The 57,287-nt window shown below is 35.7% G+C and overlaps 1 long non-coding RNA gene and 1 pseudogene across 1 annotated transcript; both read left to right on the top strand.

The window, feature by feature from the left end:
* The first annotated feature begins 4,142 nt into the window (after positions 1-4,142).
* Positions 4,143-6,361, top strand: LOC146946965 (uncharacterized). The gene is made up of 3 exons (XR_015026871.1): positions 4,143-4,184; positions 4,927-4,968; positions 6,054-6,361. It is a non-coding gene; the product is annotated as an uncharacterized LOC146946965 (long non-coding RNA).
* A 1,139-nt stretch (positions 6,362-7,500) lies between these two features.
* LOC146946964 (uncharacterized) lies at positions 7,501-39,146 on the top strand (annotated as a pseudogene).
* Positions 39,147-57,287: the final 18,141 nt, after the last annotated feature.

Raw genomic sequence — 57,287 nt, 5'->3', positions numbered from 1 at the left:
CAGAATCAAGAACTCGTTTGAAGGTGCTACAAATGTGGAAAACAAGATCATTTGGCTAACACTTGTCCCGAAACAGGAATAAAGTGTTTCAAATGTGGAGATATAGGACACATGGCCAGGGAATGCAGGAACCAAAAAGTTGAACCTGTGGTGGGCAATGTGAGAGCTACAAGGCCAAAGGAGAAAGGAAGGGTTTATACTCTAAGTGGTGTTGAGGCTTCTCAATCTAAAGATCTTATACAAGGTAGTTGCGATATGACGGGTAATCTCTTAACTGTACTATTCGATTCTGGATCAACTCATTCTTTTATCTCAATAGATCGTGTGAAACAATTGAGTTTGTTTATAACACCACTGCCTTTTGATTTAATCATTTCTACTGCAACTGCTAAACCCATAGTTGCAAATGCTATTTGTTTAAAATGTCCTCTTGTCATCCACAATAGGAAATTTCTTGTTGACTTGATATGTTTGCCTTTAACACAATTAGATGTGATTTTAGGCATGGATTGGTTATCTTTCAACCATATCTTTTTAGATTGTGCACGTAAAACTATAGTGTTTCCTGATTCCGGGAATTCTGAGCTTATATCTGCTAATCATGATATAACTTCTTCAAAAGAAGGAGCTCAAGGGTACATGTTATTATCTTCTATAGAAGTTGCGAGAGAAAACGTTTTGAACCAAGTCCCAATAGTGAATGATTTTCCGGAAGTATTTCCAGAAGACGTTCTTGGTTTACCCCCGGTAAGGGATATCGAGTTTTCGATCGATCTAATCCCTGGATTAGGTCCGATCTCCATCGCACCATATAGAATGTCACCTACTGAACTGGCGGAATTAAAAACCCAACTTGAAGATCTGTTGTCAAAACAGTTCATTAGACCAAGCGTATCACCTTGGGGAGCTCCAGTACTGTTAGTGAAGAAAAAGGATGGAGGCTCAAGACTTTGTGTGGACTATCGCCAACTGAACAAGGTGACAATCAAGAACAAGTATCCATTACCACGAATTGATGATTTGATGGACCAACTTCGTGGAGCTGTTGTCTTCTCAAAGATAGATCTGAGGACGGGATATCACCAAATCAGAGTAAAAACTGGAGATGTACCCAAAACTGCATTTCGAACTCGCTATGGACATTATGAATATCTTGTGATGCCTTTTGGGGTGACGAATGCACCTGCTATCTTCATGGACTACATGAACCAGATTTTTAATCCATTCCTCGATAAGTTTGTCGTAGTTTTTATCGATGACATTCTCATATATTCTAAGAGCTACGAGGAGCATAAAGAGCATTTGCGTCAAGTTTTGCAAATCTTACACGATAAGAAGTTGTATGCGAAAATGTCAAAATTCGAATTTTGGCTTGAGGAGGTTAAGTTCTTGGGGCACGTGATTACAAAGGATGGTATAGCTGTGGACCCTGCAAAAGTGGAGACGGTACTTTCATGGGAACAACCACGAACGGTGACCGAGATTCGTAGTTTTGTTGGTTTAGCTGGATATTATCGAAGGTTTATTGAAGGATTCTCAAAGATAGTTGCACCATTAACTCAACTTACAAGAAAGAATCAACCATTTGTATGGACCAAAGAATGCGAAGAAAGTTTTCAAACAATGAAGAGACTTTTGACAACATCACCTGTGTTAGTTTTACCACAACCAGATGAACCATATGAAGTGTACTGTGATGCTTCACATCAAGGGTTAGGTTGTGTACTTATGCAACAAAAGCGAGTCGTAGCCTACGCCTCAAGACAATTGAAGACTCACGAGAGGAACTACCCTACACATGATTTGGAGCTAGCTGCAGTGGTATTTGCCTTGAAAATTTGGAGACATCATTTGTATGGATCTAAATTTGAAGTCTTTAGTGACCATAAAAGTTTGAAGTATCTTTTCGATCAAAAGGAGCTTAACATGAGGCAGAGACGCTGGATTGAATTTCTCAAAGATTATGATTTTACTTTACTTTATCATCCCGGAAAAGCAAACGTTGTAGCTGACGCATTGAGTCGGAAGGCAATTCACATTTCTGCAATGATGGCGAAAGAGCTAGAATTGATAGAAAATTTTCGAGATTTGAATCTTGATGTGAAATTGTCAGATGGAAAGATTTTCTTAGGAATGATCAAAGTGTCAAGTGGACTCATGGAAGATATTCGCCAACAACAAGAAAGTGATGAGCATTTGCAAGAGAAAAGAAAATTGATAGGAGAAGAAAGAGCAGCAGAATTCAGTTTGGGAACTGATGGGATTTTGAGATGCAATGGGAGAGTTTGTGTCCCAAATAATTTAGAAATGAGGAAACTAATTTTAGACGAAGCACATAAGAGTACATTGAGTATTCATCCAGGAGCAACCAAAATGTACCAAGATTTGAAGCTAAAGTTTTGGTGGCCCGGAATGAAAAAGCAAGTGGCGGAGTATGTTGCTTCTTGTCTAACATGCCAAAAAGCAAAAGTGGAACATCAAAGACCAGCCGGTATGCTTCAATCGTTGGACATTCCAGAATGGAAGTGGGAGAGTATTTCGATGGATTTTGTTGTGGGATTACCGAGAACCAGACATAATTTTGATTCAATTTGGGTTATCGTAGACAGACTAACCAAATCAGCACATTTCTTACCAGTGAATATTAACTACAATGTGGACAAGTTAACTGAGATTTATATCAAGGAAATCATCAGATTACATGGGGTACCTTCAAGTATTGTTTCAGACCGAGATCCAAAATTTACATCTCACTTTTGGCAGAGTTTACAAAAAGCATTGGGGACAAAATTAAGATTAAGTTCAGCATATCACCCTCAGACGGATGGACAAACTGAAAGAATAATTCAATCTCTAGAAGACTTGTTGAGAGCATGTGTTCTAGACAATAGAGGGAGTTGGGACAATTTACTACCATTGATCGAGTTTACATACAATAATAGTTACCACTCAAGCATAGGAATGGCACCTTATGAAGCTTTGTATGGGAGAAGATGTCAGACACCGTTGTGTTGGTATCAAGATGGAGAGAGCATCATGTTTGGACCAGAAATTGTTCAACAGACAACTGAGAAAGTTAAACAAATTCGCGAGAAGATGAAGGTTGCACAAAGCAGACAGAAAAGCTATTCTGATCGGAGAAGAAGACCTCTTGAATTTCAGGAAGGAGAACATGTATTTTTGAGAGTGACATCAACGACTGGGGTAGGTAGAGCTATTAAGGCCAGAAAACTCACTCCAAAATTCATTGGGCCATACCAAATTATTCGTCGCATTGGTCCAGTAGCCTATCAAATTGCTTTACCTCCTTTTCTTTCAAATATTCACAATGTGTTGCATGTTTCACAATTAAGGAAGTATGTCCCTGATCCATCTCACATAATTGAACCCGATGAAGTCCCGTTAAAAGAGAACTTGTCATACGAGACGTCTCCTGTAAGGATCGAAGATAGAAGAGTCAAACAACTAAGAGGGAAGCATATTTTCTTGGTCAAAGTTTTATGGGATCAAGTAACCGGAGATTCAACGTGGGAGTTAGAGGATAATATGAGATTGCAATATCCATATTTATTTCGAGGTATACAATTTCGAGGACGAATTTTTTTTTAAGTGGGTTAGTAATGTGACACCCTATTTGTTTATGCATTATTTAGTGTGTTTTTGCGGTATTTTACTCTGAATTAACTGATAATTAAATTCTTTTCTAGAGAGTGAATTTAGGAAAAATAATGTTATATATTAGTACTATAATATTATAACAGGTTATGTTAAAAATTTCGGCTTAAAATTCTACCAAATTTCGGACAGTGATTTGCTCGACTGTATAAATTTTATTACCGAAATAAATAAATAAATATATTTTTGAAACCAGAAAAATATATATGATTGAATTATATGATTAATTATATTATTTATGATTTTTTAAAAAACAATATTGGATAAGAATGTACAGTATATTGATAAGAATCAGTAACGTGGCTTATTCATTTGGTGAATGGCGTGGCACTATGCATGAATGTTACAGACGTATAAACATAAGTATATTCCTTACATTCATTTAGCAAGAAAACGTGGCACTCTTTGCACCACAAAACCTTTCACTTGTTTTCCTATAAATAGGCACTTGCACTCTTTGTAAAATCACAAACCTGCATAGCAATAGCAGAAGCAGAACTAAAACAAAGGTGTGATTCTTAGTTCTCTTTTATTTTTTTAAACTACTTTGTTTAATAATCCAAAAACAAACTAGTTCTTTTATTCCTTTGTTTTGTTTGTATTATTTTGTCCAAAAAGTTCTTTCTTGTAACTTAGCTAACCACTAGAAAATAGTTTGGTCTTTCAATAAACTTTTGTTGAAATTAATATTATGCCTTAGAGAACCAAAACTATAAATCTCACTTGATCTTCACAAATAAAATAAAATGAAATGAGTTATATTTTAACTTAGCCATATTTAGTGATAGAGCTGATTAAAAGGGAATAGTCATTTTTTTATTAGTAACAAGAAATTATTTATTAAATTTAGGAGTTTAAACACTTGATTATATTAATTATGTAGATTTAATTAAGTTGTATCTATTGATATAGATAAATGAAATAATCTACCGTTGATGTTTTTGTTTATAAATTAGACACTAGAAACTATAAAAATAAAATAGTAGGTATTAGAAGTTATTTTTAAAAGTTTTGATAACTCATAATTATTTCTGGAAGATTGGATTAAAACTAGTAAAAATTGATTAAACTAGTTCATTATAGCTATTGGAAAATTGTCTCTAGAATTTTTTTAATGTTAATGTTGTTACGTTCCAAATTTATGGTCAACTCTATAATTATTAAAATTACCTTAACTTTTAGCATTTAATAATTTTAGTGTTTATTTCAATGATAGTTAGTTAAGAGATAATTATTTTGATGAGTAATTAGGTGTTGAAGAAGGTGATTACTCAAGTTTTGAAAAGCTGAAAGGTAAGGGGATATACTTTAGAGAACGCCCAAGATATATATGTATATTATCACATGAAATTAAGAAAATTTGTGTATTTAATTGTAGTATTAATCTGTTTTAAATATATATTATTAATGAGCAAATTTGATTATTTATATTATTTATTGAAATGGACAGTAAGTAGAAAGAAGAAATTCTAGAAAACATTCTAAATATTATGCATACATATATATATGATAAGTAATCAGTTAAACGTGGTATTGTAAGTATATATAATATATTTTTCTTAATTTATTTATCTTATAACTAACTCACAGTTATTATTATTAATTTTATTTGAAGAAATTTCTCTTAAGGTACATTTATGACTTTTGACAATTAAATTGTTAAGTTGATTGTTGATGAAAACAGTTGTGTTGAAGATTTACAAAAATAATAATTTTTGTAAAGAGTAATACAGGTTGTTTCTTATAATACGATAACGTATATAAGACTGAGGATAGGTTCAGTTGGGTCGACTACAGACCTTCTGGGGATCACAGGCGTTTTGAACTCCTACCAATAGTTAGTGATAGCTTCTCTAACTGGAGGAAATCATAATACCCGACGCAGTGATACCTGACTGTGCAGGACTATCTATAATAAGGTGCAGCGATCGGGCCAGAATGGTTGGAGTAGAGATTATATATCTACTCATTGCAAACAATCATGTTATGGCAGTTGAGACGGCCTTACACTCATAATAGAGGTCTCCATGGAGTAGGTTTAACCAAGATGCTACTAACAAGTCAAAACTATAAACTTTGTATTGATTATGATAAAGTGTTAAGTGATCTTTGTTTTTGACTAACTTTGATGTGCGTGATTGCCATAAATTTTTGTGTTCTCAATCGATTTATATTTTCTTGTGATTATTTAATTTCTATGTGGTTATTTAAATTTTTGTAGGATTTAATAGTGAAAGAAATTACATGTATAATTTTGTTATATATTTCTTTATTTGAAAAACATTATATGTAACTATAAAATATTATATATCATCATGTAATATTATTAAGCATTTAGTTAACCTTGTGTGCGAGTATTTCACCCTTACAATTTGCAGATAATGTCGGGGAAGTCATTGAGTCACTCGGGGAACCGAAGGATTGAGTGTCTGGAGGAAATAGGAGATGCAGTTTGGGAATTGGATATGGTGTCCCAAACACTGATATGCACAGGAATAAGTAGGACAACCATAGGAATCGAAAAACTAGTTATCTCTCATTATGTTTAATTAGTTTGACTTAAATATGACGTACTTTAACTTGCAGGTGTTTGTAAAATATCTAACTAACCCTGACAAGCCTGAGTATGTAAGCCTAAGGGCAAGATAATTAACGTCGTGTAGAATATATTGATGCATATTTTATATCCTTGTGTTTTATTTATTTTTATGTTTTACGATCAAGAGCTAAGACTTTTATTTAAAAAAAAAATGCAAGAAAGATATTTATTTAAATTAAATTTTTAGTAACCAAATTAATTTACTAGTAAAAGTAAGTTTTATGAACTTAATTCGCGTTAGACACTTAAGTATTAAGACGTAACACCATTTTCTAACGTTATGGAAAATGGGGCGTTACATTGACAAAGTACAATTGTACAAAGTCTACAACCATTACCTCCACTACTCTGCTGTGTCCCTGCTACTAAACAAGAAAACAGCTCTGAAATACAGCTCTGCCTGCAACAATGTTCCTTCACAATGGGAATGGATTTGAAATTGATCCTTCATAGGACAACTACCATATCAGGCAAAAGATCATTGGTGATTGATCAAAGCTTCAAACGACTCATTTTGATGTGCTGGCAATTTCACAACGTCTCTTTCACACCTCTGTATAAAGGAGTGAAGACTCAGAGACTGGTAATGCATAACATTAGACTTAACAATAATTTACAAGTGCCAAAACTCAGCTGAAATTGTTCTGCATTCAAAGTTCACTTAGAATTTCTGTTTCAAAGTTCATATCTTAGAAATTCTAGAGTCTTAAGAGTCTGTATCTGATTTGTATTGTGAACACCACTGATTGTATATCAAGTGTTCATCCTCAAATGTTTTTCTTTGTAATTTTGTTTGATTAGAAGTCTCTTGATTGTGTTCAGGAGCATAGGAAGTCTCTTGCAGTTGTGCTTGAGCAATTTGAAGTCTCTTGCTAGTTGTAGCAGTGAGCAGTTGTAATCAGATATTACATTATAGTGAACTCTCCTTGGAAGTGCAAGGGGGATAAGACTACTTCCGGTTTGTGGATGGAACCTGTATAATTGCTTTGTGTCTTTCTTCTCTCCCTCTCTTTTTTTTTATCCGCTGCAAGTTAGTTCTGAACATCACTTCAGAAGTAGTCTCTATTTGCTTCTGGCCAGTGAGTTTCAGCTTAGGAGAAAATGAAGAAAAATTTAACACAATTCAACCCCCCTTCTTGTGTTTTTCTCACCTTCAATTGGTATATAGAGATTTGGTCTGTTGTCTTAACACTTAACAGTGTAACAGAAAAAGATCTGAGAAAAACATGTCTGGTGATCCCAACAATGCTGGACCTGCACACAACAATGCTGTTCCATTTGATTATGGTGACAACAAGAAGTCTAACTTTGGAAAGATTCCTAAGTTCAATGGAGATCCTGAAGAATTTTCTTGGTGGAAAACCAACTTCTATAGCTATGGCATGGGTTTAGATGAAGAACTATGGGACATACTTGAAGATGGTGTTGGTGACTTGGTTCTTGATGAAGAAGGAGCTGTTGTTGACAAAAAGAAACACACTCCTGCTCTGAAGAAACTTTACAAGAAGCATCATATTATCAGAGGAGCACTTGTCACTGCTATACCTAAATCAGAGTATATGAAGATGAGTGACAAATCCACTGCTAAAGCAATGTTTGCTTCTCTTTGTTCTAACTATGAAGGCAGCTAGAAAGTCAAAGAAGCAAAAGCTCTTATGCTTGTTCATCAGTATGAGTTGTTCAAGATGAAGGATGATGAAACTATTGAGGAGATGTACTCAAGGTTTCAAACCCTAGTCTCTGGACTACAAATACTGAAGAAGAGTTATGTTGCTTCTGATCATGTTAGCAAGATACTAAGAAGCTTGCCTGCTAGATGGAGACCAAAGGTTACTGCTGTTGAGGAAGCTAAAGATTTAAACATTTTAAGTGTTGAAGATCTTGTCAGCTCTCTCAAAGTTCATGAGATTAGTCTTAATGAACATGAGCCTGCTAAGAAGAGTAAATATATTACTCTACCATCCAAAGGGAAGTCATCAAAAGCTCTTAAAGTTATTGAATCTGAAGATGAGTCACCTGATGGAGACTCTGATGAAGATCCTACTGAGAAGATGGCTATGCTTTCCAACAAGCTTGAGTATCTGGCAAGGAAGAACAGGAAGTTTCTGAGTAAGAGAGGTGGCTACAAGAGCTCCAAGAAAGAAGATCAGAAGGGATGCTTCAACTGTAAGAAGCCTGGACATTTCATTGCTGATTGCCCTGATCTTCAGAAGGAGAAATCAAAGGAGAAGTCAAAGAAATTAAGTTTCAACATAAGGAAATTCAGGAAGCAGATTAAGAAGAGTTTAATGGCAACCTAGGAAGATTTGGATAGTGAATCTGGGTCTGAAAAGGAAGAAGCTGAAGAAGATGCTAAGGTAGCTATGGGGTTAGTGGCTACTGAGACTTCAGAAGCAGATCCTGACTCAGACTCTGAAGATGAAAATGAGGTATATTCTAAAATTCCCAGAGAAGAACTTATTGAGTCTCTTAAAGAACTCCTTACACATTTTGAACTGAGAACCAATGAGTTGAAAGATTTAAAAGAAAGATATGTTGAGTTAATGAAACAACAAGAATCAACTCTATTGGATCTGAAAGCTTCTGAAGAAGGACTTAGAGGCTTTGACTTCATTAGTAAAACTTATGAAGAGAAGCTCAAGTATCTTTGTCAGAAGCTGCAAGAAAAGTGTAATGGAAAATCTTTAAGCAAGCACAAAATTAATCTTAAGGATTTTATTATATCTGGTATTGAAAGAAGCAAAGTTGCTTCAATGATTTACAACATTTACAAAAACAATGGCAAAGGGATTGGATTTTCAGGAGGGAAACCTAATGAAATCAGTCTCAAAGCATGTTGTGAATGCATCAAGGAAGGATTGAAAACCTTCTTTGTACCTGAAGGTGCTAAGTTGGAAACTGTTGTTCAATCAGAACCTGAAGCTTCTAGCTCTAAGGCTAAGATTACTTCAAAGCCAAAGAACTCTAAGCCAAAGGCAATGATAAACTCTGATTCTAAGACTTCAAAGATCAGGATTCTGAAGAGATCAGAACCTGTTCCTTAGAGTCTGATGAAACCTGCATCTGAGGTCCTGAAGTCTAAGTTTCAGAAGAAGAGAGTTACTGCTCCTAGGGAATCAAAACCAAAGGGTGTTAAACCTAAGGTAATGGTTAACCAGAAGCTACCAAACTTACAGCACAAGGTACAAGAAATGAAGAGTAAAACTTCTAGTACTAACATGAAAGGACCCATAAAACAACGGGTACCTAAATATGAAAATGTCAATACTGCAGATATGTCTAAGAGCAAAGGAAAAGCAAAAATCATGGTACCTAGACAGCGGTTGCTCAAGGCATATGACAGGAGAGAAGTCTATGTTCCTCACCCTTGTAACAGTCCGATTTTTCGCTAGGTTTATTTTATTTATTTATTTATTTATGTGTGTTATATGTGCTCTTATGTGATTATTTGCCTCTGTGTGTATTTTTGGTTGGGATTCGTAGAATTTGGTGTTAGAGGGGTATTTTAGTCATTTTGGACTTAGGGGCATTTTGGTCATTTCGAGAGCAGGGGTAATTTTGTAATTTTGCCGGAAGTTATTTTTAGTGCTTAGTGAGGGTTTTATTTTACTAAGTGTTGGAGAGTGGGGTAATTATTTAGTTACTGTTAAGTGACCGTTAGCGTTGTATTTTACCGTTAAGTGAGTAGTAACATTTTGGGTTAGAATAGAAATGGGTTAGGCCCATTAAAACATTGAGAGTTGAGCCCAATTGAGTAGAGATTATATAAACACTAGTTGGTAGTGAAATTGGGGTTTACAAACATTTCATTTCATTTCATTTCACAATTAGAGAGAGTTAGAGAGGAAGCTCAAGAGGAGAAAAAGGGTTTTGAAGAGGAGGAACTAGAGAGAGAGCTAGAAGAGGCTAGAGAATCAAGGGTTGGAGCTAAAGTGAGGCACTAGCTAGTGATTGTGGAGAATTAAGGTAAGAGGGTTAGGTTTCAACCATAATTCATCTTTTTTTTTTCTCTTTACCCATTTTTGTTAAATTGATGAATTGAACCTAATTGTTGTAAAATTCGTGCATAATTGTTGATGTTTTGTTTGAGAGCATAATTTTTGTGATAATTGCATGTTAGTATGTGAATTAACATGTTCAAATGTATAGTTTTTGGTGTTTTGTGTTCTTGAGCAAGTTTGATGAGAATTGATGTTGTGATGTTGAATTGTGCATGAATTTGTACTCATTAGTTGTTGTTATTGATTTAGAATATGTTGTTGTTGAATTGGTACTTTGGGTATCAAGATTGGTGATTTAATGATGAGATTTGATATTGTTATTGAAAGTTGAGAATGAATTGAGAAATTGGTGAATTTGGTTATGTTGAGGTTTTAATTCCAAAACTTGTATGTGTTTAAGTGTATTGAACCTATTTTGACCTATAAACACTTTTTGGAACTGGTTTGGGGGAATTGGGGGATTGAAAATGGGATTTTGGGATGAATTTGGGTTAGAACTCGTAACTGAGTTCTGGGAATCTGATGTAGGACGCTTTCGCGTGCTTAGGACGCTTAAGCATCCCATCAGCGTCCGGGAAGCGTCCCAAAAGCGTGCTGTTCCAGGAGTTCTGGAACTAGGACGCTAAAGCGTGCAGAGGACGCGTTCGCGTCCTAGCCCCAGTTCAGCAATTTTTGATTTTTGTTTTCGAGCACTTGGGGGCCAATCCGATACTTCTAAAATGTTTCTTTGGACATAATTAACCTCTGTTTACACCTTTAATCCTACTGGAACATGATTTGAATTGGTTTGGACTTGAATTTATGAAAATCGTCTAACTTTTGTAAAAACGGTCCAAACGTCGATTTTTCCAAAAACCCGTTTTCTCTGGAAATTGAAGTGGGACTAGAGTTGTATAATGTTTATATGATTTCTAAAAATGGTTGTGATTGGTTACATCAAGTTTGAACTTGTTTTGCTTTGAAAATGGAAAATTTTGTGAAAAGTGATAAAATGAGACGAACTTTGGGTTTTTCGTGAATTCGTCGTATTTGGCTGATGAAATGCTTATGTACCCTCTACTGCACACATATGTGAATTGTGAGAATACAAGGCATAGGCAATTGAGCTTGTTTACTTGGTTTTGACTCAAATGTTCAATTAATTTAATGTTGTGATTTTGATAGACGAACTTGACTAAAGATGACTTTTGAGAATCAATTGATTGTGAATCCTTTATGGAAAGTTATTATATGTTATGTGGAGATGATTGGTGTTGTAATTATGTGACAACTATATGTTGTGTGATTTTTGGATGTGGTTGGTGATTGTATATATGATATGTAATGGCGAATTGTTAATGATTGCATATATACAAGTATTGGTGATGGTGAGGTGATTATTGTTTGTGTGAACATATGCATTTGTAGTTGAGTCATATGTTCATGCATACATGACTGATGGTGGTGGATTTTATATCCAATGGAGGTGATTACGATGTTTTTGTTGCATCAAAGGTGACGACCTTGAGGTGTTTTGGTACCACATGCATCTAGATGAGTCTAGAGACATTGCATAAACTGTTGGTGGATTGAATTGCAATTAAGATGTGTTTGATGGTTGATTATTGCTAATTGTACTTGCGGATTGAATTGTTAATTGTTGATTTGACAAGGTGAGGTTGTGATACGTGTATGATACACTTGTTGATATGAACTTGGAATAATTGTATGGAATGGTTTGAATGGTATGAGAATCATAAATACTGTGAATACATGTATGATTTGTTATTTTGTATTCTTGAATATATCTTTCATTTTCAATGTTCTTGCTTAAATCTTTTATGGATTATGATGATGTAATGCTAACCCTCAGTGGTCAGTGGTGGACCGCCTACCTTTCTGTATGGACGGGTAGACGGCGTGCAGGATGCTTAGTTGTTTGCTTGATGATGCCGAGGAGTGGAGTTCCTCTTTTATATGCAAGTGTCTAGATTAGGGCTCTGATCTAGGGTAGTTCTTGCATGTTGGTCTTTATTTTTGGACCATGTATTTTGGAGTTGAGATGTTATTTGTTATTTGAGATTTGGAGAATACAATTGTATTTTATTTGAGATCTGGAGATGTTTTATGATTTTTAAGTATGTACGCTGCTATGTTGTGTAACATGATCTTTATGCATGTATATTTGTGGTTTATTCAGAGACGTAGCATCTATTTCTAGAATATTCTGATGTATTCGCGCGTTTTACCGCTTAATAGAAATAGGGTGTTACAAGTTTGTATCAGAGCCGTGGTCGGTCTTGTCCAGACCTAAACCCGTTGAATTTCCTGTTTGTATGCGACATGTACGGAAGTACTGTCGGTACTTGTTGTGTTGTTCCGTTCTTTCAGGTGAGTTTGAGCGTAGCGGGGGAGTAGCAGGTGGTTTCAGGTTTGTTGGGTCTGGCAAGGGAAGGTATCTTTGGCTGCGGAGGCTCAGTTGGTTGTGGTTTGTGTTAAGGTTCCTGTTGATTTTGAGTTGGATCTTGTGTGTCTTCCGTTGAAGCATATGGACGTTATTTTTGGTATGGATTGGATGTTGACTTTTGGTGTTAACATTAATTGTTTGACCAAGAGTGTAACGTTTTCTAAGCCAGTAGTTGAGGAAGGTAGAAGGTTCTTGACCGCGGAGCAAGTGAAGAAGTCTTTGGATGGCGAAGCTTGTGTGTTCATGATGTTTGCTTCCTTGAAGGAGAGTAGTGAGAAAGAAGTTGGTGATTTGCCGGTAGTGCAAGAGTTTCCAGAAGTTTTTTCGGACGACATTACCGAGTTACCACCGGAGAGAGAGGTTGAGTTTGCAATTGACTTGGTGCCTGGAACGAGTCCTATTTCGATTGCGCCTTATCGGATGTCTGCATCAGAATTGGGTGAGTTGAAGAAACAGTTGGAAGAGTTGCTCGAGAAACAGTTTATCGGGCCGAGTGTTTCTCCGTGGGGAGCTCCTGTGTTGTTGGTTAAGAAGAAAGATGGAAGCATGAGGTTGTGTGTGGATTATCGGCAGTTGAACAAGGTGACAATCAAGAATCGGTATCCGCTTCCGAGGATTGATGATTTGATGGATCAGTTGGTCGGTGCGGAAGTGTTTAGCAAGATTGATTTGAGATCAGGATATCATCAGATTAGAGTGAAGGCGGAAGATATATCCAAGACTGCGTTCAAAACAAGGTATGGACACTATGAGTATTCTGTGATGCTTCTAAGATGGGTCTTGGTGGTGTGCTTATGCGGAATCGTCAGGTTGTGGCTTATGCTTCGAGGCAGTTGAAAGTGCAGGAGAAGAATTATCCGACTCATGACTTGGAATTAGCGGCCGTTGTGTATGTGTTGAAGATTTGGAGGCATTATCTGTATGGTTCTAAGTTTGAGGTGTTCAGTGATCACAAGAGTTTGAAGTACTTGTTTGACCAGAAGGAGTTGAATATGAGGCAGAGGAGATGGTTGGAGTATCTTAAGGATTTTGACTTCCAGTTGAGTTATCATCCTGGAAAGGCCAATGTTGTTGCTGATGCTTTGAGTAGAAAGTCGTTGCATATGTCTGCTTTGATGGTGAAAGAGTTGGAGTTGATTGAGCAGTTTAGAGACTTGAGTTTGGTTAGTGAGTTAACACCGGATGGTGTGAGGTTGGGAATGTTGAAGCTGACAAGTAATATTCTGGAGGAGATCAAGAATGGTCAGAAGGAAGATTTGGAACTTGTAGATCGAGTGGTGTTAGTTAATCAAGGCAAAGGTGGAGACTTTAGATTGGATGAGAACGGTGTTTTGATGTTTCGTGATCGTGTTTGTGTGCCAAGTGTACTTGAGCTTAAGAAGCAAATTTTGGAAGAAGGTCACAGAAGTAGTTTGAGTATTCATCCAGGAGAGACTAAGATGTATCAGGATTTGAAGAAGTTGTTTTGGTGGCCTGGAATGAAGAAGGATATTGCAGAGTTTGTGTATGCTTGTTTGGTTTATCAGAAGTCTAAGATTGAACATCAGAAACCGTCGGGTTTGATGCAAGCGTTGTTTGTGCCAGAGTGGAAGTGGGATAGTATATCGATGGACTTTGTTGGAGCGTTGCCGGAGACTGTTAAGGGTTTTGACTCCATTTGGGTAATTGTTGATCGGTTGACAAAGTCGGCACATTTTGTTCCTATTAAGACTGGTATGTCTGTGGCTAAGTTGGTTGAGATCTACATTGAGCAGATTGTTAGATTGCATGGTGTTCCTTCTAGTATTGTGTCGGATCGGGATCCGAGGTTTACTTCTAAGTTTTGGGAAAGTTTGCAAGATGCTTTGGGAACTAAGTTGAGATTGAGTTTTGCTTATCATCCTCAGACTGATGGTCAGACGGAGAGGACTATTCAGAGTTTGGAAGATCTGTTTGTGTGTTGGAGCAAGGTGTCAGTTGGATTGAATGTTTACCGTTGATTGAGTTCACTTACAACAACAGTTTTCATTCTAGTATCGGGATGGCACCGTTTGAGGCTTTGTATGGTCGGAGGTGTAGAACTCCGTTGTGTTTGTATGAGTCAGGTGAGGGTGCCTTGTTAGGACCGGAAGTGGTGCAAGAAACTACGAAAAAGGTTAAGATGATTCAAGAGAAGATGAAAGCATCTCAGAATAGACAGAAGAGTTATCATGATAAGAGGAGGAAGTATATTGAGTTTCAGGTTGGTGATCATGTGTTTTTGAGAGTGAATCCTGTAACTGGTGTTGGACGTGCGTTGAAGTGTCGGAAGTTAACTCCTCGTTTTGTTGGACCGTTTGAGATTGTTGAGAAGGTTGGGGTTGTAGCGTATCGGATTGCGTTGCCGCCATCTTTATCGAATCTTCATGATGTGTTTCATGTGTCTCAGTTGCGGAAATATGTATATGATGCGTCTCATGTGATTCAAGTGGATGATTTGGAAGTTAGAGATAATTTGACTGTTGAGACTTGGCCAGTTAGGATTGAGGATCGTGAAGTGAAGCGTCTGCGTGGCAAGGAGATAGTTTTGGTTAAAGTGATTTGGGTTGGACCGACGGGTGAGAGTGCCACTTGGGAATCGGAGAGTAGGATGAAGGTTTCGTATCCGGAGTTGTTTCCTTCAGGTAATTTTCGAGGGCGAAAATTCTTTTTAGTGGGGGAGAGTTGTAACAGTCCGATTTTTCGCTAGGTTTATTTTATTTATTTATTTATTTATTTATGTGTGTTATATGTGCTCTTATGTGATTATTTGCCTCTGTGTGTATTTTTGGTTGGGATTCGTAGAATTTGGTGTTAGAGGGGTATTTTAGTCATTTTGGACTTAGGGGCATTTTGGTCATTTCGAGAGCAGGGGTAATTTTGTAATTTTGCCGGAAGTTATTTTTAATGCTTAGTGAGGGTTTTATTTTACTAAGTGTTGGAGAGTGGGGTAATTATTTAGTTACCGTTAAGTGACCGTTAGCGTTGTATTTTACCGTTAAGTGAGTAGTAACATTTTGGGTTAGAATAGAAATGGGTTAGGCCCATTAAAACATTGAGAGTTGAGCCCAATTGAGTAGAGATTATATAAACACTAGTTGGTAGTGAAATTGGGGTCTTACAAACATTTCATTTCATTTCATTTCACAATTAGAGAGAGTTAGAGAGGAAGCTCAAGAGGAGAAAAAGGGTTTTGAAGAGGAGGAACTAGAGAGAGAGAGCTAGAAGAGGCTAGAGAATCAAGGGTTGGAGCTAAAGTGAGGCACTAGCTAGTGATTGTGGAGAATTAAGGTAAGAGGGTTAGGTTTCAACCATAATTCATCTTTTTTTTTTCTCTTTACCCATTTTTGTTAAATTGATGAATTGAACCTAATTGTTGTAAAATTCGTGCATAATTGTTGATGTTTTGTTTGAGAGCATGATTTTTGTGATAATTGCATGTTAGTATGTGAATTAACATGTTCAAATGTATAGTTGTTGGTGTTTTGTGTTCTTGAGCAAGTTTGATGAGAATTGATGTTGTGATGTTGAATTGTGCATGAATTTGTACTCATTAGTTGTTGTTATTGATTTAGAATATGTTGTTGTTGAATTGGTACTTTGGGTATCAAGATTGGTGAATTAATGATGAGATTTGATATTGTTATTGAAAGTTGAGAATGAATTGAGAAATTGGTGAATTTGGTTATGTTGAGGTTTTAATTCCAAAACTTGTATGTGTTTAAGTGTATTGAACCTATTTTGACCTATAAACACTTTTTGGAACTGGTTTGGGCGAATTGGGGGATTGAAAATGGGATTTTGGGATGAATTTGGGTTAGAACCCGTAACTGAGTTCTGGGAATCTGATGTAGGACGCTTTCGCGTGCTTAGGACGCTTAAGCATCCCATCAGCGTCCCAGAAGCATCCCAAAAGTGTGCTGTTCCAGGAGTTCTAGAACTAGGACGCTAAAGCGTGCAGAGGACGCGTTCGCGTCCTAGCCCCAGTTCAGCAATTTTTGATTTTTGTTTTCGAGCACTTGGGGGCCAATCCGATACTTCTAAAATGTTTCTTTGGACATAATTAACCTCTGTTTACACCTTTAATCCTACTGGAACATGATTTGAATTGGTTTGGACTTGAATTTATGAAAATCGTCTAACTTTTGTAAAAACGGTCCAAACGTCGATTTTTCCAAAAACCCGTTTTCTCCGGAAATTGAAGTGGGACTAGAGTTGTATAATGTTTATATGATTTCTAAAAATGGTTGTGATTGGTTACATCAAGTTTGAACTTGTTTTGCTTTGAAAATGGAAAATTTTGTGAAAAGTGATAAAATGAGACGAACTTTGGGTTTTTCGTGAATTCGTCGTATTTGGCCGATGAAATGCTTATGTACCCTCTACTGCACACATATGTGAATTGTGAGAATACAAGGCATAGGCAATTGAGCTTGTTTACTTGGTTTTGACTCAAATGTTCAATTAATTTAATGTTGTGATTTTGAGAGACGAACTTGACTAAAGATGACTTTTGAGAATCAATTGATTGTGAATCCTTTATGGAAAGTTATTATATGTTATGTGGAGATGATTGGTGTTGTAATTATGTGACAACTATATGTTGTGTGATTTTTGGATGTGGTTGGTGACTGTATATATGATATGTAATGGCGAATTGTTAATGATTGCATATATACAAGTATTGGTGATGGTGAGGTGATTATTGTTTGTGTGAACATATGCATTTGTAGTTGAGTCATATGTTCATGCATACATGACTGATGGTGGTGGATTTTATATCCAATGGAGGTGATTACGATGTTTTTGTTGCATCAAAGGTGACGACCTTGAGGTGTTTTGGTACCACATGCATCTAGATGAGTCTAGAGACATTGCATAAACTGTTGGTGGATTGAATTGCAATTAAGATGTGTTTGATGGTTGATTATTGCTAATTGTACTTGCAGATTGAATTGTTAATTGTTGATTTGACAAGGTGAGGTTGTGATACGTGTATGATACACTTGTTGATATGAACTTGGAATAATTGTATGGAATGGTTTGAATGGTATGAGAATCATAAATACTGTGAATACATGTATGATTTGTTATTTTGTATTCTTGAATATATCTTTCATTTCCAATGTTCTTGCTTAAATCTTTTATGGATTATGATGATGTAATGCTAACCCTCAGTGGTCAGTGGTGGACCGCCTACCTTTCTGTATGGACGGGTAGACGGCGTGCAGGATGCTTAGTTGTTTGCTTGATGATGCCGAGGAGTGGAGTTCCTCTTTTATATGCAAGTGTCTAGATTAGGGCTCTGATCTAGGGTAGTTCTTGCATGTTGGTCTTTATTTTTGGACCATGTATTTTGGAGTTGAGATGTTATTTGTTATTTGAGATTTGGAGAATACAATTGTATTTTATTTGAGATCTGGAGATGTTTTATGATTTTTAAGTATGTATGCTGCTATGTTGTGTAACATGATCTTTATGCATGTATATTTGTGGTTTATTCGGAGACGTAGCATCTATTTCTAGAATATTCTGATGTATTCGCGCGTTTTACCGCTTAATAGAAATAGGGTGTTACAAGTTTGTATCAGAGCCGTGGTCGGTCTTGTCCAGACCTAAACCCGTTGAATTTCCTGTTTGTATGCGACATGTACGGAAGTACTGTCGGTACTTGTTGTGTTGTTCCGTTCTTTCAGGTGAGTTTGAGCGTAGCGGGGGAGTAGCAGGTGGTTTCAGGTTTGTTGGGTCTGGCAAGGGAAGGTATCTTTGGCTGCGGAGGCTCAGTTGGTTGTGGTTTGTGTTAAGGTTCCTGTTGATTTTGAGTTGGATCTTGTGTGTCTTCCGTTGAAGCATATGGACGTTATTTTTGGTATGGATTGGATGTTGACTTTTGGTGTTAACATTAATTGTTTGACCAAGAGTGTAACGTTTTCTAAGCCAGTAGTTGAGGAAGGTAGAAGGTTCTTGACCGCGGAGCAAGTGAAGAAGTCTTTGGATGGCGAAGCTTGTGTGTTCATGATGTTTGCTTCCTTGAAGGAGAGTAGTGAGAAAGAAGTTGGTGATTTGCCGGTAGTGTAAGAGTTTCCAGAAGTTTTTTCGGACGACATTACCGAGTTACCACCGGAGAGAGAGGTTGAGTTTGCAATTGACTTGGTGCCTGGAACGAGTCCTATTTCGATTGCGCCTTATCGGATGTCTGCATCAGAATTGGGTGAGTTGAAGAAACAGTTGGAAGAGTTGCTCGAGAAACAGTTTATCGGGCCGAGTGTTTCTCCGTGGGGAGCTCCTGTGTTGTTGGTTAAGAAGAAAGATGGAAGCATGAGGTTGTGTGTGGATTATCGGCAGTTGAACAAGGTGACAATCAAGAATCGGTATCCGCTTCCGAGGATTGATGATTTGATGGATCAGTTGGTCGGTGCGGAAGTGTTTAGCAAGATTGATTTGAGATCAGGATATCATCAGATTAGAGTGAAGGCGGAAGATATATCCAAGACTGCGTTCAAAACAAGGTATGGACACTATGAGTATTCTGTGATGCTTCTAAGATGGGTCTTGGTGGTGTGCTTATGCGGAATCGTCAGGTTGTGGCTTATGCTTCGAGGCAGTTGAAAGTGCAGGAGAAGAATTATCCGACTCATGACTTGGAATTAGCGGCCGTTGTGTATGTGTTGAAGATTTGGAGGCATTATCTGTATGGTTCTAAGTTTGAGGTGTTCAGTGATCACAAGAGTTTGAAGTACTTGTTTGACCAGAAGGAGTTGAATATGAGGCAGAGGAGATGGTTGGAGTATCTTAAGGATTTTGACTTCCAGTTGAGCTATCATCCTGGAAAGGCCAATGTTGTTGCTGATGCTTTGAGTAGAAAGTCGTTGCATATGTCTGCTTTGATGGTGAAAGAGTTGGAGTTGATTGAGCAGTTTAGAGACTTGAGTTTGGTTAGTGAGTTAACACCGGATGGTGTGAGGTTGGGAATGTTGAAGCTGACAAGTAATATTCTGGAGGAGATCAAGAATGGTCAGAAGGAAGATTTGGAACTTGTAGATCGAGTGGTGTTAGTTAATCAAGGCAAAGGTGGAGACTTTAGATTGGATGAGAACGGTGTTTTGATGTTTCGTGATCGTGTTTGTGTGCCAAGTGTACTTGAGCTTAAGAAGCAAATTTTGGAAGAAGGTCACAGAAGTAGTTTGAGTATTCATCCAGGAGAGACTAAGATGTATCAGGATTTGAAGAAGTTGTTTTGGTGGCCTGGAATGAAGAAGGATATTGCAGAGTTTGTGTATGCTTGTTTGGTTTGTCAGAAGTCTAAGATTGAACATCAGAAACCGTCGGGTTTGATGCAAGCGTTGTTTGTGCCAGAGTGGAAGTGGGATAGTATATCGATGGACTTTGTTGGAGCGTTGCCGGAGACTGTTAAGGGTTTTGACTCCATTTGGGTAATTGTTGATCGGTTGACAAAGTCGGCACATTTTGTTCCTATTAAGACTGGTATGTCTGTGGCTAAGTTGGTTGAGATCTACATTGAGCAGATTGTTAGATTGCATGGTGTTCCTTCTAGTATTGTGTCGGATCGGGATCCGAGGTTTACTTCTAAGTTTTGGGAAAGTTTGCAAGATGATTTGGGAACTAAGTTGAGATTGAGTTTTGCTTATCATCCTCAGACTGATGGTCAGACGGAGAGGACTATTCAGAGTTTGGAAGATCTGTTGAGAGCTTGTGTGTTGGAGCAAGGTGTCAGTTGGATTGAATGTTTACCGTTGATTGAGTTCACTTACAACAACAGTTTTCATTCTAGTATCGGGATGGCACCGTTTGAGGCTTTGTATGGTCGGAGGTGTAGAACTCCGTTGTGTTTGTATGAGTCAGGTGAGGGTGCCTTGTTAGGACCGGAAGTGGTGCAAGAAACTACGAAAAAGGTTAAGATGATTCAAGAGAAGATGAAAGCATCTCAGAGTAGACAGAAGAGTTATCATGATAAGAGGAGGAAGTATATTGAGTTTCAGGTTGGTGATCATGTGTTTTTGAGAGTGAATCCTGTAACTGGTGTTGGACGTGCGTTGAAGTGTCGGAAGTTAACTCCTCGTTTTGTTGGACCGTTTGAGATTGTTGAGAAGGTTGGGGTTGTAGCGTATCGGATTGCGTTGCCGCCATCTTTATCGAATCTTCATGATGTGTTTCATGTGTCTCAGTTGCGGAAATATGTATATGATGCGTCTCATGTGATTCAAGTGGATGATTTGGAAGTTAGAGATAATTTGACTGTTGAGACTTGGCCAGTTAGGATTGAGGATCGTGAAGTGAAGCGTCTGCGTGGCAAGGAGATAGTTTTGGTTAAAGTGATTTGGGTTGGACCGACGGGTGAGAGTGCCACTTGGGAATCGGAGAGTAGGATGAAGGTTTCGTATCCGGAGTTGTTTCCTTCAGGTAATTTTCGAGGGCGAAAATTCTTTTTAGTGGGGGAGAGTTGTAACAGTCCGATTTTTCGCTAGGTTTATTTTATTTATTTATTTATTTATTTATGTGTGTTATATGTGCTCTTATGTGATTATTTGCCTCTGTGTGTATTTTTGGTTGGGATTCGTAGAATTTGGTGTTAGAGGGGTATTTTAGTCATTTTGGACTTAGGGGCATTTTGGTCATTTCGAGAGCAGGGGTAATTTTGTAATTTTGCCGGAAGTTATTTTTAGTGCTTAGTGAGGGTTTTATTTTACTAAGTGTTGGAGAGTGGGGTAATTATTTAGTTACCGTTAAGTGACCGTTAGCGTTGTATTTTACCGTTAAGTGAGTAGTAACATTTTGGGTTAGAATAGAAATGGGTTAGGCCCATTAAAACATTGAGAGTTGAGCCCAATTGAGTAGAGATTATATAAACACTAGTTGGTAGTGAAATTGGGGTCTTACAAACATTTCATTTCATTTCATTTCACAATTAGAGAGAGTTAGAGAGGAAGCTCAAGAGGAGAAAAAGGGTTTTGAAGAGGAGGAACTAGAGAGAGAGAGCTAGAAGAGGCTAGAGAATCAAGGGTTGGAGCTAAAGTGAGGCACTAGCTAGTGATTGTGGAGAATTAAGGTAAGAGGGTTAGGTTTCAACCATAATTCATCTTTTTTTTTTCTCTTTACCCATTTTTGTTAAATTGATGAATTGAACCTAATTGTTGTAAAATTCGTGCATAATTGTTGATGTTTTGTTTGAGAGCATGATTTTTGTGATAATTGCATGTTAGTATGTGAATTAACATGTTCAAATGTATAGTTGTTGGTGTTTTGTGTTCTTGAGCAAGTTTGATGAGAATTGATGTTGTGATGTTGAATTGTGCATGAATTTGTACTCATTAGTTGTTGTTATTGATTTAGAATATGTTGTTGTTGAATTGGTACTTTGGGTATCAAGATTGGTGAATTAATGATGAGATTTGATATTGTTATTGAAAGTTGAGAATGAATTGAGAAATTGGTGAATTTGGTTATGTTGAGGTTTTAATTCCAAAACTTGTTTGTGTTTAAGTGTATTGAACCTATTTTGACCTATAAACACTTTTTGGAACTGGTTTGGGCGAATTGGGGGATTGAAAATGGGATTTTGGGATGAATTTGGGTTAGAACCCGTAACTGAGTTCTGGGAATCTGATGTAGGACGCTTTCGCGTGCTTAGGACGCTTAAGCATCCCATCAGCGTCCCAGAAGCATCCCAAAAGTGTGCTGTTCCAGGAGTTCTAGAACTAGGACGCTAAAGCGTGCAGAGGACGCGTTCGCGTCCTAGCCCCAGTTCAGCAATTTTTGATTTTTGTTTTCGAGCACTTGGGGGCCAATCCGATACTTCTAAAATGTTTCTTTGGACATAATTAACCTCTGTTTACACCTTTAATCCTACTGGAACATGATTTGAATTGGTTTGGACTTGAATTTATGAAAATCGTCTAACTTTTGTAAAAACGGTCCAAACGTCGATTTTTCCAAAAACCCGTTTTCTCCGGAAATTGAAGTGGGACTAGAGTTGTATAATGTTTATATGATTTCTAAAAATGGTTGTGATTGGTTACATCAAGTTTGAACTTGTTTTGCTTTGAAAATGGAAAATTTTGTGAAAAGTGATAAAATGAGACGAACTTTGGGTTTTTCGTGAATTCGTCGTATTTGGCCGATGAAATGCTTATGTACCCTCTACTGCACACATATGTGAATTGTGAGAATACAAGGCATAGGCAATTGAGCTTGTTTACTTGGTTTTGACTCAAATGTTCAATTAATTTAATGTTGTGATTTTGAGAGACGAACTTGACTAAAGATGACTTTTGAGAATCAATTGATTGTGAATCCTTTATGGAAAGTTATTATATGTTATGTGGAGATGATTGGTGTTGTAATTATGTGACAACTATATGTTGTGTGATTTTTGGATGTGGTTGGTGATTGTATATATGATATGTAATGGCGAATTGTTAATGATTGCATATATACAAGTATTGGTGATGGTGAGGTGATTATTGTTTGTGTGAACATATGCATTTGTAGTTGAGTCATATGTTCATGCATACATGACTGATGGTGGTGGATTTTATATCCAATGGAGGTGATTACGATGTTTTTGTTGCATCAAAGGTGACGACCTTGAGGTGTTTTGGTACCACATGCATCTAGATGAGTCTAGAGACATTGCATAAACTGTTGGTGGATTGAATTGCAATTAAGATGTGTTTGATGGTTGATTATTGCTAATTGTACTTGCGGATTGAATTGTTAATTGTTGATTTGACAAGGTGAGGTTGTGATACGTGTATGATACACTTGTTGATATGAACTTGGAATAATTGTATGGAATGGTTTGAATGGTATGAGAATCATAAATACTGTGAATACATGTATGATTTGTTATTTTGTATTCTTGAATATATCTTTCATTTCCAATGTTCTTGCTTAAATCTTTTATGGATTATGATGATGTAATGCTAACCCTCAGTGGTCAGTGGTGGACCGCCTACCTTTCTGTATGGACGGGTAGACGGCGTGCAGGATGCTTAGTTGTTTGCTTGATGATGCCGAGGAGTGGAGTTCCTCTTTTATATGCAAGTGTCTAGATTAGGGCTCTGATCTAGGGTAGTTCTTGCATGTTGGTCTTTATTTTTGGACCATGTATTTTGGAGTTGAGATGTTATTTGTTATTTGAGATTTGGAGAATACAATTGTATTTTATTTGAGATCTGGAGATGTTTTATGATTTTTAAGTATGTACGCTGCTATGTTGTGTAACATGATCTTTATGCATGTATATTTGTGGTTTATTCGGAGACGTAGCATCTATTTCTAGAATATTCTGATGTATTCGCGCGTTTTACCGCTTAATAGAAATAGGGTGTTACAAGTTTGTATCAGAGTCGTGGTCGGTCTTGTCCAGACCTAAACCCGTTGAATTTCCTGTTTGTATGCGACATGTACGGAAGTACTGTCGGTACTTGTTGTGTTGTTCCGTTCTTTCAGGTGAGTTTGAGCGTAGCGGGGGAGTAGCAGGTGGTTTCAGGTTTGTTGGGTCTGGCAAGGGAAGGTATCTTTGGTTGCGGAGGCTCAGTTGGTTGTGGTTTGTGTTAAGGTTCCTGTTGATTTTGAGTTGGATCTTGTGTGTCTTCCGTTGAAGCATATGGACGTTATTTTTGGTATGGATTGGATGTTGACTTTTGGTGTTAACATTAATTGTTTGACCAAGAGTGTAACGTTTTCTAAGCCAGTAGTTGAGGAAGGTAGAAGGTTCTTGACCGCGGAGCAAGTGAAGAAGTCTTTGGATGGCGAAGCTTGTGTGTTCATGATGTTTGCTTCCTTGAAGGAGAGTAGTGAGAAAGAAGTTGGTGATTTGCCGGTAGTGCAAGAGTTTCCAGAAGTTTTTTCGGACGACATTACCGAGTTACCACCGGAGAGAGAGGTTGAGTTTGCAATTGACTTGGTGCCTGGAACGAGTCCTATTTCGATTGCGCCTTATCGGATGTCTGCATCAGAATTGGGTGAGTTGAAGAAACAGTTGGAAGAGTTGCTCGAGAAACAGTTTATCGGGCCGAGTGTTTCTCCGTGGGGAGCTCCTGTGTTGTTGGTTAAGAAGAAAGATGGAAGCATGAGGTTGTGTGTGGATTATCGGCAGTTGAACAAGGTGACAATCAAGAATCGGTATCCGCTTCCGAGGATTGATGATTTGATGGATCAGTTGGTCGGTGCGGAAGTGTTTAGCAAGATTGATTTGAGATCAGGATATCATCAGATTAGAGTGAAGGCGGAAGATATATCCAAGACTGCGTTCAAAACAAGGTATGGACACTATGAGTATTCTGTGATGCTTCTAAGATGGGTCTCGGTGGTGTGCTTATGCGGAATCGTCAGGTTGTGGCTTATGCTTCGAGGCAGTTGAAAGCGCAGGAGAAGAATTATCCGACTCATGACTTGGAATTAGCGGCCGTTGTGTATGTGTTGAAGATTTGGAGGCATTATCTGTATGGTTCTAAGTTTGAGGTGTTCAGTGATCACAAGAGTTTGAAGTACTTGTTTGACCAGAAGGAGTTGAATATGAGGCAGAGGAGATGGTTGGAGTATCTTAAGGATTTTGACTTCCAGTTGAGCTATCATCCTGGAAAGGCCAATGTTGTTGCTGATGCTTTGAGTAGAAAGTCGTTGCATATGTCTGCTTTGATGGTGAAAGAGTTGGAGTTGATTGAGCAGTTTAGAGACTTGAGTTTGGTTAGTGAGTTAACACCGGATGGTGTGAGGTTGGGAATGTTGAAGCTGACAAGTAATATTCTGGAGGAGATCAAGAATGGTCAGAAGGAAGATTTGGAACTTGTAGATCGAGTGGTGTTAGTTAATCAAGGCAAAGGTGGAGACTTTAGATTGGATGAGAACGGTGTTTTGATGTTTCGTGATCGTGTTTGTGTGCCAAGTGTACTTGAGCTTAAGAAGCAAATTTTGGAAGAAGGTCACAGAAGTAGTTTGAGTATTCATCCAGGAGCGACTAAGATGTATCAGGATTTGAAGAAGTTGTTTTGGTGGCCTGGAATGAAGAAGGATATTGCAGAGTTTGTGTATGCTTGTTTGGTTTGTCAGAAGTCTAAGATTGAACATCAGAAACCGTCGGGTTTGATGCAAGCGTTGTTTGTGCCAGAGTGGAAGTGGGATAGTATATCGATGGACTTTGTTGGAGCGTTGCCGGAGACTGTTAAGGGTTTTGACTCCATTTGGGTAATTGTTGATCGGTTGACAAAGTCGGCACATTTTGTTCCTATTAAGACTGGTATGTCTGTGGCTAAGTTGGTTGAGATCTACATTGAGCAGATTGTTAGATTGCATGGTGTTCCTTCTAGTATTGTGTCGGATCGGGATCCGAGGTTTACTTCTAAGTTTTGGGAAAGTTTGCAAGATGCTTTGGGAACTAAGTTGAGATTGAGTTTTGCTTATCATCCTCAGACTGATGGTCAGACGGAGAGGACTATTCAGAGTTTGGAAGATCTGTTGAGAGCTTGTGTGTTGGAGCAAGGTGTCAGTTGGATTGAATGTTTACCGTTGATTGAGTTCACTTACAACAACAGTTTTCATTCTAGTATCGGGATGGCACCGTTTGAGGCTTTGTATGGTCAGAGGTGTAGAACTCCGTTGTGTTTGTATGAGTCAGGTGAGGGTGCCTTGTTAGTGTTGGAGTAAGCCCTAATATCCAATCAATATTGATTGGGTTTGGCTTTGTATCATGATATTGATATAAATATATATTGTGAATATATATAATAATAAGGCATTTCTTTATTGATTTTGTTATGTTTCAAAATAATAAAGTCCCTAGAATAGATAGTTCATGTAATGGAATATTAAGTGTGACTTAATCATGAGATTACATTACGTAAAGAACGCTATTCTTAAACATATCCATAGTCAAGCTTTAATATGAATTGGGATAATAATAAAGCATAAAGACTATTATGTATGTAGACTGATGACCGCATCTCATGGGTCATTGATATTGAGATATTAAGTCTATACATAGGTATAAATATTAGGGGTAATATTTATACTGGATTGACCCACCGTGAGAATACTACATAGTATGTTATGAAAATGTCATAAGATATTCTCACAATGATAATAATGTATATCGCTCTTAGACCTGAAACCACTATGATCCCTAGATGTGGACTCAAGTGCTTTGTTGCCATTCTAACGTTGTCTGTAAAAGGATAACCATAACGTTGGTTGATGGGTACTTGATGAATCATGCTGAGGGACATGAGTGTCCTAGATGGGATTTGTCCCTCCTCATAAACAGGAGATATATCTTTAGGCCTCTTGATGAAATATGACTGTAAAATTGCATGGCCATGCCGAACTAAGTCAATATAAGATATTGGACTTATTCGTTATTCAGTATATTTTGGAATCAAGAAATATAAATATTGATCTATACAAGGGTGACAATAACTATGCCTTGGGATCAATGAAGATATCGAGACAAAGGAGTAAATATACACATGAGTGTTATCATGGAAAGGTTTCGTCAGATCACTTGACATTCTTGTCACTTGGGTAGCAATGATGTGTTGCTAGATACCGCTCATTGTTTATAATATTAAATATTAGATTTAATATTATTGCCAACGTGACTAGAACCTATAGGGTCACACACAAAGAACGGTCAAAAGAGAAATATATAAGTATGACTTATATAAGGGGTGCGTTTAGTAAATAACGCTAATTAGTTAGCAAAATTACTAAACTCGTTGTTGGGCTTACTGAAGCCCAATAGTGGCTTATGACTTGCAGAGCACACTAGAAGTTCTATAAATAGAACTCTGGTGCTGAAGTTTTAGGTTACACGTTTTGAAGCAACCCCTTTCTTCTCTGCACTTCCAATTCATTGGCTAGCACCGAGTTTTGGAGGAGCACTGTTCGTGTGGACTTACTAGAGGCTTTGCTGCTTTGCTTAGCTGTGATCGTGATTCAGAACAGAAACTATCGAGGTAACAATCGTATCACTGATTCATGTCAAATTCGTAATGATCCAAGGAAAGAAAATCGAAATTCTTCTTCTTCTTCTTCTTCTTCCGCTGTGTATGATATCTTTCGATTTTCCATCAGTGGTATCAGAGCCAATTACGAAACCATGAATCAGATTGCTTTGTTACTGCTTTATGTTTTAATATGATTAAACATTTTGAATCGGAATTAAATAATATAGAGAATTAAAATTGGCATCGTATCATGTTTTCTGTGCATGGCTTTTCGATTTGTTTGATGTTTCAGAAACCGTTTCTGGTGAAGTATCGACATATCGATTATACATATCGACGGGAACATGATTGGAAACAAATAAAATTAGATTATCTTTTAAAATTGTTTTAAGAGATAATAATATTTTCGCAAATATTTGATTTGCTAATATTTTGATATTCTATAAGGAATTAATTTGGAATGCAAATCCGTTAATAAAATAGAATATTAAGTGTTAATATTTTATTATTTAAATTTAAATATTAATTAAAATTGATTGATCAATATCATATATGTGATATATGATTTTAATACAACATCATTATATGTGATATATTGATGATATCATTCGTTCAATAGGTTTTATATAATTGATTGTGAATTTGTAGTCAACTCGTGAGATTGAGCTTCGAATACCGATTCTGGTGAAGCATCAAAGATCCGGTTGTCCATACTGAACAAACAATTGTTAAAACTATTGATGTTTGATTGTTGTATTAGGATACCTAACTATACAAGCGTTGTATTATTATGGTTGTATCATTCGATCAATTGTTTTCAAAGAGATTGTTGTGAATTTGAACAATTCGTGAGAGTGAGCTTCAATATCCGAATCTGGTGAAGCATCATAGATCCGGTTGTTCATGCTAAACAAACAATCCTTGAAAATATTTATGTTTAATTAATTTATTTATTTGGAGAAAGGTAGTAAATTTAAAAGATCATGATTTTGAAAGAGTTTCAATATCAGATATGATTTGATTTTTGAATTTGGTAATAAAATATTTGCTTAATTTTAGCCCAGTATTTTGTTTTGGAAACAAATTGATTGCCTAAATAAAGCAGATTTAATTATAATAATTATTGAGTGTCAATATTACTATAATTAAGTAAATAAAAATTCTACCTTTTGATTGTTTTTCAAAAGTTGTTTGAAAGGTAATAAACGATCCTAAATTGATAGTTAATTTAAAAGATCATGATTTGAAATAGTTTCAATGTCATATATGATCTTTTGAAATTATTTAATCGATTTGCATGACTTTAACTTGATTTGTTTATAATTTAAAAGAATCATGATTTGAAAGAGTTTCAATATCATATATGATCTTTTGGATTTGATCATAATATTTGCCGAAACGATTTGGGTGTTCATAAACGTGTCAAGTGTTGATGCGAAATACGCAATCTAGAATATTTTGGAACACAATCTGAGATATTTTGGTATGCAATCTAATATATTTTAGTACTTCATCTGAAATATATTTTGGTACTCAATAAAATATATTTTGGTACATAATATGAGATATTTTTGTACTTAATATAATATATTTTTGTACTCAATATAATATATTTTGGTACTCAATTAAACCCCCAGCTAATCTGCGTAGTGTGATCATATGTCAAATTTTAATTTAATTTATTTAATTATAAGGTATAATTAATAATAATAAAAGTATGTTTGTTATTATTATCATGTGAATGATTATGGCCTTAGTCCTTTTATTTTATTTCTTTTGGATTTTGAAATACGGCCTGCGTGTCGTGCCTCTCTCTTATATCTCTATTGTACATTCTCTTCTCATCCACTCCCTCGTATGTAAAACGAGTTTTCTTTCATATGTAATGTAAATAGAATACAAAGAAGTAATAGGGCTCATGACGTTAGGATAGTCCTGGAGGTCAAGCTTGGAGAAGCAAGGTCGTTTCTAGGATTAGTTTAGATTCTCTCATTGGCTTGAGAGAGTCATAGCGTTAGGATGGCCATAATCATGTCACTTTTATTATTGTATAATCGTTATGCATGTTATGATTGGAGTGCGAATATATATGATATATAAGCCGTGGTGAGGTGAGATCAAACTTAATAAAAATCCTTCAATTCAAAATATTAAGTTTAATGCTTTCCAAAAGTTTAACACCCTTCAAGACTAATATCGAAATGTGTAGGTTTCGCCTCCGCGAGGTGCACTTTCTATACTAGTAAGTTGCGGTGCGGTAATCCAATTTACCCAAGTGTTATTCTTTTGGGTTTAACTTAACTAAATTAATTTTAATAAGATTAAAATAAATTTAGAAGCAATGTTTGGGAACATCTATATGATAGATTAGAGTAAGGAGTTATTCACTCAAATGATTTGAAAGTTGTATGAGATACAATTGGAAGGAGTTCCTACCTAAATAACTGAGTTTTGAGTACAGCCCCCGTTGACTTAAAGCAAGGTGAAATATGGATTTCAACCCACTAGAAAATCTTCCAACGGGATTTTCCGAATCAAGTGTTTTGAAGGTCATTTGATTTGAGTAAAATAGTGGGAGCGTATTTAATTAAAGACCTATTTAAATATGTTTTAAATCATGATACATTTATTTATTTTCTGTATTTAGAATTTCTTTAGCATATAAATTTTATTATACTGTTAAAAGTTCTTATGAAGAACAAAATTTTCAGAAAAGAGTTTCTGAATTGGTACAAAATTTAAGAATTGTTCTTAAGAATGAGAAAAACTGTATATTCTCGAGCAGTTATTTCCTAGCAACTTTCTATGTCTATATTTGAAAAACAACGCTTATCAGAAGCATTGGGTCAAATGAGTAGATATAGGATATCTCATAGTGGTAACGACGATGGAGAATGATATGATCATTCAACCTCAATGTTATAAGATGAATAGTTTAAGCCTATCAAGTAGATGTACATGGATAAGAATAAAATTCAAATTCTGTTTTTCTACCTTTGAAAGGTTAAACACGGTTGCAAAAAGGGGAAGCAATTATTTTAAAAGTTGAAAAACAAAAATTGCTCGTAGTTTTGAAAGGGTCAAAATATAAGATAGAAGTAAGACTTCTTATCTACCCATATAGTTATAGAAAGTTAAATTTCTACTTCTGCATCATAAGTATATGATATTTGATGATTAATCTCATATTTGTTGAAATATAGAAAGTTTTAAAGAAGCAGAACATTAACTATAAGTGAAGTTCACCTACGTCTGGAATGGAACAAATTGTTTCATTGACTATAAGAGCTTATGCTTGGACTTAAACTTAACTTGATATGGAACCAAATAATTGTTATTAAATTCCATATAAAATAGAAACATTAAATCATAAATCTTGTATTGACAAGAGAAGGATTATGTAGTTGAATGATAGACAAATATTGTCCTATTGTCCTAATAATGTTTTCTATACAATGTGCTAATCAAGTAATGGATTTGAGTTCCATGATCTTGATAAGCTAGTCTATAACATATGAGAAAAGGATCAAATGAGATTTGAACCTTTTGTATATCATTGGCATCACTGTTTAGTACAAACAAGTGTGATTCACATTTCCAAAATCCATGGATATGGACTATTGGACTCATTTGATTTTATATCATTTGAAGGACGTGAGCCCCACCTTTCAAAATAGATTAATGCACCGGTCACCAACAAAGGTGAAAGGACACATAATTAATTTGAATTGATATACATATGAGATGTATATGGAGAACTAAACATATTTGCTAGATATTGTTTCTATACTTCATCTAACATTACTAAATCATTTAGTAGATAAGCAAAGTGTATTTGACACGATTCAATAAAACTTTGAAATTGTTCAAAGATTTTAACAATGAAGTAAAAGGAATAAGTTTGAAAAGTATAAAGACTATACGAGTAAGTCGTGATGGTAAATGCTTGATTAATGAGTATAATGATTATTTATATCGCTTCATGTTTGACATGACTCGATCTAAAATAGTTTGATTAACTCAATGACTCTTGAAATTAATTAAATTACAGTTATTCTTCACCCACAACAAAGTTCCAATTAAGTAATCATAAAGACACCATATTAGACATGGAGGTAAGAGTACCTAGTTTTGACTTTATGATAATTTCAGGTTATATGGTTTATTAGATAAACTAAACTTCGAATTTAATGAATGTATAATTGTGTAACTATCCTTAGGAAACTAAAGGATATTATTTTTTTACATCTTCTTCTTTGACAAAATTTGTTTGTCGCTAGAACTGGAGTATTCCTTTTCAAGGAGTATGTCTCTACAGGAGCCAGTGGGAGTGATGTAGAACTTGAATTAAGTCAAGTAACACAAAATACACATCTCTCTAAGAATGGAACACGAGTTGATTCAACAAACGGTTGTTGTTAAATCATCAGTTTGAGTAGCACAAGATCTAAATGGCTTGAACTTTGAGAAGTGACTATATGCCATGGGATCTTATAAAGAATCTATGTACACAAACCATATATGGATATTGGAATGTGATTTTTCTTTTAGAAAACTGACATGGATGGTATTATGAATACCTTTAAGATGTGATTGATTGTAGAAGGTTTCATGCAACTCGTGATGCAAGTCATGACGAAACTATTACATCATCATAATGCTTAAATCTAACGATCCCACTTGTCATTATTGTATAATGCAAATTCTAGGAGATGGACAACGATGTTGCATTCTTTAATTAGAATGACCTTGTATATGTATTTGACATATATGTAGGGTTTCGTTAATCCAAAGGATGCTAGAAAGGTATATATATTACAAAATTCATGTATGAATTGGAGCAAGCTTCTTGAAGTTGAATTATTTGTTTTATTAGTGAAGTTTTATGAAAAACTTTGATTAATAAAAATCTATAAAAATCTTGTGCACACAAGGAGAATAGTGGGAGCATTGATATTAGTTTGGTGGAGTATGTGGATGACATACTAGTCACCAAAACAATTTATCTACACATGTGAGACATGGTTAGAAAATTATTTTCAATATGTACCAAAATTGATTGTAGTTTGACACTAGAATACTTTCAAGAATATCCATGGATGTCTTAAAGGACTAAGGATTGTTTCTTGAACACGGATTAAAGGAACATTGTAAAGAAGTTACAATGATGCTGACTTTAATATCGGTGTACAGTATATCCAAATCGCAATTTGGAATAAATGCTATGCTTGGATATCAACTATGAAATTTGTAAAAGTACAAGCTTCAAATAGTTGTTGTTTCTATTACAGATGTCAAATATATATGATTTGGATTGTTTAGCTCATAACTGAGCGAAACCATGTGTCTCTTGCGTTGCGGATTCCATTGATCCCGTCTGAGGTGAAATTGGTTTAATCTTGCGAGCAATGAATACTTGATCTCACCAATAATCCAAATGTATACTTTGACACTTCAATTTCTTTTCGATGGAAGATCGAAAGTGGAAATTGAAAGAAGTGTAACCTACCAACATAGGAAAGAGTTCCTTATCTACTAGAATAGTATCATGCCCAGGGTGTGCTTGATGCTAACACTTGATCAATATATATTGAGTTAATATTTGATTGGCTTTTAGTGCTAGTGGGAGATTGTTGGAGTAAGCCCTAATATCCAATCAATATTGATTGGGTTTGGCTTTGTATCATGATATTGATATAAATATATATTGTGAATATATATAATAATAAGGCATTTCTTTATTGATTTTGTTATGTTTCAAAATAATAAAGTCCCTAGAATAGATAGTTCATGTAATGGAATATTAAGTGTGACTTAATCATGAGATTACATTACGTAAAGAACGCTATTCTTAAACATATCCATAGTCAAGCTTTAATATGAATTGGGATAATAATAAAGCATAAAGACTATTATGTATGTAGACTGATGACCGCATCTCATGGGTCATTGATATTGAGATATTAAGTCTATACATAGGTATAAATATTAGGGGTAATATTTATACTGGATTGACCCACCGTGAGAATACTACATAGTATGTTATGAAAATGTCATAAGATATTCTCACAATGATAATAATGTATATCGCTCTTAGACCTGAAACCACTATGATCCCTAGATGTGGACTCAAGTGCTTTGTTGCCATTCTAACGTTGTCTGTAAAAGGATAACCATAACGTTGGTTGATGGGTACTTGATGAATCATGCTGAGGGACATGAGTGTCCTAGATGGGATTTGTCCCTCCTCATAAACAGGAGATATATCTTTAGGCCTCTTGATGAAATATGACTGTAAAATTGCATGGCCATGCCGAACTAAGTCAATATAAGATATTGGACTTATTCGTTATTCAGTATATTTTGGAATCAAGAAATATAAATATTGATCTATACAAGGGTGACAATAACTATGCCTTGGGATCAATGAAGATATCGAGACAAAGGAGTAAATATACACATGAGTGTTATCATGGAAAGGTTTCGTCATATCACTTGACATTCTTGTCACTTGGGTAGCAATGATGTGTTGCTAGATACCGCTCATTGTTTATAATATTAAATATTAGATTTAATATTATTGCCAACGTGACTAGAACCTATAGGGTCACACACAAAGAACGGTCAAAAGAGAAATATATAAGTATGACTTATATAAGGGGTGCGTTTAGTAAATAACGCTAATTAGTTAGCAAAATTACTAAACTCGTTGTTGGGCTTACTGAAGCCCAATAGTGGCTTATGACTTGCAGAGCACACTAGAAGTTCTATAAATAGAACTCTGGTGCTGAAGTTTTAGGTTACACGTTTTGAAGCAACCCCTTTCTTCTCTGCACTTCCAATTCATTGGCTAGCACCGAGTTTTGGAGGAGCACTGTTCGTGTGGACTTACTAGAGGCTTTGCTGCTTTGCTTAGCTGTGATCGTGATTCAGAACAGAAACTATCGAGGTAACAATCGTATCACTGATTCATGTCAAATTCGTAATGATCCAAGGAAAGAAAATCGAAATTCTTCTTCTTCTTCTTCTTCTTCCGCTGTGTATGATATCTTTCGATTTTCCATCAGTTAGGACCGGAAGTGGTGCAAGAAACTACGAAAAAGGTTAAGATGATTCAAGAGAAGATGAAAGCATCTCAGAGTAGACAGAAGAGTTATCATGATAAGAGGAGGAAGTATATTGAGTTTCAGGTTGGTGATCATGTGTTTTTGAGAGTGAATCCTGTAACTGGTGTTGGACGTGCGTGGAAGTGTCGGAAGTTAACTCCTCGTTTTGTTGGACCGTTTGAGATTGTTGAGAAGGTTGGGGTTGTAGCGTATCGGATTGCGTTGCCGCCATCTTTATCGAATCTTCATGATGTGTTTCATGTGTCTCAGTTGCGGAAATATGTATATGATGCGTCTCATGTGATTCAAGTGGATGATTCGGAAGTTAGAGATAATTTGACTGTTGAGACTTGGCCAGTTAGGATTGAGGATCGTGAAGTGAAGCGTCTGCGTGGCAAGGAGATAGTTTTGGTTAAAGTGATTTGGGTTGGACCGACGGGTGAGAGTGCCACTTGGGAATCGGAGAGTAGGATGAAGGTTTCGTATCCGGAGTTGTTTCCTTCAGGTAATTTTCGAGGGCGAAAATTCTTTTTAGTGGGGGAGAGTTGTAACAGTCCGATTTTTCGCTAGGTTTATTTTATTTATTTATTTATTTATTTATGTGTGTTATATGTGCTCTTATGTGATTATTTGCCTCTGTGTGTATTTTTGGTTGGGATTCGTAGAATTTGGTGTTAGAGGGGTATTTTAGTCATTTTGGACTTAGAGGCATTTTGGTCATTTCGAGAGCAGGGGTAATTTTGTAATTTTGCCGGAAGTTATTTTTAGTGCTTAGTGAGGGTTTTATTTTACTAAGTGTTGGAGAGTGGGGTAATTATTTAGTTACCGTTAAGTGACCGTTAGCGTTGTATTTTACCGTTAAGTGAGTAGTAACATTTTGGGTTAGAATAGAAATGGGTTAGGCCCATTAAAACATTGAGAGTTGAGCCCAATTGAGTAGAGATTATATAAACACTAGTTGGTAGTGAAATTGGGGTCTTACAAACATTTCATTTCATTTCATTTCACAATTAGAGAGAGTTAGAGAGGAAGCTCAAGAGGAGAAAAAGGGTTTTGAAGAGGAGGAACTAGAGAGAGAGAGCTAGAAGAGGCTAGAGAATCAAGGGTTGGAGCTAAAGTGAGGCACTAGCTAGTGATTGTGGAGAATTAAGGTAAGAGGGTTAAGTTTCAACCATAATTCATCTTTTTTTTTTTCTCTTTACCCATTTTTGTTAAATTGATGAATTGAACCTAATTGTTGTAAAATTCGTGCATAATTGTTGATGTTTTGTTTGAGAGCATGATTTTTGTGATAATTGCATGTTAGTATGTGAATTAACATGTTCAAATGTATAGTTGTTGGTGTTTTGTGTTCTTGAGCAAGTTTGATGAGAATTGATGTTGTGATGTTGAATTGTGCATGAATTTGTACTCATTAGTTGTTGTTATTGATTTAGAATATGTTGTTGTTGAATTGGTACTTTGGGTATCAAGATTGGTGAATTAATGATGAGATTTGATATTGTTATTGAAAGTTGAGAATGAATTGAGAAATTGGTGAATTTGGTTATGTTGAGGTTTTAATTCCAAAACTTGTATGTGTTTAAGTGTATTGAACCTATTTTGACCTATAAACACTTTTTGGAACTGGTTTGGGCGAATTGGGGGATTGAAAATGGGATTTTGGGATGAATTTGGGTTAGAACCCGTAACTGAGTTCTGGGAATCTGATGTAGGACGCTTTCACGTGCTTAGGACGCTTAAGCATCCCATCAGCGTCCCAGAAGCGTCCCAAAAGCGTGCTGTTCCAGGAGTTCTAGAACTAGGACGCTAAAGCGTGCAGAGGACTCGTTCGCGTCCTAGCCCCAGTTCAGCAATTTTTTATTTTTGTTTTCGAGCACTTGGGGGCCAATCCGATACTTCTAAAATGTTTCTTTGGACATAATTAACCTCTGTTTACACCTTTAATCCTACTGGAACATGATTTGAATTGGTTTGGACTTGAATTTATGAAAATCGTCTAACTTTTGTAAAAACGGTCCAAACGTCGATTTTTCCAAAAACCCGTTTTCTCCGGAAATTGAAGTGGGACTAGAGTTGTATAATGTTTATATGATTTCTAAAAATGGTTGTGATTGGTTACATCAAGTTTGAACTTGTTTTGCTTTGAAAATGGAAAATTTTGTGAAAAGTGATAAAATGAGACGAACTTTGGGTTTTTCGTGAATTCGTCGTATTTGGCCGATGAAATGCTTATGTACCCTCTACTGCACACATATGTGAATTGTGAGAATACAAGGCATAGGCAATTGAGCTTGTTTACTTGGTTTTGACTCAAATGTTCAATTAATTTAATGTTGTGATTTTGAGAGACGAACTTGACTAAAGATGACTTTTGAGAATCAATTGATTGTGAATCCTTTATGGAAAGTTATTATATGTTATGTGGAGATGATTGGTGTTGTAATTATGTGACAACTATATGTTGTGTGATTTTTGGATGTGGTTGGTGATTGTATATATGATATGTAATGGCGAATTGTTAATGATTGCATATATACAAGTATTGGTGATGGTGAGGTGATTATTGTTTGTGTGAACATATGCATTTGTAGTTGAGTCATATGTTCATGCATACATGACTGATGGTGGTGGATTTTATATCCAATGGAGGTGATTACGATGTTTTTGTTGCATCAAAGGTGACGACCTTGAGGTGTTTTGGTACCACATGCATCTAGATGAGTCTAGAGACATTGCATAAACTGTTGGTGGATTGAATTGCAATTAAGATGTGTTTGATGGTTGATTATTGCTAATTGTACTTGCGGATTGAATTGTTAATTGTTGATTTGACAAGGTGAGGTTGTGATACGTGTATGATACACTTGTTGATATGAACTTGGAATAATTGTATGGAATGGTTTGAATGGTATGAGAATCATGAATACTGTGAATACATGTATGATTTGTTATTTTGTATTCTTGAATATATCTTTCATTTCCAATGTTCTTCCTTAAATCTTTTATGGATTATGATGATGTAATGCTAACCCTCAGTGGTCAGTGGTGGACCGCCTACCTTTCTGTATGGACGGGTAGACGGCGTGCAGGATGCTTAGTTGTTTGCTTGATGATGCCGAGGAGTGGAGTTCCTCTTTTATATGCAAGTGTCTAGATTAGGGCTCTGATCTAGGGTAGTTCTTGCATGTTGGTCTTTATTTTTGGACCATGTATTTTGGAGTTGAGATGTTATTTGTTATTTGAGATTTGGAGAATACAATTGTATTTTATTTGAGATCTGGAGATGTTTTATGATTTTTAAGTATGTACGCTGCTATGTTATGTAACATGATCTTTATGCATGTATATTTGTGGTTTATTCGGAGACGTAGCATCTATTTCTAGAATATTCTGATGTATTCGCGCGTTTTACCGCTTAATAGAAATAGGGTGTTACAACCCTCACAATGAAAGAAGGAGGAAGTGTGAAGTTTGGAGGCAACCAGTCTGGCAAGATCATTGATACATGAACTATTGGTAACTCCTCTATCTCAATTAATAATGTGTGTTTGGTAGATGGTATTGAAAATAACCTATTGAGTATCAGTCAGTTTTGTGACAATGGTTATGATGTAATGTTTGAAAAGACCAACTGCACAGTAATCAACAAAGAAAACAAATCCATAGTATTCAAGGGAAAGAGGATGGAGAATGTCTGTAAAATTAACTTCTCTGAACTGGTTGACCAGAAGGTGATTTGTCTTCTGTCAGTAAATGATAAGAAATGGATGTGGCATAGAAGGTTGGGGCATGCTAATTGGAGATTAATCTCCAAGCTTAGTAAATTACAACTTGTCAAAGGCCTACCAGACATTGACTGTCATTCAGATGCACTTTGTGGTGCATGCCAGAAGGGGAAGATTGTGAAATCATCTTTTAAAACAAAAGACATTGTCTCAACCTCCAGACCCTTAGAATTACTCCATATTGACTTATTTGGACCAGTCAGCATTGCATCCTTATATGGAAGTAAATATGGATTAGTTATTGTTGATGATTACAGCAGATGGACTTGGGTAAAATTTCTGAAAAGCAAGGATAATTCTTATGATGTATTCAGTAACTTCTGCACTCAAATACAGTCTGAAAAAGAAATGAAGATTTTAAATGTAAGAAGTGATCATGGTGGAGAATTTGAAAATGAGCCATTTGAAAACTTTTGCGAAAAACTTGGAATTATCCATGAATTCTCTTCTCCTAGAACTCCACAACAAAATGGGGTTGTAGAGAGAAAGAATAGAACTTTACAAGAAATGGCTAGAACCATGATTCATGAAAACAATTTGGCTAAACATTTCTGGGCAGAAGCAGTGAATACATCATGTTATATCCAAAATAGAATCTGTATCAGACCTATCTTGGAGAAAACAACATATGAACTCTTTAAGGGAAGAAGACCCAATATCTCTTACTTTCATCAATTTGGATGTACATGTTACATTCTAAATAACAAGCTCTACCTAAAGAAATGTGATGCCAAGTCCCAAAGAGGAATCTTCTTAGGTTACTCTGAAAGGTCAAAGGCATACATAGTGTATAATTCAAAAACACTTTGTGTTGAAGAATCAATGCACGTTAAATTTGATGACAAAGAGCCTGGAAGTAAAACTCCAGAGCAAGATGAAAGTGTTGCAGAGATACAGGTTCCTGAAGATACTCCAGAACCTGATCAGATAGCTGAATCTGAAGACAGTCCAGAAGCTGAACCCACCTCAAAAGCACAAGATGAAGTTGCTTCTGATGAAGCTCAAGATGGATCTCAGCAAGCTGATCAATCCAAGAATACCTTCAAGTACAAGTCTTCACATCCTGAGGATTAAATCATTGGAAACAAAGAGAGTCCTAGAAGAACTAGATCATACTTCAGACAAGAAGAATCAATGATAAGATTGTTATCAGTGATTGAACCTGCTACAGTTGATGAAGCACTTTCAGATGATGGATGGATACTAGCTATGCAAGAAGAGCTTAATCAGTTTCAAAGAAATGGTGTGTGGGATCTGGTACCCAAACCTCAACATAAGAACATTATTGGAACAAAATGGGTATTCAAAAACAAGTTGAATGAACAAGGTGAAGTAGTCAGAAACAAAGCAAGACTTGTTGCACAAGGTTACAATCAACAAGAAGGCATTGATTATACTGAAACATTTGCTCCAGTTGCAAGATTGGAAGCAATCAGGTTACTTCTATCCTATGCAGTTAATCATGGCATAATATTATATCAAATGGATGTCAAAAGTGCTTTTCTTAATGGAGTTATTGAAGAAGAAGTGTTTGTCAAGCAACCTCCTGGTTTTGAGGATCTTAAGCATCCTGACCATGTTTACAAACTTAAGAAATCGCTATATGGCTTGAAACAAGCTCCCAGAGCTTGGTATGATAGACTAAGTAATTTCTTGATCAAAAATGATTTCAAAAGAGGCCAAGTTGACACAACACTCTTCAGAAGGACTCTTGAGAAAGACATTCTTGTTGTTCAGATATATGTTGATGATATAATATTTGGTTCTACTAATGCATCTCTTTGCAAGGAATTTTCTATGTTAATGCAGGATGAATTTGAAATGAGCATGATGGGAGAGCTGAAGTTCTTCCTTGGAATTCAAATCAATCAAAGCAAAGATGAAGTGTATGTTCATCAAACAAAATACACTAAGGAGCTTCTGAAGAAGTTCAAGCTTGAAGATTGTAAAGTGATGAACACTCCAATGCATCCAACCTGCACCTTAAGCAAAGAAGATACTAGAACAAAAGTATACCAGAAGCTGTGCAGAGGTATGATTGGTTCTTTGTTATACCTCACTGCATCTAGGCCAGGTATTTTATTCAGTGTATGCTTGTGTGCAAGATTCCAATCAGATCCTAGAGAATCTCATTTAACTGCTGTTAAGAGAATCTTCAGGTATCTGAAAGGAACAACTAATCTTGGACTCATCTATAGGAAATCCTTAGATTATCAGTTGGTTGGATTTTGTGATGCTGATTATGCTGGTGATAGGATTGAAAGAAAGTCAACCAGTGGCAATTGTCAATTTCTGGGTGATAATCTGATATCCTGGGCTAGCAAAAGACAAGCAACTATTGCTATGTCTACAGCAGAAACAAAATACATCTCAGTTGCAAGTTGTTCTACACAACTACTTTGGACGAAAAATCAGTTGGAAGATTATCAGATTAATGCTAACAGTATTCCCATTTATTGTGATAATATTGCTGCTATTTGTATGTCAAAGAATCCAATTCTACATTCAAGAGCTAAGCATATTGAAATCAAACACCACTTTATTAGAGACTATGTTCAAAAAGGAATTTTAGATATACAATTCATTGATACTAAGCATCAATGGGCTGATATATTTACTAAGCCTTTAACTGTGGAAAGATTTGATTTTATAAAGAAAAATTTGAACATGCACTTTGTGTCTGAGTAAAATTTGCTTGCTCCTGAATAGGAATTTAGGTCCTGAAGTCTGTCCAGAAGCTATGGTCCATCAGAAGATGACGTCAGCATCTGAAGTCCAGAAGCTGGGTTTTGTGCTTCTAAAAAAGCAGAGTTAGTGGAAACGTTGGAAATTACTTTTTGGTGACACCTAGCCCACTAACTTTGCAGTTACTCTGAAAACTTCTGACGTGGCATATGTGTACGGTTGTATAACGTAAGAGGGCAATGATGATTATAGCTTTGAAAATACTATCACATGCCCCCTATGTCATTAATGTTGAGTTTGTTTGTCCCCTTTACTGAATTGCAATCGTTTTACTAAAAACACTTAGACAATTCACACACTACTCACTTCACAACAAACACTTTCTTCTTTCAACCGTTCTCTGCGAAGTAAAGCGCATCCTCTGCAACTTAAAACCTAGAACCCTAAAATCTTCATCATCATCAATGGCATCATCAAGTTCAAGTTCCATTCCAGAATCATCATCAAACATGCAACAAGAAGTTCCAGAATCAACTTCACAAGATGCTCCTACTTACGAGATTAAAGGAAGGACTGTGTCCTTAGAAGAATGGGAGTTAAGGATTCAAACAGAGAATCCAGTTGACTTCAACTCTCTCGCTTTTCATGGGTGTGATATCAGAGGTTACTACCAAGCACAAGGGCTAATGCCATATTTTGATATGTTGAATGGACCAACATACAAAACTCTAGTAAGGCACTTCTAGGTAAGAGCCTCTGTGTATGATAAAGCTGCTTCAAAGATTGAAGAAAAAGAGAAGATTCTGATTGACCCTACCTTGAAAGGGAAGACTAGAGAGGAAATGAGGCTGGAACCGTTCAGATGCACAGAGATTAGATCAAGCATAATGGGAATTTCAGTATTTATCTCAGAATGGGCAATAACATCTGTTCTCAGAAGAGATGCTTCTGGTAAATACTCAGGATTAGAGATACCTGATCCCAAGACAAGTCCTTGGAATGACATTATCAACATGTCCTTATTCAACTCCAAGGCGTCAGGGAAGTATGCTGATCTGAGCATGGAAAAGAAACTGCTTCTGAAGATACAGAATGAGAATCTGCTACCAAAAGGTGGTGGCAGTGATCAACCTTCACTGGGACATAGAGTTTTCCTTCACCACTTCATCAACCAGGAAAAAGTCAATGTGCCCAAGTACAAATTCAAGCATATGATCAAGGAACTAAGGGAAAGCCAACTGAAAAATAGGTGCTGGGTTCCTTATGGGAGACTGATATCAAAAATCCTTCATCAGGGAGGGATTCTGAAAGCTCTCAGTGCTGTCAATTTCTTCACTGACAAGCAACTTGAAACTGAGACTGGGAAGGTGATCAATGGAAAGACTCTCAGGAGCATGTCTTTGATTCTTAGGGATGCCTACAAGAAGCTCAGCACTGATATCAGCGAGTCCAAAGCTAAGTCAAATCTGATGGAAGATTTTCCTCCCATCTGCAAGAAGGACCCCATTGATGTTCAGATGCACTTCATCACATACCACTTCAAAACATATGGTCAAGTCATCATGCTGAAAGATGTGCCTGAGGAAATGTATGGTGGTGCTCTGCCAGTAGCCAAGAGCAGAAAGTCAAAGAGGAAGGAGACCTCCAAAGAAAAGTACTTGAAAGAGGAGCAACCTTCCAAGAAGGCTAAGAAGGAGAAAGTCTCTGGAAAACTAAAGATTGGTGGTCCTAGCTTGCCAACCATTGAAGAAGAGGTTCAGGACTTGAACACTGAGGTGGTCCTTAACAGAAGAACCAGAAGTGGCAAGGTTGTTGCTGCTTCAACTCAAGCTGCTCCTGAACAGCCTCTAGTTCAGAAGAAGAAAAGAAAGCAACCAATCAGGAAGTTGAAGGAGTCAACTTATGTGACTGAAGAGGAAGAAGGTGTTGAAGCTGCAACTGAGTTGGTCACTAGAGAGGTTAAGAAGAAAAAGGCTGCTGATGCTGCCAGTCTAGCCAAGATCAGGGAACTGGCTAAAGGTATAGAAGTCCCTGCATCAAGCATAGCAAGGGAAGATGCTGGTGATGTTGCTCAAGAAGTTGTCAAGGCTACTGAAGCTGTGCAAGAACTAGCAACTTCAGAAGCTGGGAATATGCTGATGATAGTAAAAGCTGGAGAAAGTGTCCAGAGGACAGTACTGCTGAGCCAGATGCTCCTGCTTCAGAAGCTCATAAAGGTATTCCTGAGTCTTCACAATCTCATACTGTAATAGAAGTAAAATCTGACTCAACCCAATCATCATCCTCCCAATCCACCTCATCATCATCATCAACTAACATAGACAATGTACCATTAGGCAAACTTTACCCATCCACACAAAAAGGCCTTTCATCATCAACCAAAACCCACAAAAAGCCTGCTGACAACACACCTCATGAACCTATTAGATCAGATATTGATGAAAGGATTATTGGCTTGTCTCAAAGGAAAGCAGACTTCTATAATAGATTTTCTGTTAATAATCCATTGAAACCACCAATGATTCAACCTCTAAATGTTGTTCCTGCTGATGCAGAGTTCATAGATGAACACATAGGTTCTGAGTCATCCCATCATCCTGCCTCATCATCATCTCACCCACAAATTATCAAACCACTCAATATAGTTGATCCCACTGTAACTATTGAGTCATCATCATCTCAATCTCCTTCAAGCAACCAAACCCAAGAAACAACTGTCTTAGACAATCTGGTTAGTCACTACTTTGTTGAACTACCAGAGGTTAGAAAAAACTCAGAGAAAGCCTCTGAAGTAGTTTCTATGGATATTGCTTCAGAAAGCCCCCAACATCAGTCACCTAACCAACAAATGACCACAACAACTAGCCCTAAATAGGTATCTACAACTGTTCTTGAACAAATCATACCTGAATATATTGTTCTTGAACAATATGTTCCTGGACAAATCTTAACTCCTTCCATCCCTGAAATCGTCAGTGAACCTGACTTCATGACCACATTAGACGCTCCTGATGATGAGATTGAACAATCATCAACTATGATTGAAAAGTCAGTTTCTGATCAACCCTCAACAAACAACACTCAAACACCAAACTCCATAAGCAACCAACCCTCATCATCTCATCTAGCCATTGTACCTAATGCCCCTCCAAAACCTACAAAAATACCCACACAACCAACCATTTTCCTAGATTCTGCTTTGTTACAGGATGTGTGTGAGGATATAGGTCAGAAGCTGGTAAAACTCATTCAAGCCATGAATGACTTGGTTCACAGAGAGAGCTATGAGAAGCAATGGAACAGACTGAAAGATAGAGTTGATTTTGTCTTGTCTGCTCTCCAGAGAACCTGTCTAGATATACAAGACTCAGCTTAACAGAAGCTTCAGGACTGGTTAAAAGAAGTAGATGACAACCTGCAAAGAGTCAAGATTCTCAGAACTTGGGTGCAGAGTCCTCCTAGTTTGAAAGGAAGAGAGGTTACAGACTTCATTCCATCTGGTGTACATCCTAAGGACCTGGACTTAAGTTTCTTGAAGAATGTCAACTTCAAATCAACATCTGGCAGTCTGGATTTAGTGCAAAGGAATGCTGCTTTAGAATCTGAGAACAGAAAGCTGAAGAAAGAGCTTCTGGAACAAAAGCTACTCTTGCTGGAATATAAGTCAACTACTGAAGCTAAGCTTGAGGAAGCTAGAGTTAGAGAGGAGAATCTGATTAATAGCAATGAAGAATTCAAGGCTGAGATGAAGCTACAACAAGAGAAGACCAACTTGATGCTGCAACAGATGATGGAAACGCTAAACAAACAAGCCAACCCTTAGTTGCACACACCATTTAGCTTGTTTAGTCTTAGTTGATATTTTCTTGATTAGGATCTTTTGGAATTTATTATGCTTCTGACTTAAGTTTTTGCTTCTGAACAAATTTCTTACTTCTGATCAATTATTTTGCTTTGATATACTCCTCGTATTTATGCTCTGATATATATATATATATATATATATATATATATATATATATATATATATATATATTTGCATGTATGCTCTGATATAGTTATGAGGTTCATGCTCTGATTATAGAATATTTTCTCACTATCTTTTTTTCTTACTTCTTTTTTTTTGTCTTTAGTTTTTAAACTTTTTGTTGATGACAAAAGGGGGAGTAGTATGTATAGTATTTATAGGCTCTGAGCCCCATTAATTTAATTTTTAATCATTTTAAATTAATAGGACCAACTTCTTATCTCTTAGTCTATTTAATGTCAGAATATTCTGAGTGTTATTGCACTTTTAAATGATGAATTTAATTAACTTGGATATAACTCAGAGGGAGCTTACAAACCTCACCTTAAGTACTATTAGACTCAGGGGGAGCTTACAAACCTCAAACCCTTACAGTCAACTTGTTAATTGGATTAACAACAATTGCACATTTTAAATACTATTGTTTGTCATCATCAAAAAGGGGAAGATTGTTGGAACAAAATGTGTTTAACAAAGAGCCTTTGATAGTTTTGATGATAACAAGGTATTAAAAATTGTCAATTGGATAAGCTAATATTTGTTCAAGTGTATAGGACCATAGACAAAATTTGACATCTCAAATAGGTTCTGAATGGACAAAAGAGAGCTAAGAAATCAACAAAATGGAAGCTTAAAGCGTCTGAAGAGAAGTGCTCCTGAAGTCAAAAGTGCTCCTGAAGACAATGTGCTCCTGAAGTGATGACGTCATCAGAAGCTCAAGTTCATCAGAAGCATCTCATCACAAGCTGAAGATCACCAGAAGCTGAAGTTCATCAAGAGATGCAAGACTTAAAGCTTCAAGGGCTGCTCAATGGATTTTAAACTCGTCTAAGCATTGCAGAAGACTGGAATTGTAAAGCAACGGTCAATTGGAGAGGATTTGAAGGCATTTGATGCTTATCTTCAAAAAGCGTTGACAAAGTACAATTGTACGAAGTGTACAACCACTACCTCCACTAATCTGATGTGTCCCTGCTACAAGACAAGAAAACAACTCTCAAATACAGCTCTGCCTGAAACAATATTCCTTCACAATGGGAATGGATTTGAAATTAATCCTTCATAGGACAACTGCCATATCAGGCAAAAGATCATTGGTGATTGATCAAAGCTTCAAACGACTCTTTTTGATGTGCTGGCAATTTCACAACGTCTCTTTCACACCTCTATATAAAGGAGTGAAGACTTAGAGATTGGTAATGAATAACATCAGACTTAACAACAATATACAAGTGCCAAAACTATGCTGAAATTGTTCTGCATTCAAAGTTCACTTAGAATTTCTGTTTCAAAGTTCATATCTTAGAAATTCTAGAGTCTTAAGAGTTTGTATCTGATTTGTATTGTGAACACCACTGATTGTATATCAAGTGTTCATCCTCAAACGTTTTTCTTTGTAATTCTGTTTGATTAGAAGTCTCTTGCAGTTGTGCTTGAGCATTAGAAGTCTCTTGATTGTGTTCAGGAGCATAGGAAGTCTCTTGCAGTTGTGCTTGAGCAATTTGAAGTCTCTTGCTAGTTGTAGCAGTGAGCAGTTGTAATCAGATATTACATTATAGTGAACTCTCCTTGGAAGTGCAAGGGGGACATGACTACTTCTGGTTTGTGGAAGGAACCTGTATAATTGCTTTGCGTCTTTCTTCTCTCCCTCTCTCTGTTTTTATCCGCTGCAAGTTAGTTCTGAACATCACTTCAGAAGCAGCCTCTATTTGCTTCTGGCCAGTGAGTTTCAGCTTAGGAGAAAACGAAGAAAAAGCTAACACAATTCAACCCCCCATTCTTGTGTTTTTCTCACCTTTAAAGTTTCTCTTTGGCTTTTCATATCTCCTTTCGGTCTCAATGAATGTATTTCAATTGCAACCACGCATATTCTCATGGTTGATTGCTATTGAAACACTTTAAGAACGAAACTTTAAGGTCTCAAGGTTTACTAGACTATTCTCATGTTTCGTAATCCTTGTCTAATTTCATTTGTTCCAATATCAAAATTCATCTTTGGATCCTTCGCTTGATATTTGTGATGATGAAATAACAAATATTGAACTTCACCTTTCGATCCTTCGATTAATACTTGTTATTTCATTAGAAAACGATGAAATAGATTAGAAAATAGATTTACATAAGATTAGGGTTCTAGGCTTGGTTTGATAGGGATTAGGTCATTAAATTCATCCAACAATCCAAAGACAAAGAAGTCTACTCACTCATGTTCATTGTAAACATAGAGTAGAAGAAGAAGAAGAACATAAAAGTAAATAACAAGAAAATAAAGAAGAACTTTTATTCAAAGAAATAATTGTCACTTAGAATTCTCAAGAACAAAAGATGATGACTTTGATTAATAGAAATAGCTGTCACAAAAAATTCCTAAGAACCAAGGTGATTATACAAGTCTGATGGCTCATCTATTTATAGTTAAAGGAACAACATAAAATTGCAGTAAATCGGGACATAGATTTGTCCTAAATCGGCATATAAAATATGCACCAAATCAGCACATAAATATGTACCAAATCAGCACACAAATATGTACCAAATCAACACATTAATATGCATCAAATCGGATAATAAATTTGCACCAAATCAGACAATAAAATCACACTAAATCTTCCCAAGTGCCAAGTCTTTGAAGCAAAATAGCAAAAAGGAGGATTGGCATCGCGCACGGCCGTGCCAGTCTCTCTGGTTTATGCACATTTTCACAACTTTGGAGGCACGACCATGCCTGATATTTTTGCACAGGATCTTCATATTTTTGGCCTCAATCAGCTCCGATCATGCTCTAGATCCTTCCATTCCTTAACCATGCTCAAAAACCCTTTCTTTTGCTCCAAGATTCAATCTTTCACCATATTTGTTCCTGAAATTAAATAACAAACAATTTGAAGCACTAAAGTTCTAAAACGTAACAAAAAACAATAAAATCTTAATAAAACCTTAACAAAATAAACATTTAAAAACAGTAAATTATCGACTTATCAAACTCCCCGATACTTGAATCTTTGCTTGTCCTCAAGCAAAAGGCATAAACATTAGCAGCATAAACACAATAATCCGTGTAGTTTGTTGGGTGCCGACTGTGTCACTTCTCCCTGTTTTGTCCGTATTCCTCGAGGGTAAGACCCTTGTCTTTTTGGACATCCTTTTCCTTGGAGGGTCATTATGCCTTTTGTTGAAGATAAGTTCTTCTGGACTTTCCTGTTTCTTCATTAACGGGTCTATATGCCCCTGACCAAGGGTAATTCCTTTTGGCCTTTCTTGTCACTTCTCGGGTGATAACTCATTGCTTTCAGATTTAGGCCTTAAGACTCGTTAAATACTCATGGAAGGCCTTGAAGTGGTTGTGAATAATAATAAACCACATCTTATAGTAGTGGTAGCAATAATACTCAAGCTCAGCTAAGAGAGTTGGTGCTAAGAATACTTAACATCATTTTTGAGAGGTCGTGCTAAGAATGCTCATCATGAGCCTGAAGATGAAGTGTTAAGAATACTCATCATTTGTCTTAAGAGATAATGCTAAGAATACCCAGTAGCATTGGAGAGAGTAGTGAAGTATTTGATGGATAAATTGACATTTGATCATCACTGTTTTGAAGTCGAGGTGGAGAATTTTAGTGAAATATTAACTTGAAAACAAGGATAGTTTAGTCTATATATAAATTTTCAATAAATTGCTTTTTTTACTCCATTGTTTAGAATCACCCAAAGAGGGGATTTAGAGAGAATCTTAAGGGTTATGAGTTGAAAGATTTTGTGTGAAAAATTAGAGTTGGCAAACACATTTTAAACACATTGGATATAAAGATTTCATAAGAGGAAGGATTCAAACCTTCTCTTTTGTCTTCTTGAGAGGTCTTCTTGGGGTTGAAAGAAGGATCACAAAGGGTTATAAATTAAGGTTTATTGTTGAAACTAATTTCTTGTAAGTTCTTTGTATCTCATGTAAAGATTCATTGAAAGTGGATTGAAGAGTTGCTCTCTCTCTCTCTCTCTCTCTCTCTCTCTCTCTCTCTCTCTCTCTCTCTCTCTCTCTCTCTCTCTCTCTCTCTCTCTCTCTCTCTCTCTCTCTCTCTCTCTCTCTCTCTCTCTCTCTCTCTCTCTCCCCCCCTCCCCCCTTAAATGTATGTCAATTTGGGTTGAATCAGATAATCTTAGTGTGTTTTCCATCTACTCTTTTTATCTTTGTTATTTGCTTTGATTGTGGATTTGCTGTACATTTAGGTTGCTAAATTTGTTCTTGGGAGCTTCTACGATACACTCACAAATTGAAGTGTACAATACACTTGCCTCCTAAATCAATAAATTAACAATCAATTTTATGAAATAAAACGCTAGCTATTGACTTTTATATTTTACAAAATATCATTTGATAAGAAAAAAAATCATTTCATTGTCTCTAATAATTAAATTAAATATTTTACATTTTATTGTAAAAAGTAATCAATATACACTTTCATGAGTAATAAAAATTCAAAAAAAAAATTAATTTAATTTCGCTGACACTTTTGATAAATGAGATTTAGTTATTACAAATGATAGAATTTTAGCAAGTGTACTAAAAACTATCGAAGTAATATAATAAAGTTCGTTTCCACGAGGACCGTGTTAATCTCAAGTAAACAATAACGTTGTGAAATAGGATGTGTAACGTTTATTTTAGTTTGGCCTAGGCATTAGATTTGGTTTGATTGCATAAAATTTAATGACAGAAAATAAAGATTTGTTTCGAAAATATAGAGAGAGTTGAGACTAGGTTTTTCGAATCCTCTGAGTTCCCCTAATTGATACAATACACCTATTTCCTATGAATATTTCTCTAGTTTTATGATGGTTAACTAAAATAGCCCTAATCAATCCCTTGACTTAGGACCCTCTTCTCAGATTACAGTCCTTAATTCTTTAGATGATCTAATATTCTTTGAAGGTTTTAAGAACGTTAACCTAATATCACAAATAAACGATTATCCATTCCTAGACTAGCCCTGTTTATTTGAACAATTCAATTAGGTCTAAGTTGAAAGCTATTATGGTTAGTAGTCATTCATTCTCACGAAATCATGTTTATATGTGATCAATATATAAAAAGCATTAAGAACAATTGAATTGAATAAAACTAGATTGATATTCACAATAAATAGTGTTTCACAGCAGCATTTTTAAATTAGGGTTACATCAGAATCATCTCAGACCTAATCTCTAAGAGATTTAGCCACTCATAATTGAGTTTACAAATAGCATAATCAATGAAAGAATTAAAACATACATGAACTTATAAAGAGATGATGAAATCGCCCCCTCAGTAGTCTTCAGGTCTCAAAATCGCACGTTTGGCTCTCCAAATCGTCACCCTTGTTTCTGGAACTGGCTTCAGCTTAAATAGAAAAATTTTACTGTGTTAAAAATCGAGTCACGGCTATGCAAATCACGCCACGATTTCATGCTTAACCCTAGATTCCTTCGAGATCCTTCTGTAAAATCGCATCACGCCACATAAAATCGTGACATGATTCCTTGTTTCCTGGACTTCCAGATTTTCTGCTTTTCACAGCCCTGGATACCTCATGTTGCCTCAGAACTCTATCAAAATGTCAAATAAGTCCTAAAAAAATTACGTAATGACAGCATGTCATCAACAAATTTAAATGATATTTTTAAAAAAAAAAACTTATTTTCCTTTTAATTTAAAGATCAAATGTACTAATATATTCAGATTTTTGAATGTACCATAAAAACTGTTTTGTTCTTTGATGAATATTGTTACTTTGACCATTCAGTTTTCTTTTGAACAATAAAAATGAATTATATTGACAAGGTGGTCTCCTTAACACAAGGTGTACCAAGAAGACCACAAAAAATTACAAGGTTGTCAATCCATGAATACACAAAAAGGTTAGTCGATACCCAAGCACCTAAACGGGTTCGACCACCACAACTGAGAGCAATAAACAAAATTGGCCTTATTAGTTTTAAGTCACCATAACGATAAATACTTTACTTTTTCTAGTAACGTTGAAGTGGTATTTTCTAAATTTGTAAATAATCTACCATTGCGCTCATTCCACACAATCCAAACACAAAGTAGCCAAATGAGCTGAAGAAAAGAGCGCCAAACTTTCAATCCACCAGCAGAATGAATAAACTAAATGAAATGATCTGTAATACTCTCGAGATCCACTCTTGAGATACGAATAAGTGATTACACACATTATAAAAACAGAAAATGTTGATTAGGGTGCAAATTCACATCTATATATATATATAGGGGTTTGCTAGAACACACCCACTAATTTTTATGTGGGAGTGTTTTAGCAAGTAAATAACTAAAAAGTGGTTAAATACACCCTAAGGTGTATGTTGCTATAACACACCTTCTAACAATAACAAGTGGGTGTGTTCGGCATTTGCTAGAACACACCCACTAGTTTTTATGTGGGAGTGTTTTCGCAAGTAAATAACTAAAAAGTGGTTAATTACACCCTAAGGTGTAGCTTTGCTAAAACACTCCCACATAAAAATTAGTGGGTGTGTTCTAGCAAACCCCATATATATATATATATATATATATATATATATATATATATATATATATATATAGGGTTTTGCTATAAGCCACCCATGAAGGTGTCTTTTAGCAACCCACACCTCAAGGTGTGATTTCCACTTTTTAGTTATAACTTTGCTAAAAGACACCTTCATAAAAATTAGTTGGTGTCTTTTAGCAAATGCTCATAGAATAACTTGCTAAAAAACACCTTCTATGAAAGTGTCTTCTAGCAAAACCCATATATATATATATATATATATATAGGAGAGACGAATAAGTGAGAATAGTTAACTATTGTAAGAAATGAGTTAGAAGAGAGATCTACATGTTTTCCCCATTTTTTAAATTTATTCTCTCCTTTCGTTTTTTGTCTTTATCGACACAATCACACAGCTCCTCCTAGAACGTGTTCCACCATCTTCTTTGTTTCAGGTCATTCTTCTTCAACACGTAAAACCCAAATAAATAAATTATGATTATGTTTAAAGAAGACTCTGGTAAAAAACGATGGAGATGGCCTAAATTTGGATTAATATATGCATATTTCCGCTAGTAAAATGGATTATACGACAATGAAGGTTGATTCAATTACTAAACAAAGTGACTCATGTCGTGATTTAACATCTGCTGTTGATACAAGGTTCTCTCTTGGTGGATGATCCCGGTGAATCTCAATTTACCTAAGCTTTTAATGTAAAAAAAATGGAGTATATATTAATTAAAGAAGGAACATTCGCTTTCAAAATTTTATGACAAGATAATGTCCACGCTCGTTATAGTTATTGGACCACAAGTCAAAGAATGGGGAACGTGTATGCCCTCATAATTTTGAGTTTATGACTCACAAGTTGAAAAATGCTATTGACTTGTTAAGAGATCATTTATGGCCCACGTTTGGGATTACACCTTCTTTTTCTTCTGTATAATAGATTTAAGCCATGACATATACTGTAAGGTCTCCATTCACAAGAATTGAATACAACATGATACTGTCACGAAAAAGAAATAATTGAATACATGATAAATTTATTGGTTAGTGTGGACATGAAACACCACCTAAAAATGAGTACACGCCGTGCGCATGTATTATGTTTTGGATAAACTAAAATTAAAATTAAAATTAAAATAAGAGAGAAAAAAACACAAAAATTTGGGGGGACAAAATTCAACTAAGAAAAATAAAAATAAGATAGTAAAAGAAGTAAATAGAAATAGATGCAACGAACCAACAAGGTTTACTGAATGTAACCCTTAGTTTGGTTATTATCTATTTATCTTTAAAGGGTCATGCTAACGGGGCACTGGTTAAGGAAGCCAAAAGAGGAAATTTTAGGCCAAAAAGAAAACTTTTTAAATTTTTAATGCATTGACTACATAACTTTTAATGCAAAATATTACCCCATTTGAGTCCTTAACCACTGTCCCGGTTAACATTTCCCATCTTTAAAATCTAAACTTAAATCACTCTGATGTTAGGACCGTGTCTATGTGATACTTTTAAAAAGGTTTAATTTCTCCTCTCTTATTAGACATCAACCCTAATATTTTTTTATGCATCTTTTTTAGGTTAAAAAACTATATTTAATTGTAATATAAATTAGTGAATTTTTCAATAGTTACAGGTTTTTAGTCATTGTGAGAATATTGTTTGTATTCTCAAATTATTTGATGATTGATTTATGTTTATTATTTTATTTTTGTTATAAAATAAACTAAAAGCACAAGATCAAAGAAGAAAAAGAACAAAATATTTGTACTATTCTCTTCACAAGTGTGTCATTACATTGTAATGTAGGTCCTATTTCTAGGACACATATAGGTACATGAATGATCACATTACAACCCACTTACTAGTGAGAGTTACAAGCATATATGTACATGAATGATCACATTACAACCCACTTATTAGTGAGAGTTACAAGCATGTGGAAGGGTAATGGTTGGACATCCACTAATAGATATATTCATAACACTCCCCATGGGAAAAAAATTCTAGTGAAGGAAAAAGAGTACAACATCCTTTTGTGTCCTAATCTGCCTCATTAAAAACCTTACCTGGAAAACCCAGTGGGATAAAACCATGATTAAGGGAAAAAGAGTGCAGAACACATTTTTGTCTCCCCCTCATAAAGACAACGAAGAAGTTTAAATGATCTTTCATACTAGTTACTCAAAATCTTTACTCGGCGGTGACTCTGTAGGAAGATATGATCTATCTCCATACTCTTCTCAAAATTAGAGGCCCTTGAGATATCTTCATATTGAGTTGTTTGAAAGAACCTCCTTTTAAAATTTAGAAAACTGCAAGTTTCTTGTATGTATAAAATCATAATCTTTAATAAAGAGCATTATCCACTTCCTTGATGTGATGTTAGCATTCTCAAACAATTGGGTGATATTGTTCTTTCTCTAAGGTACAAATTGTATGCTTGACTTTGCTTCAATATCTGTATTGACAAAACTAAAATACCACAATATATATAATAAGCAAAATACATTAGTGTCATCACATGACCAATTCAAGTTGTTCATAATTTTCTTGAGGGCATGATCTTTACTCACATCAAGTGACATCACAGTAATTCTAGTACATAACCAATTAGATTTGTGCATATCAACATTTAAACAATAACAAATTTTAGAATCTCTTCAGGATTTCTAATAATATTTTATACCATTATCATAAAATTGATTATAACAAATTCATTTCCAAATCCTTAAAATGGACAAATGATATCATATTTTCAATAATTTTGATAGTATGTATTACACAAATGAAATCCTTCAGGGAGTTTCATATATCACTATCAAGTGAGTCATATAAATAAATTGTAACATTTCTTTCATATAATTTGAGCCTTCATTTGCTACTGAACTTAATGAAAAAGTTCTTGAATTCACTTCAGGTGAATATGTCTTTAAAGAATATATGTCTCTTAAAAATAAATGGTAGACATACACTTAAGTGTGAACATATCAAACTCTATATGTATGTATTTTACCATTCTAATTCCCTTTTCGCGCGAAAAATCATACATATCTAATTAACTTCACATCTTCGAGTGTGCGGACTACAGGTCCAAAAAATTCAGTTTTACAAAGCGAGTTTGATTTCATTGGAATTGTCTCTTTCCATCTGCAGATATTTTCTTTTTCTATAATCTTTAATAGACTTGAATTCGTGATCCTCATTATTACTTATCACATATAGTGTTATATCATATGCAAAAACACGTCGACGTTGACTTCATTTCGGTTCCATCTCATTCCATTGAGATTTTTCATTCATGACATAATTTATTAATATTTCATAAATTTCAAGTACCTGATCAGTTCTTGTGGAACTGAAAAAATCAATTATGTCATAAAACTCTTTTAGAGTTTCTATATCCTCGTTTGGGTTATCATTTCTTTAAGCTCCTTTTCTTATTCGAGGCTTTTATATTTGGAACCGATTGATTTACCATGCTTCAGGCATAGTTGAGACTCATTTGCATATTAGATTATCCGACAAGGACATCTATTTCATTTGGAGCATTAGCAGCTAATATTTTATTTATTTAACTTTGAAAATGAGTTATATCTTGACGATCAAGACGAGACAATAATATTTTCTTTCAAATAATTTATTTGAACTTCAGGTTCACATTTTCAGCTGCTTATTATCTCCCCGTAATATTGGGAAAAACTAATCCTTCAATTGATAATCAGCCTACTGGACAATAAATAAGTTGGCTCAGCATAATTATTGATAGATGGAGATTCATATAAAATATATTTTCCCAATATTATTTCAAGATTTATCTTAGTGCATTATTTTGGAGCAATTGTGATATACACAATGTAACGCCCTCCTTTTATTTAATTATTTTTATTAAATTAGAGTCTATTTATGTGATTTGTTTTATATATGTGAGGTGTTAGTATTTTTATTATGTGGCATTATTCTATTATTTATTAGAACATGAGAAATCTCACCCCTTCTGCGTATATGTTGCCTCGACCGTGGCTAATGTGCAGGTAATAAAGATTAGAAGTGTTCGTGAGAGGACTCCTCACTTGTGTCTAGGTGCTCTGATACGTAACGGGATGGGGCTTGCTTTCTTATCTATTCCTTACGTGTCTTATGAACTTTTCACGAATAAGTATTGAACTAATTTACGAGATTTTGATAAGGCCTGCGTGCCAAGACTTTAGTATGCTGAACTATTTTCCGCTGCATGATTTTAGATTTTGATGTTGAATTCGAGAGATAAGTATTATTATCCATTTTATGTTTTAAAAGAAGTATGTGACATTCCGTTTGTGATTTAATTACTCTGATTTATGATGAAATTTTTATGTTGGGAAAACGGGGTGTTACAATTGGTATCAGAGCAGGTCGGTCCGTCCGGCCAAGTAGATGAGTCGTTGTGTCGTGTCGTCATGTTTTCTAGTTAGTAGTTTTGTTTTTATGTGATCATGTTTAACTGACTAACTTGATGTGGTTTTTGTGTTTTGTTTGAAGAAGTAATGATTAAATTTATTTTCTCTTGTGCTTTGAATTTCGAGGGCGAAATTCTTTTAAGTTGGGGAGAGTTGTAACGCCCTCCTTTTATTTAATTATTTTTATTAAATTAGAGTCTATTTATGTGATTTGTTTTATATATGTGAGGTGTTAGTATTTTTATTATGTGGCATTATTCTATTATTTATTAGAACATGAGAAATCTCACCCCTTCTGCGTATATGTTGCCTCGACCGTGGCTAATGTGCAGGTAATAAAGATTAGAAGTGTTCGTGAGAGGACTCCTCACTTGTGTCTAGGTGCTCTGATACGTAACGGGATGGGGCTTGCTTTCTTATCTATTCCTTACGTGTCTTATGAACTTTTCACGAATAAGTATTGAACTAATTTACGAGATTTTGATAAGGCCTGCGTGCCAAGACTTTAGTATGCTGAACTATTTTCCGCTGCATGATTTTAGATTTTGATGTTGAATTCGAGAGATAAGTATTATTATCCATTTTATGTTTTAAAAGAAGTATGTGACATTCCGTTTGTGATTTAATTACTCTGATTTATGATGAAATTTTTATGTTGGGAAAACGGGGTGTTACACACAACACATCCAAAATCCACTTTGATGAGAAATATTAGGTTGTTAACCCAAAACCAATGATAGATTAAAAAGGAGAACTTATATAATAATGTGTTGGCTTGATGCAAATCAATATCTCAACATACAAGATTATTGATTCCAAAAGAGTTTATAAGATATGGTCTCATAACCAAACTAGAGTTTATAAGGCATGGTCTCATAAGTATCAATCATACAATTAACTTTAGACGTCTAAAGAATGGATCTTCAAGTCCATTTTTATGAGCATATGCTATCAGCTGTTCAATGTTAATTTCAACTGACGAATGATACTTATCAAATGCTTTCTAAAAAGTTCAGAAAATAAAC

The sequence above is a fragment of the Medicago sativa genome, chromosome 2, assembly GCF_051527215.1.
Source record: "Medicago sativa cultivar Bolivia chromosome 2, Bolivia_mono, whole genome shotgun sequence".
Lineage (NCBI taxonomy): Eukaryota > Viridiplantae > Streptophyta > Magnoliopsida > Fabales > Fabaceae > Medicago > Medicago sativa.
The sequence above is the reverse complement of the archived record's forward strand: the minus strand, read 5'-3'. Positions and strand labels throughout refer to the sequence as shown.